Here is a 72,089-nt window from a genome sequence, read left to right as displayed (position 1 = left end):
AGTGTCTCTATACCTGTGTAACTCAAGTAGATATAGTCCAAGACATCTCTGATCCTCATAACTCATGACCCTAGATAGAGGACCAAAACCCTCTCTGAATAAGCAGTGGAAACGCCCCCGTATCTCATAGAACACTGTGCAATGACATATGTAGTGCAACTCTGTCTCTGGCTCTCTCTGGCATAATCGGCATATCCTGCTGTCTGCTGGTATCCCTCTGAATCTACCAGTCTCAATCTCGAGCTGATGTGAGGATGTGCGTATCTGACCAATGGCACAACGCAAACCATGAGACATATGTGTGTCCATGTAGCTGGGTCGAATCACAAACCCATCTCCTGTGAGGTGGAGAAGATGCTCTCTATAGAAAGCCATCTTCGTGCTCAACTCCTGAGGCGGCTCTATCCATGTCCTCCTGGTGTCGAGCTGGATCAGGTCCTGACGAATGAGTCTAGTGATGTCCACCCGTGTAAGAGACAGCGAGGGTGCCTGAAGAGAATACTGGAAAGGGGGCAACCTGTCCATGGTGAAGCCATGCGTCTGAAACCATGAAGTCATCTGTGCATACCAACATGAAGTGTCCCCCTGTAGAGCTAACTGTCTGGAAGACTCAAGGGCCAGTCTAGCATATCTGTCTCTAGTAGTATCCCATAGGCTGTGCACAAAGGACACTGATCTGGTAAGCGCCTCAATCTCCATGGGGGGGGCAGCTAGCTCTGCTCGAATGATCGCGTGAGGTACGGAGGCCTTGGCTCTAATCAATCGGGAGATCATAGATACCAAGGGCCTCTCCATACGTCTCCAACCATCCTGGCCTACAGAAGGTCCCCATACCTGTACCCCATACATCATAGCTGAGGCTACTAAAGTATCAAAGAGCCATAACTTTGTCCGAGGTTCCTGGAACTGAACCTGCGAACACATCCTCTCCAAGCCTCCCAAGGCCGCATAAGCTCTGGTCAGTCTAGTCTCTGCTGCTCTCCCCAAAGAAAACCTCGGCCCAGTGAAGACTATCCCAAGGTAAGTGTATGCATCTGTATACTCCACAATCTCTTGACCATACGTGAAGGTCGGTGCCGATCTCAGAGAGAGAGAGAGAGAGAGGGGGGAGAAAATAGAGAGAGTAAGAGAGAGAAGAAGGGAAGAGAGAGAAAGTAGAAAGAGAAGAAGAAGAGAGAAAATTAGACAGATTGAGAAGAGAGTTAAAGAAAGAAAGCAGAGAGAGTTTTAGAGAGAGAGGGAGGGAAAAGAGAGTGTTAGATAGAGAGGGAAGAGAGAGAGAGAGAGTTAGAGATAGAGATAGAGAAAGAGAGTTAGAGCGAGAAAGTAGAGAGAGAGAGAGAGAGAGAGAGAGAGAGAGAGAGAGAGAGAGAGAGAGAGAGAGAGAGAGAGAGAGAGAGATCTATTATCGTCCTCGGAGGTCAAATATGACCTATGGGACCGATCAAAGATATCACGTGGTGTGAGTAGGGGTCATAAGTGACTTTGGATGCTCAAAAATTGCTGAAACAAGCGTGGCAACATTGTGGTTGGGAGAGGAAGGTGTATAGGGAGAGCCCATGGCTGAATATGCGGGGAAAGGAAGACCGAATGTGGTCAAAAGCTGAGCACTCAAGTAGTGTGGTACTCACTCTCTCGCACTTGACGTGGGCATAAAGTGCAACGTCAATGAGACTCCTCGCCGGTGCCCCAACGTCCCGTCTCACAACGTAGAGAATGAGAGCTAAGACGGATGGAGGCAATTGTGCGGATTGCGCTCAACGGGATCGGCTCAAGAATGTAGGGATGGGCTCGGCTTCCTCTCTCGGAGAAGAAGAGAGTTTTGTAGTTCGGAGCAACATGTGTGGTGTAATGGCTGAACCGAGAACCTCCGGACTTCTCCCAAGCCGTGATACATTGGCGTTGTAAGAAGGCTTCATTCACTTGGGAGTCATTCTAGACAATGATATGTATGAATCTGTGGTTATTTGAAAGGTTGTAGCACATGTTTTGTGCAGGTGAGTTACTCTAGATAACTCAAGACAATGATATGTATGACTTTGTGGTTATTATAGAGGTTGTAGCACAGGTTTTGTTTAGGTGAGTTACTCTAGATAACTCAAGAGATTATACAGATTCACATGTGTACGAGTGACAGACATGTACAGTTGTCGAGTTGCCATGGTCTTGGCGCATGTATGCCATATGTGCATTTGGGGTTGACGGGTTTTGTGCTTTGTTGCGCACACAGGTTGTCTTGCCTCTAATGTGTATAGAGTGCGTGTTAGTAGGTTTGACTTGACACTCTGACTGCTTGGGACTACAAGACTTGCACTTTGATTATGCACATAGTCTCAGTTTGCTTCACTTGCGTTGGATTACTTCCGTGTTGCTGTTTATGGCAAGACTTTGACGGACATTTTGGCATATGTTTGTGACATTTGTGATCGAGCTAGACTCTCACACTTACAAGTTTCATTGACAAATTTGGACAATTCAGGTGCCTATCCATGCACCCTGCATGATGTGATCTTTGATTTTGCCTCATGTTCTCACATTGATGCATATTTCGAGCGTGAGACTACAACATGCCGGCTACATGTTTTCACTTTTGAGCTATTGGTTGCTTTTTGATGAGCATGGTGGTCGAGTGATCTCCCACTTTGATACATATGCATTGACACCATGACATGTGGCAGTGTTGAGCCGCAAGTTACAGTGCATGAGAGGTAGCGGTCTTGATCTTTGAGATATATGCGAAAGGCACATTATTCCATACGCATGATATAGCAGCCGAGACATATGCGGGATGCATAGACAGCTGAAAGGCAGATTAGAGAGACAACTACACATGCTAGTGACGATGACGTCATGCTTATCTCTAGCCTCCCCCCTAGTTACATGTCTTAGACAGATTGCACTTGCTCCCGATTGCTACTTGATGAGTCAGAAGCATGTCATATCACAACTTATCGTGGTTGGTTTAGCACTTGTGCTAATGGGAGTTATGGCCGTCTTCACCTAGCTGACGATTCATCGTATGACATAGTGGGTGTTGGAGATGTATGCTTATTGATACCTAGTGCTGCATCATACACGCTTACATATGTGCATTATGCTCCTGAGTTTGCATGGATTTTGATCTGAATTTTTGAGACAGCGGGCTTTCAGGTATTGCTTGCAAAGCGGTCTTTTCAGGTTCACTTGGGACGCAGAGGTATAACTCAAGTAGCTTGGTCTTGTTGTATACCGACTGCAGGTTCTGATGTATGAGACAGCATAGTCTTAGTTACTACATTGCCCTCTAATGAGCAAGAGACGAGGCGAGTCTCATTTGCGAGTATGCTCCAAAGACAGAGCATGTAGTTTGTGCAGGAATGTCAGTAGACTCTGCAGTAGCAAAGGTGGGGCACGATTTCTTTAGTGAGTCACAACATGTAATGTGGGAGTTTGTAGCAGGTATGTTCTCTAGATTCTCTTCTTGTTGTTGAAGTATCCCGACAATGGAACTCTAAGCAGGCCGCACACAAGTCACAGGTGGTGACCCCAATACAAGAACAAAACAAATAATTAGACGTTGCACAAGCACTAAGCTAGAGCACTCTGTGAGTGGACGATTGACCTCAAAGACTGGTGCCTCTTCCTTTTATCCTGTCGCTTAGGGTGCCCAAAAAAGCTAAGCGCTGGTGTTTTACTGTCTAGAAAAGTGGATCATTGTTGTTTTTGGTTGCAACTTCTCCCCAAAATTGTATAATTCCACTTTAGGGTGCTTTTCAATAGTTTTTCTTGAACATTGGCATCCTTGTGACATCAATTCATCTTTTTGGCATCTTCCTAGACTGAAATCGTTAAAGGAATCTCTAGCATCTTTTTGGCTCGAGTTATGGGTCCCTATTCTAGGCCTTTTGTTGGCACTTTTAGACTTCTAGCTCCCTAGGGTTAGGGTTCTATCTACTACATCATCATCCTGTGGGTTTCTATTGAAAACCTCCTTTCTCTTATTGTTGGCATTGCCGAATGGAGGTGCCTTACTGCACGATTAAGTGCCCCTGTTTATGGGGGCTTGTGGTGACGTGTCTTGCATGCAAAGATTATGTTGTTCTGTCTGAGACAGAAAGGGGAAGCAGGGCGAAGTGTTTTGTGCTTCCAACTGCGCCTCCAAGGTCTTTGACAGAGATGATAGAGACAGTGCAGGATTTTCAATTATCTAGGCGGCTAAACCAGGCCTTAAATTTCTCTTGAGGTTTGTCTCCGTTGTATGATAGTGGTTTGTTCATCGAGAAATTCTTCAAAAGAAATAAGCTTTTGTTTGCTCTTTTGAAACAAATGATCCCAGTTCATGGCATTAGCATACAAATACATAGCTGCAATCAATACCTCACTGTTATGAGACTTCTTTTTTTCTTCAAAAGGCGACTTGCATTAGATTAAGAGAGAGACAAAATTACATTTGGGGCCCCCCTTAGGGGTTTGTTAGTAAGCCTATTCGTTAGCCTAGTGATTAGCAAAGGTAACCCAAGAATTTACAAACATGACAAGGTTACACATCCGGGGAGGGCAAGCTAGCAATTTCCTGGATGAGGTCATAGATAGCAGCAATTAGCCAGGAGGACACTTCCACTTTCTTTGCCAAACCTTTAATCGCGTCAGCCATATCCACAGCACAATCCTGGCAGGATTCCAAGTATTCAGTGAGTGTTTTTGTCTCATCATAGAGAGGAGGTGGAGGGTGATTGGGATCTCCTCTTTCAGTTCTTATTCTTCTGTTTTCATCTACTAACTTGACAAAGTCTGCATTCCGAACCTGCGGAGAAAAATAAGAGAAAAGTACTCTCTGGCTTGTGTCTGGTAACCTCCAGAGTAAAGCCAACTGTTCTTGTGCCACCAAATTGCCCACAGGACTTCGGAACGGATTTGTTCCATGCTTCAGAGAAGATTCCAACATTATCCCCAAGCATATCATGCTTCCAATTCAAAGAAATTTGACAGATTGAATTAACTTTAGGAACTTTGACAGACCAGATAGGGACATTGAGAGAACAATTCATAAAAAGATGCGGGAGGGTTTCTGTTCCTCTTTTGCATCTGTCACAAAGACCTGAGGTAAGACGGGCTTTTTGCAATCTTTTTCCTGTCCATAAGGCTCTGTGGAAGATGAGCCAAAGAAGAACTGATTTTTTAGGTGTAATGATAGGACGCCAAATTTTCGAGAACTTACAGCACCACTGCTTATTCAAGTAGTTGATATTCCATTTGTTGTTAAGACGGGTTTCAATTGGGGGGGGGGGGAGGAGGGGTTTCTGGAGTGAATTAGGATGGGCAAGTTTGAACCCTCCCCTCCTCCTCCATAGGAAACACTTCGTGGGAGCTTCACTGTTGATTTGGATTGCCCATTCTACCTCCCTTGGAAAGGCTTTCAGCTAGGGGAATAGCCTCCCAAGGGCGGAGGTTAAACTTGATGATGATCTGGTCAAGAGATAAAAGTTTTCGCTCAAAAGGATCCCAAATGTTATGCCAATAGTGAATTCCTTTCCGAATGAGTCTATGGACCATGGGGAGCGACTGGGGTGGGGAATGGGGCATGTACCGAAGAGGCCACCAAATAGAGTCCCTAGCTATACAGACAAACCAATCTTTGCCCTCTTTGTTTAGGTAAAGTATATAGAAACCTTGAATCATATGGGGATGCCTAGCAACCTGAATACCGCACCTTCCTGAATGACTTGACAGCCTTGGTATACTAGAAATTGGGGGGGAGGGGAAAGGATGGTTTTGAAACCTGTTTTCTTGTGGTTGATTTGGGAGCCAGAGGCTGTACAGAAGATGTCGAATACTTTCCAAAATTCACTTACAGAGCTCTGGTCATTCTGCATTATAGCGTTGGTGTCATCTGCGAATTGAGACAAGATTGTTATTTCCCTGAAGGAAGAGTTATACCTTGGATGGATCCTTCTTCCATTCTATCCTTGACGAGACAGTTAAGACCATCCACAGCAATAGCATAAAGTAGAGGAGCTATTGGACACCCTTGACGAACTGACCTTTCCAAGGGAAAAGAGTCAAATAGGAAACCATTTATACAAACCTTAGCTCTGGCGTTGCCGAAGAGAGTGGCAATGAACCTGATTATGTTGGTCCCAAACCCCATGTAGTGGAGGGATTCAAGGATAAAATCCCACTCCAACCTGTCATATGTTTCGTCAAAGTCGATTTTTGGATTGGCCTCGTTATAAGTCATTGTACAACACTCCGGGCTCTTGTGGAGCGAACTTTTATTCAATTTAATCAAGAGTCTTATACCTCACCCAAGCTTTTGTTCATGGAGCCCTTGGCCCTCTCTTTTATTCATATAGTTCAGCGGTGGTAGTATCTGAAGGCCTTACAAGCTTTGCCATTTTCACGCCACTGTTTCATCTTTGTAGCCAACATTTTGGTACTTACCATCTGCATCTGGGTGTTCCTCCCTCCTTGTTTGATTTTACTTCTTTCTACTTGGCTGCATCGGACCTGTTTTACTCAAAGTTGGAGCACAGTTGGTGTAGCTTCATCAAATTAAAGACTTGCATTCCCTCGCTGAATTCTAGGCCAGAATGTCTCGTCCATCTACGATTTGTATTTCTGCCTCCCTCTTCTAACATATCTCGTGCACCTGTACTCATCTTCTTGTGAGTAACTCACCCTCCTATTCCAGCCTGTGTGTTTTGAAGTTTCACCTTAGGTGCCTCCTCAAGGTTACAAGTTCTTTACGGGAAGTGGTTTCTCTGTGCAACTTGATGCATTCTACTTACTGTTTATGTCCTAGCATTTGGTACTCTTGACCTGGTTTCTCTGCCCCAGTGGGTTTAGGGTTATTGTTACCAAAGACCTGTGAATTGTAGCCATGTAGTTTTTGCGAGTTCTGAGCTACGATTCTTGGATCCATATCCTTGTCTTGAAGGTTTATCTCCTCTTTCTAGACCTGTAGCCATTTGCAGTTGCACTTCAACGAACAGTGGACCTCATATCTCGTCTTGCAAGTCGATTGCTTCTTTTTAGACCTATCGCCCTCATTCCTGATGTATTTGTTGTGTTTTGGTGTGAGCGTTATGGTGTGTTCTTTGCATTTCTCTGCCCCAGTGTGTCATTGCTGCCCCCTTCACATGCTACCTCCGTTTGCTACTGATGATTGTTGCAAAAGGCCTATAATTTAGTGATCTGCAGTTGCGTTTTCTGAGTTCTGAGCAACAAACGTCAGACCCATATCCTCTTCTTGCAGGTACTCTCCCTTTCTAGGCCTCCTGATGTATTTGTTGTTTTGGTGAGAGCTTCATGGTTGTGTTCTTTGCATTTGTTTGCCCCAAGGAGTCATTGCTGCCTCCATTTTCTACTGGTGAATGTTGCGTGTTGTCATTTGTCGTCGCATTTTGGGAGTTCTGAGTACAAACGTCGGGCCCATACTCTCTTCTTGTAGGTCTATTTCCCCTTTCTAGACCTGTCGCCTTCATTCCTTATGTATTTGTTGTGCTTTGGTGTAAGCGTTATGGTTGCGTTCTTTGCATTACCTGGATCCATTCTGATTAGGCTTTCTTGGACTTTTATAAGCTGAAGTGATGGTATTGTATGAGAGTTTCGCATAATGATACAGATTTTGCCTCTCCAAGCCCTTATAATGGCTTTGCTTGTGTTATTGATAATGGGCAGCTGAAGGTGATGATCATTGCATGGCCTTATCGGGCAGGGCTTGGTGTGTGTGTGTGTGTGTGTGTGTTGCACTCTTGGCTCCATTGTTCTTGACCTTTTTGACTAGTTTGAGAAGCTTGGATTATCTGATCGATGGATGTATGTCCACATGATGCTTTCTGCTGATCACTTGCTGGTTTCAAGTCACAATGGAGGCTACATGAAGACCTTCACACCCTTGATGCACAGAAAAATACATGCTCGATCCTTAAGAGAACCACCAAGCTCATGGTACTTGACACTTGCCAGGACAAGATCCCTGCATTGGAACAATGGCATGAGGTCAAATTCAGATGGGCACTCTTGAGGTTACCCCTCTTGGGTATGTTGGTGTTACGTCTTGTGCTACATCAAGGGGTCATTAGCTTAAAACAGAGGGTAGTCCATGCAAAATGCTATGATAGCCTTGCAGAGAGGCGATGTTCCTAGGCTCACTTTCTACAAGCCTTGGACCAAGGGGTGCTATTTGACCCGCTAGATAGTCCCTCTTTCACGTATGCTAGAATAGGCTTGGATGTTTGGCTGCAAGCCTAATCACTTGCTAGGGTAAAAGGGCAATGGCAGGACACCCTTAGAAAATGAGCTGGTATCTTGTGCCTTAGGACAACCGTTTCACTTAAGAAGAGGTTTCCTAAAGGTTTCGTACAGATGTTTCCTTGTTTAACCTACCCTTCGTTCAGGATCATATTCAAACCATTTGGGAACAAAACTTTTGTAAGTGGCGCTCTCCAGCTAAGGCCTGGTCTCAAGTGTACATGCCACCCAGAAACGTCTGACCGAATTCAGAAAGAAAGTGGCTACGATAAGAAGGAAGAGACAACAAATTAGGTACCACCTTCTGAGTTCTAGCCCAATTGGAAAGCTGCCCCTCCCCTCAGGCAGACACTCAAGCCCAGATTACCTCCCTTCGCGAAGTCATTCGAAATGAGGAGATTGTCGACCTCCAGCATGTTAAGAACTTCTATAGGGAGTGGTGGACAGGAAAATTGTTCGCCCCTCTAAAGAAATGTTCAAACTCCTAAGGAAGAAGAATGCTAGAGAAGTCATACCCCTCCTTACTTCTAGCTCCTCAGTAGCTTCCTCGGGCGAAGAAAATCGCCCTAGCTAAAGGTCACTATGAATCCCTCTTCAAACTGCCTCCCCCTCACCCTAGAAAGCTGGAATGCTAGGACAGCGTGTGGCAAGCTAGGAAGAAAGTTTTCCAGCTGAAGAAAGTGCCCTAGCCGATCATCCTCTCTCTACTGAAGACATAAAAAGAGCCATCAAGACCCTCAAACCAACAAAACTCCACGTCATGATGGTTTGCCTAGCGAATTTTTCCAAACGTTCAAACATATTCACTCCCCTCTCTTCTCCAAGTTAAGGTATAAAGCTTTACCGGTCACCATCAACACAGGTATCATCAAACTTCTCCACGAAAAAGGTCCAAAGAACATCATCACCAATAGGCGCCCCTTAACCATGCCAACCTCAACTTATAAAATTTTTGCTAAAGCTATCGCTTTGAGAATTTCTCATGTATTAGCTAAATGGTTAAATTCTAAGCAAAAGGGTTTATTAAAGAAAGGCGAATCCTTGAGGCGGTAATCAGTATGTGGGAGGGCATCAAATGGGCCCACGAATCCCTTCAGGACTTCCTGTTTGTAAAAATCGACTTTGACGAAGCATATGACAGGTTGGAGTGGGATTTTTTCCTTGAATCCCTGCATTACAAGGGGTTTGGGACCAACATAATTAGGTTCATTGCCACTCTCTTCGGCAACGCCAGAGCTAAGGTTTGTATAAATGGTTTCCTATTTGACTCTTTTCCCTTGGAAAGGTCAGTTCGTCAAGGGTGTCCAATAGCTCCTCTACTTTATGCTATTGTTGTGGATGGCCTTAATTGTCTCGTCAAGGATAGAATGGAAGAAGGATCCTTTCCCCTCAATTTCTAGTATACCAAGGCTGTCAAGTCGTTCAGGAAGGTGTGGTATTCAGGTTGATAGGCATCTCCATGGATTCAAGGTTTCTATATGCTTTGCCTAAACAAAGAGGGCAAAGATTGGTTTGTCTGTATAGCTAGGGACTCTATTTGGTGGCCTCTTCAGTACATACCCCATTCCCCACCCCAATCGCTCCCCATGGTCCATAGACTCATTCGGAAAGGAATTCACTGTTGGCATAACATTTGGGATCCTTTTGAGAGAAAATTTCTATCTCTTGACCAGATCATCATCAAGTTTAACCTCCGCCCTTGGGAGGCTATTCCCCTAGCTGAAAGGCTTCAAACCTTTCCAAGGGAGGTAGAATGGGCAATCCAATACAACTGTGAAGCTCCCACGAAGTGTTTTCTATGGAGGTGGAGGGGAGGGTCCAAACTTGCTCATCCTAATTCACTCCAAAAACCCCTTCCCCCCTCTGCCTACATTGTCTCTATCGTCTCTGTCAAAGACCTTGGAGGCGCAGTTGGAAGCACAAAACACTTCGCCCTGCTTCTTTCTGTCTCAGACAGAACAACATAATCTTTGCATGCAAGACACGTCACCACAAGCCCCCATAAACAGGGGCACTTAATCGTGGAGTAAGGCACCTCCATTCGGCAATGCCAACAATAAGAGAAAGGAGGTTTTCAATAAGAACCCACATGATGATGATGTAGTAGATAGAACCCTAACCCTAGGAGCTAGAAGTCTAAAAGTGCCAACAAAAGGCCTAGAATAGGGACCCATGATTCTAGTCCAAAAAGATGCTAGAGATTCCTTTAATGATTTCAATCTAGGAAGATGCCAGAAAGATGGATTGATGTCACAAGGATGCCAATGTTCAAGAAAAAGTGTTGAAAAGCACCCGCACCCTAAAAAGGAATTATACAATTTTGGGGAGAAGTTGCAACCAAAAACAACAACGATCCACTTTTCTAGGTAGTAAAACACCAGCGCTTAGATTTTTTGGGCACCCTAAGCGACAGGATAAAAGGAAGAGGCACCAATCTTTGAAGTCAATCGTCCACTCACAGAGTGCTCTAGCTTAGTGTTTGTGCAACGTATAATTATTTGTTTTGTTCTTGTATTGGGGTCACCACCTATGACTTGTGTGCGGCCTGTTTAGAGTTCCATTGTTGGGATATTTCAACAACAAGAAGAGAATCTAGAGAACATACCTGCTACAAACTCCCACATTACATGTTGTGACTCACTTAAGAAATCCTGCCCCACTCTGCTACTGCAGAGTCTACTGACATTCCTGCACAACTACATGCTCTGTCTTTGGAGCATACTGGAGTTCACTTGCAAATGAGACTCGCCTCGTCTCTTGCTCATTATAGGGCAGTGTAGTAACTAAGACTATGATGTCTCATACATCAGAACCTGCAGTCGGTATACAACAAGACCAAGCTACTTGAGTTATAACTCTGCGTCCCAAGTGCACCTGAAAAGACCGCTTTGCAGGCAGTACCTGAAAGCCCGCTGTCTCAAAAACTCAGATCAAAATCCATGCAAACTCGGGAGCATAATGCACATGTGTAAGCGTGTATGATGCAGCACTAGGTATCAATAAGCATACATCTCCAACACCCACTATGTCATACGATGAACCATCAGCTAGGTGAAGGCGGCCATAACTCCCACTAGCACAAGTGCTAAACCAACCACGATAAGTTGTGATATGACATGCTTCTGACTCATCAAGCAGCAATCGGGAGCAAGTGCAATCTGTCTACGACATGTAACTAGGGGGGAGGTTAGATATAAGCGTGACATCATCGTCACTAGCATGAGTAGTTGTCTCTCTAATCTGCCTCTCAACTGTCTATGCATCCCGCATATGTCTCGGCTGCTATATCATGCGTATGGAATAATGTGACTTGTGTGACCACAATGCCAACATCGCATATATCTCAAAGATCAAGACCGCTACCTCTCATGCACTGTAACTCGCGGCTCAACACTGCCACATGTCATGGTGTCAATGCATATGTATCAAAGTGGGAGATCACTCGACCACCATGCTCATCAAAAAGCAACCAATAGCTCAAAAGTGAAAACATGTAGCCTGCATGTTGTAGTCTCCCGCTCGAAATATGCATCCATGTGAGAACATGAGGCAAAATCAAAGATCACATCCTGCAGGATGCATGGATAGGCACCTGAATTGTCCAAATCTGTCAATGAAACTTGTAAGTGTAAGAGTCTAGCTCGATCACAAAATGTCACAAACATATGCCAAAATGTCCGTCGAGTTCTTGCCATAAACAGGTAATCCAACGCAAATGAAGCAAACTGAGACTATGTGCATAATTAAAGTGCAAGTCTTGTAGTCCCAAGCAGTCAGAGTACCAAGGCAAAACTACTAACACGCACTCTATACACATTAGAGGTAAGACAACCTGTGTGCGCAACAAAGCACAAAACCCGTCAACCCCAAATGCACATATGGCATACATGCGCCAAGACCATGGCAACTCGACAACTGTACATGTTCGTCACTCGTACACATGTGAATCTGTATAAGAGTTACTAGAGTAACTCACCTAAACAAAACTTGTGCTACAACCTCTAAAATAACCACAAAGTCATACATATCATTGTCTTTAGTTATCTAGAGTAACTCATCTGCACAAAACCTGTGCTACAACCTCTAAAATAACCACATATCATACATTTCATTGTCTAGAATGACTCCCAAGTGAATGAATCCTTTTTACAACGCCAATGTATCACGGCTTGGGAGAAGTCTGGAGGTTCTCGGTTCAGCCATTACACCACACATGTTGCTCCGAACTACAAAACTCTCTTCTTCTCCGAGAGAGGAAGCCGAGCTCATCCCTACATTCTTGAGTCGGTCCTGTTGAGCGCAATCCGCACGATTGCCTCCATCCGTCTTAGCTCTCATTCTCTACGTTGTGAGACGGGACGTTGGGGCACCGGCGAGGAGTCTCATCGACGTTGCACTTTGTGCCCTCGTCAAGTGTGAGAGAGTGAGTTCCACACACTACTTGAGTGCTCAGCTTTTGACCACATTCGGTTTCCCCACATATTCAGCCATGGGCTCTCCCTATACACCTTCCTCTCCCAACCACAATGTGGACTCTCCATTGCCACGCTCATTTTAGCAATTTTTGAGCATCGAGAGTCACTTATGACCCCTACTCACACCACGTGCTATCTTTGATCGGTCCCATAGGTCATACTTGACCTCCGAGGACGATAATAAAACTCTCTCTCTCTCTCTCTCTCTCTCTCTCTCTCTCTCTCTCTCTCTCTCTCCCCTTTTCTCTCTACCTTCTCTCTCTCTCTCTCTCTCTCTCTCTCTCTCTCTTCCCTCTCTATCTAACACTCTCTTTTCTCTCTCCCTCTCTCTCTGCTTTCTTTCTTTAACTTTGTTCTCCATCTGTCTAATTTTCTCTCTTCTTCTCTTCTTTCTACGTTCTCTCTTTTCCCTTATTTCTCTCCTCTTCTCTCTACTTTCTCTCTCTTCATCTCTCTATTTTCTCCCCTCTCTCTCTCTCTCTGTCTCCTTATCTCTTTCTAAAAATCTCTAACTCTCTCTTTCCTCTCTCTGTAGCGCGAATAGTGTCTTGCTCTCTACAGTGTGTGCTCCTCAGTGCAATGTGCGTGACAATCTCACTCCAAATAGACTGAAAACAAAGGAACAATAGACAACGTTTGAGCTCACAGAGACACAACAGCAGACCACAACATATGACTCGACTATCTCAAAGAACTGATACAGACTCTGGCGTGGCAGCACAGTCAGCTCCAGCCCAGGACTCACAGATACAATGGGGTGTCGAGGCTCAGATGTGCAAGAATGGTGAAGACGTGCTGTGTGTATAGACTCACTACTCCAAACGACGACGCTGGACCATATATCTAGAATATAATCCGATGACCCAACAACTACTACTCATATGTACAACCATAAAGAGCCACCAATGGCTCATAAATGTTAGCCATCTAAATCTATCCCCAAACTGAGTTGAGTGGTGCTGACCTGGCCACGATGTCCACTAGACCACCGTTCGTATCCCCGCTGCCATGTGTCACTGCCCAACCAAGAGAGTCCATCTAGTGTGAACAAGCCAAATAGTAGCATCCCGATCGGCGATGGCGCTCTCAGCAACTCGCAGAGATCCCTCCATAGCTGCGTAAGTAGCTGTGTGACGCTGGTGTGTAGTTGCCAACCGCTCTGCTCCAAGCTCAATGGTGGCAATGGCTTGCCTGGACTCCTGCAGTATATCCTCAAATAGGTGAAAAAATGATGTAGAGTCCGACACTGTGGAAGGTCTTGTAACAGTGTCAGGCGGAAGAGGGCTGGCAATTGGTATTGCAGGTGGCACTGGGGTGGCAAGTGACACTGCTCGTGGTGGGGTGGGAGCATGCCTCTTTGGTGAAGTAGAGACGGTTGGAGTGGCTGCAGTAGGACTAGGCATAGGAGAAGAAGCAACTCCAACTGGGGCTTGGGAGCTAGTCGCTGTGGTAGGAGTAAAAATAGCAACAGTAGCGAGAGGAACACACACTGTAGAAGCCACAGCTGTGACATGCATAGTGTCATCTGCAGCACCTGAACTTACCATCGAACAAGTAGTTGGAGTATGCGAAGAACATCGAATAGGTTGCTTCACTCGAAGCTGCTGGCTTTCAGAAACTGGCAGTGATACTAAAGATTCTATCGTGTCCTTCACTACGTTCGTCCTCTTTTTCTTCGGTTTCCCAGGTAGATCCTTTGTCTGTTCAATAGCTTTCCCTTTTGCCTTAGAGTTTTTACGCCGCATATCCGCATCCACATCCATGGGGCTAACATGTATGTTAATGACCCAGGCCAACATGGAAGCTGCAAAGCATTGAAAGCTAGATTGCACAGATTGCACCTGAGCTCTGAATCTTTTTTGCCTGCGACTGTAAAGAGGTATATAGAATTTGATGAAAACCACACGGGATGGTGTTCATGAGGGCCATCACAGTGAGAGAACGTAGTACGTACGTCATATCTGCCCTTGCTTATTTTAGCAGCTCTGACCAAAAAGTAGTACTTGAAGATGGCCCAGAGCTTTTTATTTCTTGCATAGTCAGCATGACTAGTACTAAGTAGCTCTTTGCATGCTTCAATGGTCGCATCTTTTGAAAGTTGTGAATAGGTTCTCGTAGCCGGTTTTACTGCAGAAAGGTTGTCATTTCCAAAGTGTGACCAATGCGTGTAGCCGTCAGTGGGTGTCCTCTTACTTTGAGAAAAAGCTTGAGAACCTCATGCACCATATCCATGGGAATATTAGTAGGCAGATTGGCCTCTGCTAATGCTTACAGACCTAGCGTATGTAGTTGATCCTTTGATAAAACTTCTTGAAGAGACGGATGAGGCTGCCTGCAGATGGAAGTTTAAAGTGAATTTGGTTTGAGTTTTGGAGGAAGGAGGCCGAGTAATTTGATTATGCAGCACCTGCGTGATGGCCTTCTTCTTTTTGTCTTTCACAACATCTTCCTGTTCATCATCTTCTTGTTGGCTAGAAGAGTCAGAGGCAGAGCTGGAGTCAGAGGCAAAGCCGGAGTCAGACGCTTTGTAACTCTCATCACTGTGATCAGTGGAGGATAAATTAGTGAGGCCATGGCTGGAGGTTTCTATGTATTCTTCTTCTGTAGAACTTCGAGGTGTTTCAGTAGGTGTTTGTCGAGACAAAGCTTTCTTTCGAGCCTTCTTGCCTGTACCAGCCATCTTGAATTGATCTTTTTTCTTTTTTTTCTTTAACTGACTGTGTGTGCTGAAATAGGTTCTGTCTGAAAAGCGTGAGATGAGGGGGTTTAGAGGGTAGGGGCGAGGGGGGTTTTAAAGGGTAGGGACAAGGGGGTGTTTTTTAGTGGGTAGGGGCGAGAGGGGATTTAGAGGGTAGGGGCGAGGGATAATTAGGGAGTAGGGGCGAGGGAGAAATTAGATGGAATTGGAGGTAGGGTGATTAGCAACAAAGTAAGGAAGATATATAGTGCACTAGAGAGAAAGGGAAGAAAGGAAGTTGTAATGTGAAGGAGAGAAAGGAGAAAGGGAGATAAAAGAAGTTGTAAAGTGCTACCAGCATAAAAATTTGCATGCTTCCTATAACTAGGATTTGGCAATCAGAAAGGCTAGAGCAACCATTCCCAGCTTCTAGCAAACTCGAATGTAAGTGTAAGAGAGGGGACGAGCAATGAACTAGTATGGCAGCAGGAGTGAAGCTACGAAAGAGGTCGCACCAGAAAGGCAAGGAAGTAGATGTGTGTGTGTGAGAGCTTACCACAAGAGAGAGGGGAAGGGAGATACAGCAGACCAGGTTTGAACGTGTTAGGAATAATACCAAAATCAAAGATCTATCCGACGAGAGCTATCGTAGCAGGACTCCAAAAAGCCCAATTCTATCAATGAGAGGAGAGAAAAATTGATGCACTCAGTCAAACGAGGAGAATTTTAAAGATAACACCGATTACAACTGAGATGCGACTGACATAAGGAAGACTTGAGAATAGAGAAAAGGGAAAGCCGGAGAGAGCTGAGGATGGGACAGTCATAAGGTTGTTGATGGGAGGAATAAAATACCCAAATTTCTAAAGAGTCAGGGAAGTGAGTGATAGCACTTAATTCTTGATCCATTTACCAGTGGCAAAGGAACGCCGGCCAGAGTGACTAACTGGATAGCCCCCTGTGGCAAAATCTCTTGTACCATGAATGGCCCTTGCCAGGTTGGGACCAGCTTCTTAGCTTTTTTCAGATACTTCGCCCGGTAGTCAATGGCCGGTGGCCGGTGGTCGGAAGTCAATAGCCGATGGCCGGTGGCCGAATTCAAAAGTGGACTTGTCTTCTCAAGGACGGCCACACATGGGCGGATTGGAGGGTCCGATTTAGACTTATCTACACAAGGGCGGCTACACATGGTTGCCCTCTCTCATTTTGGCCTATAATAGGAGGCCATTTCTACACACATAGTATACTGTGAAGTTGATGCAACAAGGTGGGTGTGAGGTGGTGAGAGTGAAGCAAGGCGGGAGCTCTATTAAGGGTATAATCCCTTTGTAAACTACTTCTTGTTTTGAAGTACTAAAGCCATTGAGTGGCTACTTTCCTGTGGACGTAGCCCACATTGGGTGAACCACGTATATCGTGTGTACTCTCTCTCTCTCTCTCTACTCTATAATCTCTTGTGTGTGAAATCTATCTCTCTCCATTAAGTAATCTACTCAAATATCTATTTAGCTACGTTATATTTCCTAACACTACCTCGATCATTGGTGATTTCCAGTGGGCACTCAAATCTGCAAAACATATTTTCATACAAAATTTTTGCGACAGTGACGGCTGTACAGTCGATGGTGGCCACCACTTCGGCCCACTTTGTTGCATAATCTGTTGCTACCAAGAGATACTTACGATTGCCGGGTTGAGAAGGTGGAGTAACTGGACCAACAAAGTCCAAGCCCCATCGCTCAAAGGGCAACCACGTCATAGATACCTACAGAGGGCGATTGGATTTCTTGCTAGGCTTGGGCGCACATCGCTGACAGACATCACAAATCTTGACATGAGCAATAGCATCTCTAAATATATAGGGCCACCATAAGCTTGTCTGTAAGATTTTTTGGGCCGTAATGTGACCAAGGTAGTGGCCACCTGTAGGACCACTGTGTGCATCCTCCAGAATGTGGTCTACTTCATGAGGGGAGACGCACCTGTGCAACACACCATCTGGCCCAGATTTACAGAGTTGTCCACCAATCAAAGAGAAGGGTCTAGACTTCAACAAGAGTCTTCTTTTTTGCAAGGGAGAAGCATTCTCAGGATATAGACTAGTAAAAAGTAGATGTAACACATCTCCATACCATGCTGGAGTAGTGTCGATCTTAAAGAGATGACTATCTGGAAAGTCATCATCAACCCCAGTATCAGGCCTCACCTGTATGTATGCGAGAGAGATGGTCGACCATGACGTGCCGCTTGCCTGGACTAAGAACTACTTTGAAATCGAATTCGTGGAATATCAGTAGCCACCTTCAGACTCTTCTTGCAACTTGGGGTTTATTCAGAAGATAGCATAGCGCATGACGATCCGTGATGATAGTGAAGTGACTCCCTAACAAGTAATAACGAAACTTCTGTAAAGAATACACCATAGCCAAACCTTCCCTTTCTGTGGTGCTGTAGTTGCGCTCTGCTTTGGTGAGTAGGCGACTTGCATAGTGAACAGGGGGCGATCCAGGTTGTACTCCTTACTACGCTAAGTCAGCACAACACCCACAGCCAGTTGAATGGCATCATTATGCACATGAAAAGGGAGAGACCAATGTGGAGCCACTAAAATAGGTGCTTCAATGAGGCGTTTTTTGAGATATGCAAATGCTTCAGCCTCAGGTTTTGACCATTGAAAGGATACAGTAGCACTAGTCAGTCGAGTCAATGGTTGAGCCACTTGTGCATACATTCGTATAAACCTGCGATGATAGCCTGTGTGGCCTACAAAGCTTTGAACACCTTTCGGGTTGATGGGAGGTGGTAACTTCAAGATGGCCATGATCTTCTTTGGGTCAGGTGCTAAACCTTTGGCAGACACCACATGGCCTAGAAGTGTGCCCTCAGTGACCAAAAAGTGACATTTGTTAGGATTGAGCTTTAGCCGTGCCTCTCTGCACCTGAGGAAGACAACAGAGAGCTGTGCGAGGTGCTCCTCTAGATTTTCCACTGGGGTTGAACATTGGGCACCTGAGAAGGTCGAAAAATCGTCCATGAAGATATGAAGATGATCCGTAAGTAAAGGACAGAATATAAGATATACTGCTCGATTGAAGGAAGGTGAAGCGTTTTTCAACCCAAACGACATCCTATTGTAGATAAAAATACCCCAGGGAGTCATAACGGCTGTTTTAAGCTGATCACCTGGATGGATGCCCAACTGATTGTATCCACTGAACCCATCCATGAAACTGTACAATACATGCCCTGCCACATCTTCGAGCACACGCTCAGTGAAAGGTGTGGAAAAACCATCTGGGATAGTTATCTTGTTCAGAGCGCGGTAATCTACGCACACACGGATTTTATTGGACTGCCTCTTAGGCGCTATCACCATGGGTGATAACCACTCAAAGTGCTCCACAGGTACAATGATCCCTGCCTCTTGCATTTTTTCGAGCTCTGACTTAACAGCCTCTGCATACTTTGGGTGAGCTTGTAAGCTCGGCCTCTGACAGGCTTAGCCCCTTCAACCAGAGGGATAGTGTGGACACCCAATCCTGGTGGGATCCCTTCCAAATCCTTGTAGGACCAAGCAAAAACATCTTTAAAAGACTGTATAAAAGAAACTACCTGATCAAGTAGTGCGGGATGCTCCCATAACCAAGCTGCTAAGAGGACGTGCTGAGGGTTGTCAGGGTCGCCCAGGTTGACTTTTTTGACCGGGTCAGGAGGTGTAACTGTGGAGGATACTTCGGAAGTTGAGAAGTGAGCTGCCTCTTTTAGCTTCGAGACATCATGGGCTGGTGTTTGATCGATTGGAAACTCTGCATAGTCTTCTTATAACCATCCTGGTGGAAGCTCATCGAAGGGTAAATCTTCAGACACAGACATAACAAAGTGCTTTTGAGGGGGCGGGACGTCCGACCTGAGAGATGTTAGAGGAAGGGGGGAATCATTGGTGAGTTCATTCAAAGGAGATTTCTTCCCCCTTCGGTGATGTGTTACAGGTTCACCAAGGCCGACGGCTTCCATCAGAGGAACACTTGAATTATGGGAATCAGGGACTAACACACTTACTTCTTCGACTGGCACACTTTCTGCTGTAGGGCTTGGGACACTGGTGTCCGCCTGAGGAGCTGGGAGAGAGAGTGTTACCGGCACAAGTGAGGTTTGAATAGAGACCACATAGCATGGCATCGAGGTTGTAGCTTCCAACCACTACAGCATGGCTTCGTCAGACCCATCAAGTGGGATGGGTTGCTCAGGGTCGGGGTTGGACTGTACTGACAAAGAGCTGTGATGAACCATTGGATCCATACCTTCTTCGAGCCGAATTGGTTGCATGGGGGAGCCAGGAGTATATATCCACATGGCTTCGTTTCCCCGATCATGAAGTGCCTTAGTATGCCGCAACCATGGTCTACCAATAAGCAAAGGAAATCCTCCCTCCACCTGAGGAAGACTGACCACCACAAAATCCAAGCTAAATGTGAAGTCTTGTATCATCAGAGGCACCTTCTCTACTATGCCCACAGGGTAGACTGTCCTTTGGTCCGCCAATGTAACAGTAAATGGAGCAGGGCGGGTAGGCTACAGACCTAAGGCCAATATAGTAAATTCTGGCATCAGATTGATCCGAGATCCACCATCCACTATGATGCCTGAGAATTGATGCCCAAGAATAGACACAGTGAGACGAGGACTTTTGTAGTCGGTGAGGGGAGAAGCTGGATAAGAAATCATGTAGGACTCCAAGGGCTGCATAGGTAGGTGCCCACCACTAGGCCCTGCACCAGGATACAGAGACTGGATGATGGAAAGGGTGTCACTTCAAAAATTTGCATCAAGTCGAAGCATGTCGTACAGTGACACTTGTTGAAAGGTGTTTTTCAAGATAGACTCTGCTGTAGGCTTCTCTCTTTTGATCAGATCTTGCTCTGGTATCTTAAGCTTCTACAAGTCCTCTACTGCTTCCATGAAAGCACCATCAATATCTGATAGAAGAGAGGTAGGTTGGCTCTTGGCACTACCTGCTGGCTTGTCAGCTACTAAGGGAGTTTGATTCATTTGTGTGACTAGAGATGAAAAAATTGGCAACCCATCGCGAGAGGCAACTACAAGAGTGGAAGGCGGGGCTTGTGGAATGATGCTTACTGTAATGAGGTTGACCTTTGGGAATGTAAACTCCTTCTGGTTCTGGCTTGTGCTTGCAGATGTGGATGCACGTTGTTTTGGGCAGTCCTTATTATAGTGATCCTTAGCTTCAAGGCAGTGTCGGCAAGGACAGGACCCTTCTGGCAACGGACATTTGCTTTGATAATGTCCATACTCCCCCACTTGTAGCACAAAATTGGCCTATTGGAGGGGCGAGGTGGTCTTGGCCCTTGCTACATGGGGCCGGATGCTGAAGTGTAGAAGCTTTGGGGAACTGAAGGAGTACTAGCATGATAAAAGCTGGGGGATGCAAAGTTGTTGTGCATACCTTGCATAGGAGGTGTTGTCAGCAGAGGGGGCATCGGGTTTTGATGGCCATAGGGTGAAACCATGTTGGATGCAGGTGCTATCCCTTGTTGGAGAGAAGAACCTAGACTTTTTTGTATTTTCCGCAATCCCTTGATATAGTAGCAATCCTTGTCTTCATGCCCCGACTTTTCGCAGAACTGGCAATAAGCCCGAAGGGGACAGTCCTGTGGAGGATGTCCTGGAGAGTGACACGAGCTGCACCATACCATAGCCTTAGTCTCCTGTTGAGACTGAAGCTCTTCTAGCTCTCTCTTGATTTGATCCAAAGCCTCAAGATATGGTGGTTTCTCCTGTCGAAGAGAGATTGATTTCTCCTCTTGAAGAGCGCGTTGTAGTTTTAGGGCTTCAAGTTCTCTACGTAAAGAAGTCAATGGATCAGCAGGACTTTCCGAAAACACAGAGGGGGTCTCTATGTGAAGGGAGTTGGTGAACAACTTCCTAGCCCTCTCTATCCTAGTAGCAGCTGCGAGATGAACTCCTCCAGAGTGGCGTCGGGGCGGAGACTCTCTCGGAGCTTTTGCTAAGAAGTTTTGGGAAGCGCCTTCTCCACCCACTTCTTAACCATAAATTCACCGGGTTGCTGGGGAAGCTTGGCAACCAGAGACTTGGTTTTAGTCATAAGTTATGCAAAAGTCTCCTCTTGCTGGAGCACCATGTTGGCCAACTCATCCAAAACCTTCTCCTTGTAGTCACCTGGCCTGAATGCTGCACATAACTATTGTCTTAAAGCTGCCCAAGTTGCAAAATGGTTCTCTGCAAACTGACTGTACCATTTGTCTGCTAAGCCATCCAAGCTAGATGGAAAGAGTACCAAATAAGCATCTTCTCTGTTAAGACGACGACCCCTACAGAGAGATACAAACCTTCTTGCATGGTCGTCTGCATCTTCTGAAGAGAGTCCCTTGAAGATAGGAAACTTGATGTTTACCTTGGCCAAAACACTGGCCAACGCCTCCATGGCCTCTTGCTCAAGAGCCCGTTGCTCAATAGCCTGCTGTAACAAAATAGGAGAGAGCTTTACTTTGGAAGGTGACCTAGAAGATGTGGAACCGGATGGAGGAATGGGTGATGTCGTATGTGGAGGTATGGGTGATGAGGTTGATGGACTTCTACTAGGTACCAAGGGTCTTCTTCTGTTGTAGTACTTCAGAGGACTCAGTAGTGTGCTTCTTGTATGTGTCATGCAGCGACGACAAATCCAACCAAAGCTCAACCAAACACAGCTTGGGGCAAGAAGACCTTTAATTGCTTTAATTGGCTGAAGACAGGTCTAGACTCTACTAGACCAGGCAAGTGACTAGACCTAGACTGGACCAAGGACGAGGAGGACGTGGCAGATTTTCGAAAATTACGCTAACATAATGACGTGGCAGGTTGTACGGATTTCCGCGTTTTGCACTGGCTGATGACGTGGCAAACTGTACGGATTTCCGTGATTTACGCTGGCAGCTTTTTGGCTTTGCTTTTGCACAAGATGCTTTTAAGTTTGAAGGCTTTTTACTGTAAAGTGCTTTTTAGGCCAAGGGCCTTTAAATATGAGGTTAGGGCTCATTCTTTGTCATGCTTCCTGGAGAAGGTGCAGAGTCTGGAGTACCGGCTTGTACTATGTGGATGCAATATAAAGAGATACCGAAAGGGGCGCCGAGGTTTGGGGCCAATACTCTGTGGGGTGGAATTCCGCCACTCCGTGTCGCGTGTCGTCTCTCTCTCTCAGTTCTGTTTTTATTGAAGTCTGTTCAGTCTGTTCTTTTCTATTGGCACGTGGTGCTCGTCTTGTGACAGTGGTATCAGAGCATCGGGCGTGTGCTTTTCTGAAAGCATACCGGTCCTACAAAAGAGCAGACAGAGCTATTGGAATTTGATTCGAGGTATCTTCGCCCTCCAACCCGGACTTATTAGCCACTCCCATCCTTACTTCATCGCGCATCGGGCGCGCTCCCGTCTTCATCGCTGTGTCTTACAGGGCATAAGCCATAAAGAACTCAAGACTTGGAATTCATGGATTCAACAGAATATTTGCTGTTTCTGCTCAACGAACTTCACGACATTCTTTTGCGGCATTCTCAACAGAATCTTTCGATGCTTCAAAGTTTTCAACAATTTTTGAACTATATGTTACCCCCTCTGATGCCCTAGGTGGTACCTCCTCCTTCGGCATCAAAAAGTATGAGAGCTTCCAATGGGCAACCTTCTCAGCTGTCTTTTCCGATCGGGGGAGTTTTCAGGAATATGGTGCAGCCATCTGACCCCGATCGAGTGCAACCGCCTTTGCCACCGCCATTGCCCCCACCTCCACCACCACCACCACCGCCACTAGGCTACAATGGTTGGAGCCCATATGGATACCCTTATTATCCCTACTCCAGATATGCGCCTATCCAACCCAAAGATTTCAAAGATGGCGGCACGATAGTTAAATTTTTCACTTTTTCCGGGGTGAAAGATCGCAAGAAAGCATTGCAGTTTCTACAGCAATTCGACAACATCTATGCTTTGGGAAACTATACAGAAGAATCCAAGATTTCTCGAGGAGCGGGATTTCTTAAAGATAATGCTATGCAATGGTGGAGTTCAATCGCGACACAACCGCATGCTCCAAGGACCTCACAAGCTTTCAAGATAGTTTTTGCACGTAGTTACATGACTTCTATGTTTGAAGTACGGATTTTGGCAGAGTGGGGCAACTTGAAAATGCTTGCCACTGAAACCATGGACGAATATAACCAAAGGTTTCTCGACGTGTACCTTCCAGTGTTTATCTTTAGATCTGTTCTCTTGGAGGCCCAATGCGAGCGATACACCATTGGACTACCATCACCATTGCAAGAATATTGTCTATCCAAGCAAGTCTCCACCATGCAAGAACTTAAGGACCATGCCGTTGTCGGCTATAAACTGATGAAGGGAAAGCTAGAGTTTACCACAGAAGAATCTCCGGCCACTAACCATAACTCTCGGCAACAACGAACAAATTCTCAAGAGTCTTGTGAAAGTCAACCACAAAGGCCTCGTTTGACACCTCAACAACGAGACACCTTACTACAAGAAGGCCGATGTTTTGGATGCTTTCAAACAGGACATAACTATTTTGGTTGTTCCCAACGCACTGACAGACCGCGGAGCCGACTCCCGCGTCGGCGGTCGACAAAAACCCAGGACCATCTCCAGCCAAACCATCTCCAGCCAAAACCCAGGACCATCTCCAGCCAAACCATCTCCAGCCAAAACCCAGGACCATCTCCAGCCAAACCATCTCCACTCAAACGAGCTAAACCGCCCATTGGATTAGTACCTGACATCTATGGTATACGCCTTGAAAGTACAAATGAATTGTGTCGAGCATATTGCAAAGTCAACAGTTTGAAAGCCCTAATTTTCTTTGGCCCAGGAGCTACAGAGAACTTTATCCATCCACAATTCTTGAAGCAGATGGACTTTGATTATGATGCAGAGGGTGGAGAAATTGAAGCTGAGCTAGCCATAGGGCAAGCTCAGAAAGTGGTACCACTCATTGGTGCTCTTCTAGTGACTATCTAAGATTATCATGGAAAAGCCGATTTCCACATTATGAAGTTGGGCAATTGTGACGTTCTATTAGGCATGCCTTGGCATGACAAGAATGATGCGACTCTCCAAGTTCGGAACCGAACCATCACCGTGATGCAAAAGGGCAAGCCAGTCGTCTTCAAAGTTCGGTTGTCCAAACAAAACCCTGAATGAACTCTCTAGTTGTTCTATAGTTAGATACTTTTGAACTTTGTTTGAGAAAGTATTGTTTGAAGCTTTGTTTGAAATGGATGGTATTTGTTTTGAACCTGTCTTGGTGCCAATTTGAATTGTTTGACTCTGGTTTTAATACTGGTTTCAATGATTTGTGATTTTACTCCTGGGTGGAGTACTGAGAAAAGATGTTTGAGAATGCTTGTTCATACTCATGGACCGGACCCTTGTGGTTATTTGCGGGGGAAGTATTGAATGATTGAAAAGTGTTGTTTTTTCTCATGGCCCGGACCCTTGTGATTATTTACGGGGGGAGTATTGTTGTTGTTACTCATGGCCCGGACCTGCATGGTTATTTACGAGGGAAGTATTAAGAAGTCTGAGCAGTGGTTACTCTCAGCACCTTCAAATGACGCAGGTTGCGGTCTGGGGGGCGTTTGGTTGTAAAATGCCTCTATATCTCATGGCCCATACCTTTTTAGGTTATTTGCGGGAGGAGTGATGAGGGAGTCGTTGAACAGCTCATGGCTCGAACCTGGATGGTTATTTACGAGGGGAGTGTTCATCGGCGGCTTTATGTTTCTATGTCTTGTAACATGCATATGTGAGCATTTGTGTTGCATTATGATGTGCCAATTATTCCTAATTGGATGAGATTGCGTGGGTATGTAATTTTTTAGTGCATCGACACCCGTGGAAGATCAGTACGGTCTGGGTGTGATGGCTAATTTTACTACGCCGGAATATCAAGAGTTTCGATCTGGACGAAAGGAGAAGCTAACTCCTTGATCAAAAGAGCAGAAAGGAGAAGCTAACTCCTTGATCAAAACAGCCGAAAGGAGAAGCTAACTCGATCAAAAGAGCAGAATGGAGAAGCTAACTCCTTAATAAAAAGAGCAAATTGATTGTCCCTCGGAATGTCCCTTGGAAATTTTTGAGCTAACTTGAGTTGTTTTGCAGATATGCTGTAATCGCGGACGATTACTCTCTTTCAAGAAGGGGAGATGTAACAAACTGCTAACGTGTCAAAGCCTAAAGAATGGAGCCAACTTACAGATGCCGGCCAAGGGGCCTAAACCCTAAGAAGAACAAGTAACAGAAGAAGTCCTCCCAACTTATGGGGGACCCCGTCCGATGGGGCCCCAAGTGACATAAAGGATTAAAATAAAGCAGGACCCGCACACACGCAAAAACTGATGACGTGGCACATTTCCAAAAATTACGCTAACATGATGACGTGGCAAGCTGTACGGGTTTCCGCGTTTTGCGTTGGCTGATGACATGGCAAGCTGTACGGATTTCCGTGATTTACGCTGGCAGCTTTTTGGCTTTGCTTTTGCACCAGATGCTTTTAAGTTTGAAGGCTTTTTATTGTAAAGTGCTTTTTAGGCCAAGGGTCTTTAAATATGAGGTTAGGGCTCATTCTCTGGCATGCTTCCTGGAGAAGGTGCAAAGTCTGAAGTACCGGCTTGTACTATGTGGATGCAATATAAAGAAATACCGAAAGGGGCGCCAAGGTTTGGGGCCAATACTCTCTGAGGTGGAATTCCACCACTCCGTGTTGCGTGTCGTCTCTCTCTCAGTTCTGTTTTTATTGAAGTCTGTTTAGTCTGTTCTTTTCTATTGGCACGTGGTGCTCGTCTTGTGACAAAGGATCCCCTTTCAACAGTTAAACATAAAGATTCCATGAAGATTCCCTCGAGATTCCTCAAAGATTCTCTAAAGAATCCATATGAAGATGTTGGTGAAGTGATGAAGATGAAGATGGATGCTACAATGTGAAGAGTACAAGCTCATGGAAGTCATCGGATGTCCCGATGTTATTATTTTGAGCCATTACGGCCACTTTTGTAAGTCTACGGGAACTTCATATTTTGAGTCGGCATTGGTATTTTACCGTTGTTGCTTGTATGATGAGCAAAGCAAGCTCACTTTGTTGTGATTATGCTTTGAAGAAGCCTAGGGATAGGTCAGGTCACTTTGGGGGGACATTAGGTTTTTGGGCTTAGTATACAAGTCAAAACCTAAAGCTTTGTAAGAAGAACATAATCTTTTAAGAAATACAGTCATGGGTTCTGCTGCACAGAAGTATGATCTTTGCACGCACACACCATCACGCGCACTTGTCGGATCACAAATCTGAGAGTAGGAGCGTGATAGCATTGAGGAGCTTTCCGCATCAACGTAAGCAATGCGAGCTGAGGACGACATCGCGAGCCCGCCTCCTGCGAGCTACTTTTGATCGTTAGTACCTCAAACGATGTCCGTTTTTGATGATCAAGTACTCGAAAGAATCGGGGCAAGAAGTTCTACGTGTTGATGTCCTCGTAGTTTAGTTTCGGACACTTTGAAAATTGTTGTTTGTTTTATATCGCGATATAGATCAGAGGTCTTATCACTGTGGTTTTTAGGGTTTTGGTGTATGGCCATGTAGGTTATATCCTTGTGAGTCGTGCCCTCTGATTTTGAGTCATTCTAAGATGATTTGATACTGTTTCGAGCTTGTAGCAATACATAGGATGTGTTGTTAGCTTGTCTGCGTTTTGGTAGGATCAGCGACCGGAGAGTGTTGTTATGTGTCTTGCCCAGGCTTGACAACCCTGAGGTTGCCTCCATGCCCTAGTCGGGTCATCTACGTCCTTGGATTGACAGATTGTTGGTTTGAGTTCTCGTTGTACCCGCTAACATTGGTGCCGCTGCCGGGGACGAAGCGCCTAAACTAGCGAAGACCGCTTCACTCGTGTTCGATAGTTAGTGTTCCTCTAGATTTTTCTAGAGTATTTTACCATTTGCCTTCTTTGTGGGTTAGTCAGAGAGAGGGGATCTCTTGACTTAGGGATAGCCAGGAAGCGTGTGTCTTGCCTAGGTGGTCCAGATTTTGTTTTATGGTTTTTGTGTTTGTGTGTGGAATATGGTTGTGGAAAGCTTGTGAAAAACTCAAGAAATGAAAAAAAGGTTGTTTGCTTGCCAAAAAGAAAAACCCACCCATTGACCATAAAACTTAGGATTTTAGGTAGTGTAGGACATCATGATTTAGATCCGGCGCTTGAAAAAATGCTAAATGCGAAAAATCTGAGAAAACAAAGGGTGGATGACCATAAAGCAAAAAAGGCTGAACAAGAGTGAATGTGGGCCAGTTGAGATTTGAGCATATATTGGGGATTTTTGAGACTAGAGCAAGGCTTGAACGTTGACCAGATATTGAAAGTTGCACAAATTAGCAGCAATTGCTTTATATCGCAATATAAAGTGATCAGCACATAAGAAGGGTCAATTTCAAGTTGAAGCTAGCCTATCATATGCACATGGTCTTTTGGGTGTCACCTACAAGCTTTGGCATGAATTGAAACTTGAAGAGAGCATCAAACTAGATCTTGTGTCTGACAGCTTTGAGATAAGGATCAAAAGGGGAAGCTAGAAAACTCATTTTTTCTTGAAGATTGGTTAGTGGAGTGGTTTGGACACATAGAACAAGAGGTTAGGGCCACAGTTGCAAAAATAACACAAATGAGCAGCCTATGCTTTATATCACGATATAAAGTTACAGAGGCTGAGGGGGGTTTTTTTGCAAGACTGAACCATACCATGTTGTTTGCCATATCAAAAGAGTAAGGCCTACCAAATTTTACATCATTTTGATGGTCTGAACAGATTTGACAAGGCAAAAACCTCCTGGATTGTTGAGTTGTGGAAATATTGCCAAAACAAGGTCATAAAAACAGAAATGAGTTGAAAATTGGTAAGATTAACCTAAGGCATAGGGGCAAGGCTTTGGCCAGGGAAAATCCTTAAAAAAAAGGCCCAAATCCAGGTATCTTCTTTATATTGCAATATAAAGGGACACCATGTTTTTGGGTTGAATTTTGGAAAGCCCTCTTAGGTGTAGTTCAAGCAAGACCTAAGTAGACTGTGGTTAAAATTTGGTGTCATTTGGACCACCAGAAGAAGCCCATTCATCCTAAGTCTGTGACTTGGATATAAAACAATCCAGAAGCCCTAGAGCACAAAGGAAAAACTAATTTTTGATGAAACTTGGTCAGTAGAGTGAGTTAAGCATCTTGAGGAGGGGGAGTTGACAAAAGTTGAAGAAAGCCCAAATCCAGGTCATTTGCTTTATATCGTGATATAAAATAACAGAGGTTGATAGGAAAAAATTTCCAAGACTGAACCATATGAGGTTGTTCACCATCTCAAGATAGAGATGTCCACCAAATTTGGTGTCATTTGGATAAGCAGAAAGGGTGCAAACAGACAAAACTGACTGGACTAGCAAGTGCAACAGAAACAGAGTGGAACAAGGAGCAAACAAACTTCAATTGAGTTGGAACTTGGTAGGGGGATCCTGAAGACTAATTGGAAGACCTTTGGCAACAGGGTATCATAAAAAAGAAGCCCAAATCCACCATCTGGTTTTATATCGCGACATAAAAGAAACTACTGTTTCTGGGCTGAATTTGGTAAAACCCTCTCTAGCCTCTTTACTTCACTCATCAAGATTCAAGTCATTTGGGCAAAAGGAAGTGCACCTAAGCTCTTGTTCACTTGCTAAAAACTGCATTTCGCTGTTTTGGCCATAACTTGAGCAAACGGTGTCGGACTGCATAACCGTTTTGATCCAAACGTAGCTTGAGAGCGGCTCTACCGATCTTAGAGTAACGCTTGACCAAAAGGTATGCCTACGGAAACCCTTTTGTTCGAGCCTTTGAAAAAACGTCGTTTTGAGGCCTCAAAACGCATCCGGAAGTCAGGGGTGTGTAAAAACCGACAATTTGAGAGAGATTTGTGAGAAAACAGCCGAGGGTTTGGACATAGTTTTGATTTTTTTCCTAGCCAAATCACTTGAACACACCTAGAGAGGAATTATTACAGCAAGGTCGAGCTGCTCAGTCTAGAAATCATGTCTATATTAGATTCAGACTCAGCTTACACAAGCCACTGGATCCCAAAGTTAGATGAGCACCCACCCAAAATAGATCTTTCAAATTTGCAGTTTATAAAGACCAATTTTGTTGAGAGAGTTTGGATGCCAGATCATGAGGGTGAAGGATTGTATACATTAACGGAGCGAGGTCAACCTATACAAATGCTTAGAGCCATACCCAGAGAAGCTGATGGACTACAAGCTCTTATATGTCTATACATACGAGGTCGACGGCCAATGGACATCATTATTTGTTGACAAGTATGGACGGGAATACGGAGCTGTAGAAAGCACAAGTCCACAGACCACGCTAGTGTTGGGGTATAGGCGCCTGTGCCTTGCCCGGCCGCCCAGAGTCTGGGCGCCCACTGACTTGTATACCTTATACATAGCATAAGTGTATAGGGGGCTGCTCACTCTTTTGAGTCTCCCCACCCACATTGTGTGTGTCTCCTTCTCTCTCTCTCACTCTCCGTCTGTGGTGCTCCTCGATCCCCTTCAATTGGTATCAGAGCGTAGGTGCGGAGGGAGCGCGTGTGTGCACAGTCACGACGACAGCGGAGAGCCAGTTTCATTCCCGAAATCGCGTCCGCGCGCGCGCACTTTCAAGAGTGCAAACAGGGTTTCGACTTCGGCATCTGCAAATTCAGCTTTTCGAGAGCGTTTCCGTCAGGTGTCCTGACATTTTACCCCCCTTTCGAAGCCATTCGAGCCATCAGAAACCTCATTCGAGCTACGGTTGAGGAGCTGCATTTTTCAGCCCTCTTTTGGCAGTTTATGATGCGTTTTTTGATCGAAACGGAGGTTTTTGGCATAGCTTTCACACCCGGACTCGGATACATGTGATCCAGGAGTCTACCTTGGGGTTTTGGCACGCTCCGGATGCGCTCGTCATATCAGAATTTTAAAATTTTAAACGCTGAATTTTCTGCAGCAGCAGTTGTTTATTGTGTGTAGAGGATTCCACACATGGTTTGCTCTCAAATGTGAGAGTGATATTTGATGCAAGTTTCCTCACAGGTGGGAGGATACGATGTATGCCTTATGTGGTTTGATGCTCAGGGAGACTAATGTGATTGCATTTTGAGCTCGGCAATGTATGCCTTGAGCATGTTTTTTGGCAGTCACAGGTAGAACAGATATTTGTATACTAGATTTGCAGGTGTTTGCAATGATGTATGCAAAGTGTGGAGATTGGTGCATGCATTTGGAGTGCGGTTTGATGCGCTTTGGTTGCTCATGATTTTGAGCGTGCAGTCAGTTTGGTTACTGGTTTTGTGGCCGTTTTACTGACGAAACTCTGGCGAAATTTTCCCAGGAGTTTTATGCGTATCATTTATGCGATCTAGGTAGACATTGCGGGTTGCACTCAGCATTTGCGTGCGGTGTTCTCTGCAGGTGGGAGATTTGTGCGTGTGTATGCATCGATACCGCACAATGTGGGCTTGGTGATTAGCTCACGGGTTTGACAGGCGTACAGTTATCTTGGCACACTCACAGGAGTGAGTATTGTGATGTATGCTTGTGTGGCTACGAGCTAGGGAGCCGGATTCGAGCACTAATGGCTTGAGGTTTTTCAGCAGGTTTCAGCTACAGGTTTACAAGTTTACAGGCAGGTTTGAGGGCTTATTTGGGCGCTGAATTTTCAGCCATTGTTTCCTCTTTGCAGGTGTCCATGTATGACTCAGTTGTAGGCTGATCTGGGACACGTTTGTGACTTGTTTATGCAGCTGTTTAAGAGCTGAATTTTGGGCCATATTTGCAGACTTTTGTTGATGCGATTCAAGCCAGTTTAGGGCTGATTTGGTTGACATTTGCTACTCATTGTTGGTTGCTCTTTTGCGAGCATTATGGCTGATTTTTCATTTGACTTCCAGCGTTATGGTCTGACACAGTTTGATGGTACAGATTTTGTTGCTTGGAAAGAACATATGCTTGTTGCATTGACAGATTTGGGGCAGGATAAACCCTTCCGCGGTTTATCGGCGAAGCCCAAGTCTATGCGTGATGATGATTGGCAGGATCTTGATGAGTTAGCCATGTCTACGATTCGTTTGCATCTGGTTGAGTCTGTTGACTGGCAGGTCTCGAGGGAGACTACAACTCATGCTTTATGACAGAGTTTACATGCTATGTACGCGACATCCATGTCTACAGGGAAGTCTAGTCCCACTTCTATGTCCATGGGAGAGATTGGTCCCACACGCAAGTCTCGACGGCATAGAGACTTGACATGTTGGCATTGTGGACATAGAGGGCACATTAGGCGTCGATGTTTCAGGCGTTTGAGACAACGGAGGCGACAGATGCGTGATGCAAATTTGGGCATGACAGATGCTAGTGAGATCAGTACGGTGGTTACTGAGTATGCTTGTGACGGCGATGTCACATTTACATCTAGCTTGTCTTCAGACGATCTTATGTCTACGGATTACATATCGCATTGCACATTGTCTTCACATTGGTTACTAGATTCAGATGCTACTTTCCATGTCACGTCGCATCGTGAGTGGTTTAGCACGTTTTCTAGTGGGAGACTTGGTTGTGTGCACATGGCTGATGGTGTTGTGTATGACATTGAGGGTGCAGGAGATGTATGTTTGTCCTTGCCCAGTGGTATGAGATTTACCCTGTGTCATGTGCGTTATGTGCCAGATCTGAGACGGGATTTGATCTCAGTCAGACAGTTACGGGATAGTGGATGTCGGATATCGCTGCTTGAGCGATCTTTTTCATTGCATTTGGGTTCGCTAGTGATTGTGAGAGGTGCCAGGAGTGGTACAGGTTACCCATTGCATGTGGATCACGCGAGAGACGGTGTTGTCTCTGTGATCATGCAGCCAGGTAGACAGCGAGAGAGCAGGCGAGTCTCTTTTGCTTGTGGGTTGCAGGATGCTTTACATGGAGTGCAGAGTAGTGAGCTCGTTGTGCACACAGTTGGGGCACGACTTGAGCAGTCACACAGAGAGGTGACAGAGTCAGACATGCATGCTTTGCTAGTGACTGAGCAAAGCAGAGAGTCAGTTGTGCGAGATACTTCTATGCAGGATAGACAGGTAGAGCGGTCTTGCTCTAGTGAGTCACGACAGGAGGACGTTGTGCAAGAGTCTATGCATACGGAGTTAGAGCATGAGAGCTCTAGTGAGTCACAGCAGATTGAGTGGTCATGTTTGCAGTGGATGATTGCAAAGGAGACTGAGATGCCAGCGATTATGCAGTCATTCCTTTCTATGCCTGACAGTGAGCATGGGGATATAGTTGTGCAGGATATGTCTTCCAGCAGACACCTAGAGCAGCTGGTTTGCTCTGAGGTTGCACGACAGGTTGATGCGTCTTTTGTGGACAGTCAGGAGATGCATGTGGCTGACACGCCTTGTCAGTCAGAGATGCCTATTGCCAGGGATATATATGTTGATGCATGCTCCGTAGAGCTAGCAAGGCCCGCTAGCATTGCATCGGCATTCAGTGGTCTCATGTATGAGATGTTGATCTTGAGACCGGATATCGCAGCTGCAGTGGGAGCATTTGCAGTTGGGATTGTCAGTCGTTTGTTGACTGATGATGGCATAGTGCACCAGGGAGATATGCAGGTATTGCGTACATACTTGCAGTACGTGTGCGGTACGTCTGGTGGTGTACGGACTTACACGGGAGCAGGACAGCCGGATGCACACGATCACAGTCAGCCAGTGGGCATCGGTTGAGAGCGGTTTTCTCTCACCTTTTGTAGTCTTTTGACTAGGTTCCCTTGCTTAAAGGCACATTCGCCTTTAAGTGGGAGGTTGTTGGGGTATAGGCGCCTGTGCCTTGCCCGGCTGCACAGAGTCTGGGCACCCACTGACTTGTATACCTTATACATAGCATAAGTGTATAGGGGGCTGCTCACTCTTTTGAGTCTCCCCACCCACATTGTGTGTGTCTCCTTCTCTCTCTCTCTCACTCTCCGTCTGTGGTGCTCCCCGATCCCCTTCAGCTAGAAAAGGGGGGATATTTGGTCAATGAAGGACCACAGATACCTCCACCAACCACGAGAATTCCTGAGAGAATTCCAAAAGAGGGACCACTTGGATTCCCTCCTAGAGCGGTAAGGAGAGAGGAAATGATACCAGAGAGGAGTATGGTTCCATAGTTTGCATCCAAAAGTATAAGACCATCTCAGCTCAAGAAATGGATGAATAGAACATACAATGGTATAGGAGACCCATACGCCTACGTCTCGGCTTTCAAGCAAGTCCTATGCGCTGAACAAGTAGAGGACTTGCACACGTAGTATGAGGGTTTTGGACTTACATTAGAGGACAGTGCACAAACATGGTTTCAGCTATTGGATCTGATTGAGTTCACCACAATTGAGGAGATGTTAGATGAATTTGTTCAAGAATTCACTAAAAGGGGCATAGAACATAACACCCTTCCTAAGATTCAGGAATTCAAACAAGGTGAAATAGAAACATTGCGACATGCAATTTTGCGCTTCAAGCAGTATATTTCTAGATGGCCTATCCAAGAGTTACCCATACCAGAACGCCAGATTCTTTGTTTCATCAAAGGGCTTAGGAACGAGAATCTCCAAAAGGACCTATACGTGAGAAGGTATCAAACCTTAGTGGAGGTGACCAAAGCGGCAATTGACCTTGTTGACAATTGCGAACTCTATGAAGATGATCCAAAGGTAGTGAATGTAGAGAGTGTGATGGACAAAAGCTTTGAGCTAGAGGATCAAAGAAAGAGTCTGGAACATAGTAAAACAGAACTTGAGAAGCAAATTATAGAGAATGTCGTGCAACACATCATCCAAGCCGACATAGTTCCAACCTATAGAGTTCCCCAGCTTAGAAAGTGCACAACATGTAGAGGAGACCATCCGACACATTATGCCCTTTCTACAGACCTAAGACTCCACCACCAGGGTTTGAGCATGTCATGCCTCAACCACCTAGGTATCATCCAATGGAAGGACAAGTGTTCATGAGTGAGAGACCCATAGCTACTAGAAGTACACATGTGAGTCATGACCATCATAGAGAAAGATACGTGGCAGATGAGAGGATAGTGGGATACCATGTAAATGGAGAAGGCTATCTGAGATCAGAGCCACTCGAAAGTCAACATCATGTATCACCACAACAACCAAGACGTCTATGCGATAGCTGTGGTGGCGATCACTTGATTAATGATTGTCCGCACGACGAGATCATGATAAATGCATATTGTAACGAGTGTGCAGTCACACATTTGATTCCAGAGTGTCCTAAGAATCCAAGGAAGAAAGGTGAAATGCAACCACATGTTACCTTTCGTTCTACAAGTGAATCTGAGAAGGAACGAGCCGCAGCATAAGGAAGGACAATAGCAACTGAACAAGCAACGATTGCAAAAGTACAGAAACCTGCAAAAAGCGGGCAGGTGGTAGCTCGAGTAAATGTTGTCACAAGAGCACAAGCAAAAGTGCATGAGCAGAAGCCTACAGATGGGGAGACTAGCAAGAGTTCCAAAAGTTGTAGAAACTCCAGACAAGCAAGAAGGGCTAGAATGAAAGCGAGACTAGAGAGGGAAAAGCGAGAAGAAAAGGTTGTTACAGCTGAGTTGGAAACGACTCAAGAGCAACTGGCACAGCAAAGGGAAGCTGAAACCCTTAAACCAGCAAAAGCACCCAGGAGTGCTAGTTCAGGAGGATCTGTCCTAGTGGATAAGGTATTTGAGCCTTTAGATGCAATTTTAAAGGCATACGAGGCTAGGTTGCAAAATAGATAGACCTTAAAACAAAGATGGTTGACCCATCCTTATTGTGAGTTAGAGAAGCAAAGGCTAGAAATGTGTAAGCAGCTTATTGAGACTGCTCAAGCATTATTAGAACCACCTCCAAAGGAAATACAGGATAGGATAGTCACCCCTGATCACAAAGATGAGGGCGTTAGGTAGATGAATTTCCTAAAGATGAGGTAGATCATAGGGTGATCGCAAATACAACAGATGAATCAGTGAGGGATTTTCCACCCCACGTTCCTATAGTTGAGGAGCAGTGGCCAGAAGAGTTGTGGAAGGCTGTCAAAGATGCCCAGGAGAAAGAATATGATGATGGGCGCCACCATTTTCCGAGATCACATTGAATCGACAGCAAATGGATGTTGACATGAGGTCATTTTATGGAGATGCAGGATCGGAAGCATCTGAAGATAGTAGACCTACATCGTTAAGAACTTTGCCACAATATATGGGAGATTTTGAGGCAAAGTCAGAGGTAATAAGAGTGCCATCGCAGAAACTAGGAGGGACGCAAGAGTTGGACACTAAAATTTTGACGGATTTGCTATCCACGCTAGTGAAGTGCACACTTACGTTGGCAGAATTGTTAAAGTTTAGGCCAAGTATGTGAACTGAGGTTGGACAGTGTCTGGAAAAATTTGGTATCAAGAGTCCTATAAAGTTTCTAGAAAAGGAGTTAGATGAATGGGAGAAGCCTAGGTCGGATGCAAAGCCGGTACCTTTGAATAAAGTAGGAGAGTACTGCGAAGGAGAAGATGGTAATACTACCTTACCAGTTGAGTACAATGGAGTTGAGACTAAAGCAATTCTTGACAGTGGAGAAGATGGTAATACTACCTTACCAGTTGAGTACAATGGAGTTGAGACTAAAGCAATTCTTGACAGTGGAGCAGGTATTGCCATAGCCACAAAACATATTTGGGAGAAATGGGGTAAGCCAGCCATTAGGACGATGTGTATAAAGTTGCAATTGGCTGATGGACATGTAGAAAGACCCTTAGGAGTGGTAGAAGCAATGGTGATATCGTCATGTGGCATAGAGTACGAACATACCTTTGCCATTGTAGATTTTGGAAAGAAAAGTAATTATGAAGTCATTCTTGGTAGACCGTTCATGAGGCAACTCAAGACGGTCCAAGATTGGGGTTATGATTACTTATACCTACATCATGAAGAAACTACCACAAGAGTCAACTTGCGTGATCATAGCTACAGGGTTGTTAGGAGAACACCTGTTGAGGGTTTTGATTCAGCCACGCATAGTGGGTCCGAAGTGCCTGCATGGTTATGCAAGAAGAAGGAAATATGGATGTGTGGAGCATTGGAATGCAGTGACTTTGAGAAAAATGAAGGAATCCTAGAAAGGGTGATGGAAGATGAAGCTTATATGAGAGAACCCTTTCCGGAAGATGAGCTAGAACCCCTAGAATGGAATCAGATATTGGCTACTTTGGATGCCTGTGTTAATGAAACCACACCGACGAAATTTTGCGATGAGAATGGCTATGACATAGTCCCCTACTACATGTTAAGGGTTATGTATGAGACAGATGAAGAATCTGAGCATGAGAAAGTCATAGTCAACACAAATGACTCTATAGGTGATCCGGTTGGTGATCCACATTCAAAAAGGCAAGAAGTGAATTCCTCAGTGATGCCTACAATATCATTGAATCGAATCGCTACGCTTGCTACAACGGAGGGAGATGTGAGAGCTAACCAAATTCCTAGTTGTAGGTTGCAACCATAGGATGCATCTCTCACCATCAGAACCTCAAATGCAAGAAGACAAGACAATGAAGATGATCAACCACGACAGAACAAAAGTGGCCAAGAGAAGGTTCAACAAATTCAATCTTCGGAGCCCGTTGACAAAGCACGATCAATACTACCTGGTCTGAAGATTGCGCCCATAGCCTTGGAAGGGCATTGTAGCCAATGTGCCATCACTCATCTAGTCAAGAATTGTCCAACCAAGCTTTATCTAGAGAACAAGAAGCAGCAAGACCAAGACAAAGTGCAAGCAATGAAAGAAGAGGACAAGAGTGACCATGAGACACAAGCACCAACAATCAAGGTGTCAATGACCCAAGCTATCGACGACGAAGTCAAAGACCAACAAGAAGCTCAAGAAATGGTGCTTATGCAAAGCTTTACAACGGAAGATAGCAATTGCGTGGAATCAACTAAACCCAGTGAAATGGCAGACAAGCTTAATCTACAGAAACCTGACATAGGTTTCAGAACACAAGAGTCAAAGGCTAGTGCAGCATGCAACGAGGAAATAGAAAACTTGGCAGCCAACAAGAAGATCAAATTCTCATTCGGTACACATGACACAGTCAAGCTAAATTTCACAGCAGAAATTGATCATACTGCCACGACGAATGTCATGTCATATCGCATATGGTTACTTCTTGGCAAGCCTGAGCTCTATGAAATTCAGATAAAGGTTTTTATATCACATGGAGTTGAAGTCATAAGTTTGGGAATTGCAGAGGCAATCCTGAAACTACAGCCAAAAGAGGTTACTGACAAATTCCTAGTGGTGGATTCACGAAAAATGAGTACACACTTGATTTTATCCAAGCATTGGGCAAAATGTTTTGAAGAAGAACCTGAATCTTTAGGAGTGGTCATCATGACAAACGATCAAGCGGCAAAAGAGGTCAAGCCGAGAGCAAATCAAAGATTATCAGCTGCTGACAAAGGCAAAACCAAAGCAAGTCAACAATTGTCCTACCAAGAAAAGCCTCTCCTTCAGTCAAACTCTTTAACCCGGCCAATTCAAGTGCGAAATGAAGCTTCTACATCAAATACACAAGAGTTTCAAAGCCAAAAACAACCTCCCGAGAAGATCTTTCAGCCTAAGTACCCAACACTGCGAGAACGTCGTCAAAAGCCAGCTGAAGTTTATGTAGTTGCACAAGAGATCAAAGTCAAAGATCCAGTGTGGGTAGATCAACCTAGCCAGAGCACACCAAAAAAACACATGGGATGGATTGCTTCCCAGTACAGCTTACAAGAGCAAGGTTATTATGCAAGACAAAGCAAAATTTGGTTACCAAAACCAAAGACTTTAGCCTATGTAACTGACAATGGCTGCAAACCAAAGCAACTTAACCGACAAATCATGTATCCATGCATGTTAGAGATTTGATCCTCTCATGCATTAGTAAGGTGGTTATCTGATCTCTTGGCATTTGTGTCTTGCTCCCACATTCATTTGCACAGTTGCTTCCATAAATTAGACAGGTCAACTACAACCTCAGTAGATATTTAAGTTCGAAGAATTCTTGATACGCTACAGGTCCGATGCAACGTCCGCAAACATTTGGTGTTGATGTTGGGGATTAGTTTCTAGGCAAGCATATGTATTTGCTGGATCTTGTTTGCAGACTGCTCTAAATTCATATCAAGATTATATATATAGATTTCTTTTTTGGGAAGCATGGGAGTTGCGACTTTTGGGTTTTCGAGGTAGCAAGGGGCATTTGATGTTGCCTGAGGGCCTCTTAGGAGGATGAAGACATTGCATCTATATGTTTCTATCCGAGGATTTGGGTAGGGTCCATAGCACGTGTTGTTTTTATATCTTATATTGTTTGTCGCTTAGATATAGGAGTAGGGTTAGGTAGATCTATATCTTAGCAATGTATTACAACTAAATTTCAAATCTAAAGCGCATTTCAAGAATACGCATCTCATTAAAAATTTGCACTTACGCAAAGTCCCAAAAGCACTTTCACATGGAAGAGCATTTTGACACACTTGCAAGCCTTCATGAGCACGAAATCGCATTGTACACATCTAGTGCATGCTATGTAAGTGCAAGAAATTATTTTTGTCAAAAAATATGTGATGTTAGTGACAAATCTTGAAATTGTTTACAAGACGACTTAAAATCTACTAGCTCTTGTATGAGCAAATCTCATACTTTTAATCCTCATTATATAGACACCCCAATTGAGCTACTCACACACACACACACACGTGTGTGTGTGTGTGTGTGTGTGTGTGTGTGTCTTGTTTAGCTACATAACCTAATATCATACACATGACTAAAAAATCATAAACCAACATTGCAATATACAAGTAATGTTAGCGTGATGGAACACTTCCAAAAGATTTATATTACAAATCATTTCTTGGTGAATTACACCAATTAGAGTCAAACAATCATCACCACAATCATACATAGCCACACCAAGCTAGTAAAGAGAGCCATGTTAATAAATAAGCCTTGTTGTATCCAATAACTTTCACAATCATAGGCGTATAATACACCTTTCTATAATGCCCTCAATGTGTTCAACAAAGAGTACATAGTCTGGCATGGTCTAACACGACAAGAACTAAACACAAAATTAAAATAAACAGCCTTTGTTATCAGGCATTGAGAAACTATATCTCCTAGTGAGCACAATCTTCTATGTATCCAAAGGAAAGAGTGTGTGTGTACTTTGCCGACAACTCCAGTGCTCAAGCACTCTATTCTTGAGCACTAATCCCTTCATCTTGTTGTCACAATCCACCATTTCACAATCCAAGGAAAGCATGTGTTCCGTAAAACTTTGACCCTCTGCTTTCTTTGAATCTGTCAGTACCCATCCCTTCATTACACAAAAATTGATCAAAGAACATTGTAAAAACAATTGATTGAGAAGAAATTTGAATGTTCCTTTAGTTATGGTCAGGAAACAGGCAACATGAAAGTATAAACTACTAAACATGGAAGTATAAAATACTAGTAAGCCTTAAATCGACATCAACACACTGAAGAACAAGTAGGCTAACATCAACCTTCAGCCAAAAGATAAGACCTCAGCTCGTAAGAATCCTAACATTTTGATTTTAATTGGATCCATGAGACCAACCATAAACATACAAATACTTCTGCTCGTCATAAGTAGGACTACTCCAGCGGGACAATTATTTGGACTACCCCACACGCAACTACTGCCAAATATTTGCAATGAAAAGCTGTGCTAAAGCAAACCATGTAAACGATTAGAGGAACCTCCATAAGCCAACTAGGCTTTATGCTCACCATGGCAATATTATCTACATCTCCTAGAGAGCAAACAGTAGCTTGCAATTAAGTCTTGTATATAGCTTCAAGCACTTGGACTACCTACATAATGTACCCTGAGGACTACCTGTCCTCACATCAACATCATCAACACACCCCAAGATGTAGCGGTAAAGAATACTCTCAGTAATCCTTACCTCCTATGTGATTGCATCATAAGGGAATCTATGCCCCATTCTTTTGCAGCTAGTAGCATACCCAAACGTTTTCGGTAACATCATCCTTTTGATCAATATTATTAATGTCACCCAAATTAGCAAAGAGACCAACCCATCAGATATATATCATGATACAAAACATCATCAAACATAAGCTTTGAATAGAACAATAGGCTAAACAAGCTCTAATGCTAAGATGAACAACAAACCCTCTCCACTTACTAGTGAATAACCAAAATAGTCTTCATCACTCGGCAGTGAGCCCATAATCCAAAGAGACCTACATACTAACAAAGATCACAATGTGCAATGTGTTTCAGATAAAAAACATTGTAGGCCATTATTGCACATGTATATTAAGCATCATTACTAAAAGTCGTTGTTGGTATGTTGTAATCATGCCAGCACCCCACATCCGAACTCTTTAGCAAGGCCTGGTAGATGGGTCTATGGCAATGTCAAAATCCACCGCCTTTTTGATAAAGAGAAATATCTACACCTGCTAAGGGGCATAGGCCCTCTCTGAAAATATATCTTCCCGTTGGCGGCCTGAAGCTCAGCCAAATTCCTTTCGGCATGCACGTGTTGTGAAAGAACATCGTAGATGGTGTGGCAATGAGCTGCTTGCTTTCGCACATCCTTCGGTGAAAGGTGGATTCCACCTAAGGATGGCTTCCCACAGGTTTAAACCTTTTTTACTTGTAGCACCAGTGTAGTGTAGACTGCAAGGACCTCTTACATTCTCTCAAAGAGGCCACGTGTGTTATTCAGACCCTTCAATCTCAAGAGATTTACTTCCAGAAGTAGGAGCGTTTTAATCCGATATGCCATTTCCTTGTCCTTCTGACTTTGTTCCCTTCTCCATGTCTCCTCCTCCCTTCTCCACGCCTCCTCCTCATCTCCTTCTCCAAATAGACCAGGTCCTTGAGAAGGAGACGTGGAAAAGGGAGGAGGCGGCGTGGAACTTGTGACATGCGCCTCCAAGGCCGTAAGGACCTGAATGGATGATCGCGACTGAAATTGATCAGCCGGCTGAAGGACCTCCTGCTTGTGGCAAAACCCTCCTGTTGCAAGAGGCCAATCGGCGGATAACCTTGCAAGACTGCAAAAAGACCCTAACTAATCCAGCTCAAACCCGAAATCCCTAATGAACGCTCTATCTCTATGAGAGTGAGAAATGAAATGAGATGTTATATCGAGCGTCTTCAAAAGGCCAAAATGATCTATGAGACCAAACTGCTAATCCTGCTGAATCTCATACAATGTCTGGGTACAAAATAAAAATAAAATGAAGCAAAATAAAAGCTAAATAGTTACTATCATGAATCTAAGCAGCTCAAAATTGTTTAGGATAGTACAATCTCAGTGTATGAACATCAATGTTCCAGGATATTCGGCATCGGGCGCTATTATCGGATAATATTCGACATCGGGCACTATTATCGGAGGATGTCCAACATTGGCCGTTGTCCACGGATGTACTACATTGGTCACTGTAGAATATCTTCAATGTCCGCCATGGTAAGTACTCGTACCATCGAGCTAAAGTGATTCATACCCTCTATCGTAATCTTTGTTGATGCTATGAAGTACCCCCAATCGTGGGCATCTAAATTTCCCTAGCTCAGTAGCCTCTGGGCTTTGTTGTGTGGTCTGCCACTCTATCTGGCCAGTATGTGGTCTAAAGAAGTCTGTAATCTGCCTTGAGACTGTGTCTCTCTTGGTCTTCGCAGCAGCAGCAGGCTCTCTCTATGTCTGTGTAACTCGAGTAAAAATAATCAAAGGCATCTCTGATCCTGATATCTCGTGACCCTGGATAGTGGTCCAAACCCTCTCCAAAGAGTCAATGAAATCGCCCATGTATCTCATAATACACCTGGCAGTGACATATGTAATGTAGCTCTGTCTCAGGCTCCAGGGCATAGCTGGCATATCCTATCCTCTATAGGTAACTCCCTAAACCTGCCAGTCTCGACCTCAAGTTGATGTGAAAAGGTGCATAATTGACCAATAGTGCCCCATATCCCCCAAGATAAATGTGTATCTATGTAACTAGGTCTAGTCACAAACCTGTCCTCCATCAGTTGAAGCAGATGCTCTCTATAGAAATCCATCTTCATGCCCACTCTCGTTTTGGCTGAATCCAAGTCCTCTTGGCATCAAGTTGAGATAGGTCATCTTGATGGACGAATGAGCTTGGCGATCTGTGTGCTCGTAATAGACACAAAGGGTGCGCTATCCAAAGAGTATAGGAAAGGAGACAATCTATCCATATTGAAACCGTGGAACTCGAACAATGATATCTTTCAATACGAGCAAGTAGTATCCCCCTGCAATGCTAGCTGTCGGGAAGACTCAAGAGCTAAACGAGCATATTTGTGTCTAGGGAGGTCCCATTGTTAGCAGCAAGCTAACACGGATACCATGGATACCATTTTTTGGAGCTCTTATTATAAAGACACTTATTATTTTTTATAAATCAGAAATATTGTAACTCCTATTTTGTTGGATAAACCTTGTAATTGATGAGCAGGGGCTACAAGCTTCCAAATTGTATCAACCTGTCATTACCTATCTTTAGTTAGAGCTTCCAAATTATTAGTTTTTACCATCAAAAACCTTGGCTAATGTATAAAAGCCACTTTTTGTAAGTTATTTGTAAGTTTTGGATAATGAAATACACAGCGTGAGCTAACGGCACTCACTTCTCTCCTTCTCTTGCTTCCTACTCCCTCCTCGGTTGTCACATTGCAGTCGTGTTTGTTGCATTGCAACCGCAAGTAAGAGCTCTACGCATTGACGTAAACACATCACAGTAATTCGTAGATTTTGGTGTCGCGGGACCCGCGATCTAATTTCATCATAAGTAGGAATTTACACTTCAAAATCAAAAACTAATCATAGGCGGGGTATTGGGGCATCATTGCTAAGCATTTAGGTGCATTCTAAGTCGAAAAACGACTAGGTCAAAAATCCATTGCTGTTAATAATCGCGATTTTGGCACTTGACCTAAAGTGAGGTTTGAGAACATAAGTATGTGTGCTTAGGTCGTATAAACTTGTCCTAGAAGTTTCATTACGTTTGGATGTCATTTGATGTTGTAACGGATGTGATTTGTTTGCCAATGAGCGATTGGCTTTTAGTGATTTCAGTCACTTGAGTGTAGCTTGAGTTAGATTCGAGTTGTTTGTTGTTTTTCGAGAGATTGACAACCTCTTGTAGTCTCTATGAACTAGTCGAGAACCTATTGTTCCACATAAAGAAAGATCATAAATAAATAGATTCTGAACCCGATTCTTGATCCGATTGCTCTGATAAACTCATGATGACTCACAAAATTGAGAATCTCAATTACTTTGCAAAATATCTGAAATGATTTATAAGGATAATGTTGGGTACATTACAATCTCCCCAACTTAGGGATTTGAGATGTTCTCATCTCGAGAAAAAGTGAGGATATTTCTACTCCAATTAGTAATGACCATCATTATCTCTAAAAGGGTAATATTCTTACTCTGCTTCACTTACTATTGCTGCTCCGTTATTCCGTCGTAGACAAGAGTTTCGATAATGTCCCAACTCTCCACATTCAAAGCATCGAACACTCAAGTGTCGAGAATCTAGCGCATTGGCAGCATAAACCCTTTGTGGTTGTCTATCGTTGGAACTTTGATTCTGTTCAATTCTTTTTGTAATCCCTTGTTTCTTCATTAAAGGTTTGGCTCGTAGTAAAGCATCTTGTACAGTGGTAGGTTTTAAGGCTTCTAATAGCGAGCAAATGGGTTCTCTTAATCCTTGACAAAGCGAGCTACCTGCTGCTCTATGGTCATTGATGGTGCGTAACGTCTAAGCCTTACAAACTTTGAGTAGTACTCTTCCAAGGATAAACCATATTGTTTCAAGCTAAAGAACTCATTCATCTTTATCGCTTCATGGGCAGGAGGTAAGTATCTTTCCTTCACCGCTTGTTTGATCTCCCACCAACTCTGAGAGTTCTCCAACACTCCCATGTCACGACAATGTCGTTTCCACCATAATTTTGCTTCCCCTGAGAGGCGAAACATCCCTAACATCGCTTGATTTGCAGGTGTGGTCCTTGCAGCAAAGAAGTAATCATCCATAGCTTCAATCCATACTTTTGCTTCTTTCTCAATATCATCACCCTCTCCTTTAAAAGAAGATGGTTGCATTTGTTTGAGCAACAACTTCTTCTCCTAAAACTCCGTATAGAGAGCATCATTCTGAGGGTTTTTCAACGTAGAAGTGATTTGAGGATTCCCCTGAGTGTGCATCAATGTTTGTAATAACTCAAATCAATAGGGTACTTTTGAAACTTAGTCTTATCCAGTCCACTAAAAGCTCAATCGTATGACTTAATCAATCCTTACTTATCCGATTCATTAAAATCCAATCACATTACCTAACCAATCTTGACTTAACCAGTCATGACTTATCCAATTCGTCAAAACTCAATCATATGACTTAACCAGTCATGATTATCTCAATCACATAACTTAACCAGTCATGGCTCATTCAATCTACACAAAAAAACTTACTTACATGACTTAACCAGTCAAACAATTTCTTTGTAGAAAATAACTCAATCTTTTAATCTTAAGGTCATCAAAATGTCATATAGGGGTCTACAAAAGTTCTCTCCAAGAGCAACATAATAGAGATTTCAACCATAACTATGATACACATCAATCGGTATATTGTAATATTCCTCTGAGTCTCATAATGGGGATAGAATACCATATACATGAAGAAGCTTCAAGTCACCAACTAAATCATTTTAACCTAAGCTCTGATACCAACTGTAAGGTCCCCGTCCTAAAAGATCGGGGCGACTTGGAAGATAGCCTTCTTTATCCTCTAAATCCGTTGACGACACCCTACTCTGAAAATGCGAAGCAAGGATACGAGCAACGAAAGAGAAGAAGAATTCCACTTATTGTGTTCGTAGGTGCGGGACCCTATGCCACAAGCCAAGTCGATGAGGTTAAAGGTTCTATGGACTCTAGATCCTACATTATAAGAGAAGAAATCCATTTCACACATTAAGGATCCAAAAACAACGCCTTTTTCCCCGCGTTTAAGAGGCACGGCCGCCATCCTTAAATCCAAAATATGACAAGAGATAAATCTCTAACTAACTAAGACAAAGTTAAAAGTACTTGACTAATCGAGTCCACCCATCCTTGACTGAAAACCTGAGCCAGTTCCCACTTTCCACCCCACACACACTTTTTTCCACACTGTTTTACATATACAAATAGTGTTCCTTAATTAATTGCAAACGCAGGTTCTTTTATACAGCCCTTCAAACAATACCAAAACAATTTAAACAATGCTAATGAAGGCGACCCTATTATTCAACAAAAACAACTTTTCCAATTTCTCATGATTTTGCCGCTACCCGCGGACTTTCTTTGTCTAACCAACAGAGCCTTTGCAAAGGATTTATTCGCTAACCGCGAATTGCGCAACCTTCCCATCTCGCTAACCGCGAGGCATCTTGCTAACCGCCAGGCATCCCGCTACCCGCGAGGCATCTTGCTAGCCGCTAGGCATCCTGCTACCCGCGAGGCATCTTGCTAATCGCGAGGCATCCCGCTACCCACGAGGCATCTCGGTAACTACGAGGAACAAAAGAGAGCCGATAACCTCAGCTTAATTTTCGCTAACCGCGAAATCATCTCGCTACCCACGAGAACAAAACAATTCTTCTCATTAAATGATTCATCAAACATGATCAACCAATTCTTCATATCAATCAGAAACCGCTTATCAAACAATAACAATTGATTAAACAATAACAATCCAACAAGAGTGACAATTTATCAAACAGTTCTATCACTAATCTATGAAAACATATGCTTGTTTCATGTGATTGAACAATCACATTTTCGATCGGTTTAAAGTAAGGTCTAAATTCATCTTATCGGTCAACTATGCATAATTATAAATTTGTCTTACCGGATTTGGAACGTGTGTGACTAACTCCTGTGCTAGAGGTTGGACGGTTTCGACTTCTTCTTCGGTTAATGCTTCTGCATGAGATACGTTCGAAGTAGACACCTTTCTTCCCACCTTCCTTGGTGGTGCAACGGCATGGGCGTCCTTAGAACTTTGCGTTACACGCTTCGGAGCCATAGCTTCGGAATGGAGAAAAGAAAAGCGCGTTGTTGGGGGGGGGGGAGAGAGAGAGAGAGAGAGAGAGAGAGAGAGTGTTCACAAATCGGGTGACGATACGTCGACGATTGGAGATGGAGATGGTTTGAAGGTGAGAGTTTAAGAGAGAGAGGCTTCCTCCAGCTCGTCATTGTGAGAGAGCTTCCGCTTTTGTAGATGTGTGTGTTCAAAGTGAGAGGAGAAGGGTCCTTTATATAGGCCCTAAGGGGTGCTAAGAATACTGAGAGGTTTCAATAATAGGAGAAGAAAAAAGCTCGCGCATCGTCGCGGCTCTAAAAAAAATAATTTTTTTATTTTTTTTTAATTTTTTTTTTGGTGCGTTCGCGAATCCTATGCGCGAATTTTAAAAAGCTCTATACTTACAAGTTCCCATTCTATTTTGAGAGAGAGAAAGCAAGAAGTATCCTAATTTTGATTCACCTCTCTTTCTTTCCTAAAAATACTATCTCTAAGATTTTTCTTCACACATAGATTAGGTTCCCACATAAACCTATTGTTCCACATAAAGAAAGATCATAAATAAATAGATTTTGAACCCGATTCTTGATCTGATTGCTCTGATAAACTCATGATGACTCACAAAATTGAGAATCTCAATTACTTTGCAAAATATCTGAAATGATTTATAAGGATAAATGTTGGGTACATTACATGGGAAGACCTTTCATGCGACAGGTACAGCTTATCCAAGATTGGGGAAACAACTATCTGTACTTGAAGCAAGTGGGATCTATAACAAGGGTTAATTTAAAAGATCACACTTATAGAGATGTTTTGAAAACGCCCATACAAGAGTTTAATTTAGTCTCTTCGGCTAAAACTAAGCTTCCTTCTTGGTTAACAAAGACACTCCTATTTGGATGTGCGGAGCTTCAAAAAACGGGAGCTTAAAAAAAGAAGAATGTACCTTAGAAAGGGATTGCACACACAAGGCCTATGTACCTGAACCGTTTCCAGAACATTTGTTTGAGCCATTTGAGTGGACTCCAATTTTAGCGACAATGGATATATGTGTGAATATGTCTCTGCCTACTCAATTTTGTAATGCGGATGGCTACGACATAATTCCCATCCAAATGATTTAAACCCTCCACATTTAAGATGAAATTGAGGAATCCAAGGACTTGATGAAAGCTCAACAAGTCTTTTCATACCTCTACTACGATGCCACAAATGAGTTAGAAGAACATTCAGCTACCTTAGAAGAATCGGGGTCAGAAAAAGAACATGTGAGAGCTAAGTTACTCCTGAAAGGAGGGGAGGAAAAGTTTTTTGACTTTCCTAACCAAAAAGCGAGAGGAAAAAAATGGTATAGACAAAAAAGAGACACCAGAAACGTGAAAACAAGACCCATGGCATCAGTCTCTAGTAACACAGTTCCTGATGCAGAAAGATGTACATGATTGTGTCAAGGACAAAATCACTGAAAGATAACCTTCAAACAAAAATCCATAAATGTCGAATGTAATGGAATTGGCCTATTTAACTTGAGAGTAGCGGAAATTAATGAGAGTACTTTTGAGAAATAACTTTGTGAGAATAACGGGTGAACATATTTGAAAATAGCAACATAATCATAGCAATTAGTTAACTTGGCATGAACAATACTTTTGCAAGAGAGAGAATTTAGAGAACATGACAACAGTTGAGGACCGGATTTATGTGGAGCCGGTCCCCCCTCCAATAGACATTTGTATTATGATTTCTCCCATTAAGAGAGACTTGTTACAATACAGTCTTTGTGTTCCTTGTAACCTAGGTGATGCAATGAAGATGGAAAGCTTCATGCATCACAAACATAACATAAACTTGAAGAAAGCTTTAACTATCCCAGGCCTCAGTCCCAAGACCTCAAACACCTTCGAAGGTGGAGAGAGCTAGCAGGGAATGAGGGTAGGGAAGAGGAAGAAGAAACATTTCGTAGGAGAAAGAATTAGTTCCTCACTTATCATACTCTTGTTGCTAGCATATATAATAGCATAGTAATGAAGAAGAAGGAGATGGCAAGCTTAAGTATTGAAGCATGGCTATTGGTTGGATTTGCACTCCATAGCCAAGAGTGTTGGTGTAGGCTCTCAACCTCTACTTGCTTGGAGAGGGAGCTCTTGCACTTTGCATAGCACACAATGAGAGTGTTTGTGAGTGTGTGTGTGTGGGTGATTATACCCCCTAAGAAACCCCCTAGCTTGCTTGGGTCGACCCCCCCTTGTAGCTCATGCTTGAAGCTTATTGGACCCCTCCAGCCCTAGCCAATCATGAGCAGGAGGCATTACAAGCAGTAGGGGTAGCCTTGAGACAAGTGTCCCCCTTTCCCCTTTGAGAGAGAGAGAGAGGGCTAGATAAATGCTAAATCAATCAATTAAATCTCCTAAATTACTATTGGACCCCTTGGGTGGCCAACCAATAGGTTTCAGGCATCTCATGAAGGTAACATAGGTAGGGGCCTGACATGTGTCCTTGTTGCCTCTTCAAGCTTGGGCCTTCCTTGTGTGTGTGAGTGTGTGTTCTCTCTCTAGCCCCTAGGAAAAGGGTTCACCCCCCCTCTTGTAGGGATCTTTTGACTTTTGGTGCTCAAGCACTTATGTCATCAAGCATGACTAAGCACTTGGACTAGGGTGTATTCCCACAAGCATCTCAGGCAAGCATGTCAAAGCACCTCGATCACCTTAATCAAGTAGTAAGTCAAGCACCTCAAGCATGTAGTAGATCAAGCACCTCAAGCCCTTAATCAAGCACCTCAAGCATGACAATCACCTCAAGCACGACAAGCACCACGAGCTTGGTGGGTCGGGTTCCCGCCTCAAGCTCAGTCCTAGCTTACCTAAGGTCAAAGGACTTTTACACACATTATTGGAGGTCTTCAATGAAGCTAACCCCAAGGGCTTATTCTCCATTGGTTAGCCTTGCTCTTTGATAGACCATCTCTCATTTGGGCCCCTTTACCATTGGCCCCGTGTTGAGATAGATCTATAAGCACATATCTATATCTTAACACTTGTTCCCGTTTATTCTCCCACATTAAGTGATCAATTTAATATGAGAAAATCATTTGGGTTGGTTAGATATTAGATTTTATGACATCGAAACATTGAGAAAAACAAAGATGGATACTCAAGCAAAGCCAAACAAACACGACAAGGAGCCAACCATGACACGAGTTGAGCGGAAAAAGAAACATCAAGAGTTGAAAAAAGCTCCAAAAGAGATATATATAACCGAAATGGAAACCACAGAAGAGGATGGTAAATATGTAATGAGTGTTCCATCCCATTACAAGAAATATGAGTGTTCCATCCCATTACAAGAAATATACTCTCCAAGACCAAAAAATCATAGTAGAACAACCTGTTAGAGAACTACGAAAACAAAGCGAGTCCTACGAAGGGCCTAAAAACGTGAAAAAGATAGACTTGGCTGAACCAGGAGAAGAGCCTAGGCTTGCCTACATTGCAAATGACCTAACATAAGAAGAAGAAGAGATTTTATTGAGCTTATTTAAATAATATCGAGACATCTTCGCTTGGTCTTACAAGGATCTCAAGGGCATTGATCCAGAAATCTGCCAACATATCATACCCATGAGAGATGATGCGAAGCCAAGTAGACAAAGGCCATACACATACAATGAAACATTTTCCAAGAAGATCAAAGAAGAGATTGAGAAACTAAAGGAAGCCGAATTCATTTATGAAATTGAACACATAGATTGGGTGTCTCCAATTGTGGTCGTACCCAAGAAGAATGGAAAATTACGAGTATGTGTCAACCTCAAGAAAGTGAATGTAGCTACCATTAGAGACAACTTTCCTCTTCCAATCACTGATCATGTGTTAGAACTAGTTGCAGGGAAAGAAGCTTACAGCTTCTTAGATGGCTTTTCTGGATACAATCAACTTTTGGTTGACCCAAAAGATCAACATAAAAGTGCTTTTGCAACGGAATGGGGTATTTTTGCCTATCGGGTTATGTCCTTTGGCTTAACTAATGCTCCTGCCACATTTCAAAGATTGATGAGTCATGCTTTTAAGGAATATCTAAGGAAATTCTTGGAAGTATATATGGATGATCTATGCGTACATTCATCAATCTGGGCTGATCATTTTGAACACCTCAAAAAGGTATTCAAAAAATGTAGAATTTATAGGATTTGCTTAAATCTTGAAAAGTGCACCTTCATGGGTAGACAAGGAAAAATTCTTGGACATATAGTATCTAAAAATGGCATAGCTACTAATATGGATAAAATTCATGTTATTGCTGATTTTCCTAGACCAACAACAGTCAAGGGGGTTCAAGCCTTCATGGGACATTGTGGATATTACAGACGGTTCATTTACATGTATGCTATAATTGCAAAACCCATGTATAGCTTGATTACACACTGTGAATGGACTGATGAGTGTGAAGAATCCTTCATGAATCTTAAGCAAGCTCTCACCTCAGCTCCAATATTGAAAGCACCATATTGGAATAAGATATTCCACATACATGTAGATGCTTCAAATTTTTCTATAGGGTGTATACTAGCTCAACCAGAAGACGAAAAATTTGATTTTCCTATTCCTTATGCTAGTTGAAACAAAGCATGATACATACAAAACTTGTCCTAATATAACAAAGAAAACATACAAATGGGTCTCTAAAGCGTCCTTAGCGACCATTTTTATGCTAAAAAACAGAAGCCTTGTAAGAGATTCTCCACTCGCTCCAAGAAATGTAAGAAAACGTTGTGTTGAATTCCTAAATGACTATTGGAATCCCAAGGCTACTATGAAGGGAATGATCAAATTTGGATGCCTAAACGTAGATTGTATTCTTACTTGTCACACATAGACCCATGTTAGTCAGATCATGTAATAATAAAGCCGATGAAAGATCGTGGGAAGGGAAAGATCACAGAACACTATACACCTGATGCGGAGCTAGTTTGGATATCCAAAAGAGAGCGATTTTTTTTGCTTGGCTCAAACATAGAAAAAAAAAATGACGCTTCTTGCTCTTCATGTAGTTCTTCTCAACGAAAACACAAGCTTCTTCACAACTTCCACCTACCACCAAAATTGTACAGAAAAACAAGAAAGAATTTGCACCTCCCATTGTAAGTTCACCACCTACAACAACGTTGCAAGTAAAATCGTGGGAGAGTACCTTACCACCCTTGCAACTAGATGAAATGCCTAGGGCGGTCAAAAACTATTGATCAAAGTATTCACCCATAATAACTTGGAACAATTGGTTTCAAAAGGTGACGACATCGTTGCAAAAGGTATGATCTACCCAAGGGAGGGGGGAGTGTTTTGATGACATCCATCATTCACTTGCTCCCCTCTTAACCTTCCTCCCTGACCTCTCAATCTCCCAATCTTAGGGAATGTATATATCTAGCCCCATACTCAAGAAAATACAAATAAAAAAGTAAAAGAGCAAGAGCCACCAAACAAAAATCTAAAAACCTACAAATTCTAGTACATGACCCAAATTATGCACAAGGACACGACATTTTGACATTACACTTGTAATATTTGCACATTAACCAACATCTATCTGTGTGTATTGATATGGCTAGTATGCTAGAGTCATCCACTCTTACCTTGGGTGAGAGGTACCCTCTTTACTTCTCACAAGCGTTTCACATAATCTACCCGGTGCTTGTCTGTGAATGGGATTTGGTAGATACGCTAGCGTGTGAGAAGAATTTTGAGAAAATAGAATGGCTGATACGTCTCTTGACTGACTGATCCCTCCTTAGTAGAGAACGTCTCTCTAATTGCACAAGCTTACCCTTTTGACCAAGATAACTATACACACCTAGTGACATCATTAGTGAACATATGTGCATCCAATGATGAGGAAGATTTACATGATTACACGGATGGCACATATGGTCTTATGAATGATGACTTTATTTTTCTCGACGATGACAAGGATAGGGGTTTAGACTTAGGGCTACCTGTCCATCTATTCAATATCATATTCCCTTCACCCTCTACGGGGGAGCAAATAATTAGTTAGGGTTCTTTATGTTGTTTTGATTATGTTCAATAAAAGTTGGTGACTCTTCCCATTGATGTGCCTCCTAAAGGTATTCCTTGTGTTTTCTAGTGTGTACAAGAATGCGTTGTAGTACTTAGGATTTTGAACTTCATGCAATCTTTGTCTAGTTCACTCTGCGAATCAAGCGCGATCATCAACATGAACATGTGTTTCCTTTCCATTATCATTGCCTCTTATCTTTTTAGCATACATGTTTGTCTGCTTAAACTGTGATTGGTAGCACAATATTCAGCATATTTGCTTAGTATTAAACATTAGATTCAATATAATTTTATATCATAGTCCCTTGTCTAGGTTTATGAATCAAGCAGTCTGACTAAGCTAGTTTGACCAAGATAGGCATTAGAGATCTTCTCTTAATACCACGGGAAATGCCTTCCTAATTGTCAATGGTTAGTACAATATACTAGTGCTTTCTAGTGAGTTTAATCCCTCTTGACCTTTAGCTTAAGTATTATAAAGGGAGTTTACTATTGTGATGAGCCTGGGAAGGGTAACAGTGTCAATATGACCCCTCAAAGTTACAAAATTGAAATGCAGTGAAAAACAAAAAAACAAAAGTGCCAAAAAATATAAAATCTTAAGTTGGAAGAGAAATTCCAGCTTGATTTGGTACTTCACTCACATGTATTGCCTATGATACTAGAGCCCTAAAGTGTGCCGCTTTTCCTTGAAAATCAAAAAGCCCAAGGCATACAAAATAAGCACACACATCAAAAACTGAATCAATGTGGAAAACACTTTGGAGGGTCAAACAAAGGAAATAATTCAGGCAATGATTTTATATAAAATTCATTTTATCGTAGCTTAACTAGAAGGTCTTCTAGGTATAGCCTCTAATCAGCCCTCCGACATGGACTACTTTGCTCTCACGATTAAACAGTTTAATTGACCAGAGAGAATTGAGAAGATTGTCCATGGTATTAATATATGACCTCTAGTGTCTCTCGATCATTGAATTAGCGACCCTAGACTTGTTTATTCTTGGACCTTTACAAGTGCTTATGCATCTGATTATATTACAGTTTAATGTTTACTGCTAAAAAATTGTTTAATATTTTGTTACCAATCAATCTATGTGCCTATTCACTGCATATGCTTTTTAATTTTATATGCTTTATGTGAATGCAATTACTGTGCCATTTTTGGTTGATTTTGTAGTGTTTGAAGAAAGCTAAAGACTACAAACTCAAATGCTCTTCCACCTCGACGATGGGCTTCACTTCACTAGCTTCTGAGGACGGAATCTACATAAGGAAAGGGGACATGTTAACCACTTACGGACACCCTATCACCTTTGATGGACGCCTTATCACTTATTTGCGTCATGGATCGAGCTTGTCGTTCCTATAGGTGTTTAGGTGATCGCCGATGAGAGGCGCACCACTTATCTTATTTTTACAGATGAATCATATGCTAAAACCCACGATCACAACCTTCTCCTCAGGGTTTAGACTATAAACAAATGAAAGAGACTCATATCCCCTCTCTCAAAAAGTGAGCATGGTTGGGGCCGAGCTCCCTAGGCTACCTTAAAAAATGGTTCAATGAAAAACATGTAAATAATTGCTACTCGGAAAGTTTATTTTAAACTAGTAGAGTGAAAATTATAGTGGACATGGTGTTAAGTCGCCTTGATCTGCATCTTAAATACCATCCTATATGTTGGTGCCCTTTCTTACCACAATGAGTTCATTTATTGTTTTGGTAGCTAACTTTTGTTACTTGTCCTAGTCTACCACATGTGATAGATATAGCCGTTTTATTTGATGAAGAATCTATGAGTGCACCTCTTGTAGAAATAAATTGAGATTCCTTTTTATGATTTCATTCTTCTTGCATTGAGATAATTACAGTTTACCTAGCAAGTGCTTGTTCCTTTTTGGTAAAAGTACCCACTAAGAGGTCAAGTGATTGGGGTAAAATACAACTCTCAAGACAATTTCAACCTTGTCGTCCTCGGGTACCTAACATGGGATGTGAAATGAGTGGCAATTCTTTTTAGCATTTGAGCAAGGTTGGCAATGTCTTGACCTTCATCCATGGTAAGCATGTATGGTTGCTTCGTAAAGTTTGCTTTTCTTTGCTCTAGTATGGAGCTTTTTTTTAAGGTTGATGTGCACACTCACATTCATTTATGAAATACACATAATGTTTTTGTGGTGATGTAGTGATAATCCCTAGGCCTTGCTCATCATTTTCCAAGACTAGAGCCTTCATGGTGGAGGATGTAGTTCTAATTTTTGTGTGCTCTTAGGTCGAGGTTGTTGATACTTAGGTGCTTTGATCACAACCCATAAGTTCCTTTTCATCAGGTAGCCTCTCTTAACTTGGTTTTCCATTTTCAAAACTACTCACCGTTGAAGTTCTCAATGTTCTTCTTCCCCATGGTGCCAAGAAGGGGTCTTATTTCTTGCAGACTCTCCAAGTAGTGTCTACCTTCTGACACTCGCATGCACTAAACTATCCCCAAAATTGAACTAAATAGCTATGTTGTGCTCGATTGTGTTAATTGCAAATGCAAATGAGAGAGAAGGTTCAGGAAGGTCCCTTTGTAAGCCTTTGTATAGAAGGATGTGTTATGAATTTCCACTTGAAGCAATAAGGGGACATTTGTCCTTTTGCTATCTGGATTATGTGAATTGACTCTTGTTATTGTAGATGGCTATATGAATTTCCACTTGAAGTGATAGGGGCACTTGTCCTTTTCTTGCCTAGATTGTGTGAACTTCTTTCTCTCTCTCTCTCTCTCTCTCTCTCTCTCTCTCTCTCTCTCTCTCTCCATTGTCGGGAGCTGCATGGCATACACATCGGAGCAAGGAGCGCTTGCCATGTGTCAGGGGGAGAGAAGGCGGAATCCCTCCCCTTTTTATTGTAGTATAGATGCATGTGAACACATGTAGGATACTTGAGGAACATTTTTCTCTATATATACATCAATCACTCATATTCTAGGACTTATCACTTGCTTAAGTTAGTCTTTTCATGACTAACATATAAGGCATTGATTCAGAAGAAGATAAGAAGATGGGAAGTAAAGCAACAATTTTTTCAAGTTTAAGAAAAGGCACGTACATGTGGAATAATTTGGAGAAACATGAGGGACAAGCGGATTGGTAAAAAGTTTTATGGATATATACACACATTATAAGCAACTATATGAACAACCAAATGTTGAAAAATGACATTTTATGGTTCACTCCCATGTATGTCCTCTTTTTTTACTATTGAAGATGTATGTAGTGGGCTTGAAAAGTCGATCACTTCGCAAAGCGGAAGATCTTCAAGGTATCAAACCAAAGATGAACAAATAGACAAGAGATTTTACACATGAGTGCATGTGTGACATGTTTAACCTTGCACTTCAACATGATATGCCTTATGATTGGAGTACAAATTGGGTCAAACCTTTGCATAAGGAGAGAATGTAAAGACTCTAAACAACTACCGAACTATAATGATTGGGTCTCTTATGGCAAAGTTGTTTGGGTGCATGATGGAAATGAAATTGAGTGATTGGATTGAAGAGAATGACTAAACGTGCAAAAGGACAAGCGACTTTTTGTCGATGCCATAACACCATTAATCATCTTGTCACTCTTTGTGTTCTCATGGAGGAAAATTGGTTGAAAGACAAGCGATTGTATTGTTGTTTTGTGGAATTTAAAAAAGCCTTTGATATGATTCCATATAACAATTTATGAAGGACTCCAAGTGCCCAGTGAGTTTATGCTTGCGTCTTCTCGAATCTATGAGAAGGTAATGTGTCAATTGCACATGGGAAGAGGAATTTCAAAAAAAATTATTAGGGTTAAACAAGGATGCCCATTGTCACCAACTCTCTTTGGTCTATACATCAATCAATTAGAACAAATGGTACTTGACTTTATGCAAGAAGGCGGCATTGAAGAGATCACTTTTTGCAATGCGATAATTATGCTTTTGTTGTATGTGGATGATGTAGAGCTTTTATAACATTGGGACAATGGAGAAGAGTCAAATCGAAAATGGAGACAATGCACATACATGACGTTTGAGGAAAAAGACCACATTCTCTCCATTGTCTCCATTTTTTTTTCAATTTATATTTGTGTGTGTATGTATATATATATACATACATGTATACATGTATATATATGTGTGTAAGTAAATATGTATGCACGCACACACTTGGTCACGACATCTGACCATGTTAGCTACTTCTAGCTACACTCGCAATTAAACCTACTAGTGTTGCTACTTGAACTATTGATGCAACTAATGCTTCATCCAACTTAACACATACATATTCATACACTTCTGGCAGTTTACTAAAGCTATGAGACTACTGCAACAAGATTACTTCATAATGTGTGTGGCTTATTTTGAACATGAGGGTGTCCACCTTGAGCTTAAAATTACCTCATATAGGGTATTTGTGATGGGATCCATGATACTAGCTTACACTGCTACCTTGGTACGCTCAATTGCCTCGCCACCGCCGATGCTACCACAATGCTCTCTCTCTCTCTCTCTCTCTCTCTCTCTCTCTCTCTCATACACACACATACATGTGAGCATATGATGGAGAAGAAGATAAAGGTAGAGCAAGATCACTTCTTTAGCATGCACCTCAAAGAACGAAGATTTTAGGTCAAAATGGACCTTTTATATGAATTCATCCCATTCACACATGGACGCCCACAATGGTCACTCATAACAAAAATACTAATGATAAGTTAGAGTAGGTTATAAGAGCACATGGCTTCTCCTCATTTGAAAGCCTTACAAAGGTATGAACCCTCATGCATTATGTGATCCAACAAAAACTAATATGCCAATGAACTCTTGGGCTACGATTGCTACCTGAATTATGAAACACTTATTAGTTGCTATTCATGGTTGTATTATAGTAGTCCAGACAAACTAAGCTATCACTAAGCTACCTGAATTAGAAAAAATATTGAAACCGCAACCAAAGCTACCTAGGAGAGAGAGAGAGAGAGAGAGAGAGAGAGAGAGAGAGAGAGAGAGTCACTAACCCATCCTTCAAGCCCCCAAGCACCCTACAAAAGCTGCACATGCATGCTGCATAATTTGGTTTTGTGAGTCATGAGCATATATTTGGGTAAATATATTCTAGACTAAAACACACATCCTTGCATCAAATTCATGAATACCATCCCTAGCTGCAATTCGTGCGAGAAGGGACACAGCATTGACTATGAAGAAGACAGCTTTCCCCTATGAATGGAAATAAGGAAAAACGTCACCATTTGCATCACCATGGGATAAGCTGGTTTCGACAGCAAGTATGCTACCCCTTTTATATTCCAACAAGTTACAAGGAAAAAGAAAGCTCGATGCAAGATGACTCGATTAGCAGGCATACAAACCTTTTCCACAAAGGTTTAGCATTGGTTATTAACCTGCTTAGAACTCAGAATTGTAGATTTATCAAACCCGTAACTATATCGATCACAAATAATACAGACGTGCTGCTTCTTCGACACAATATGCTGTACAAGCAGCCTCACGCAGAGCTTTGAAGCCCTTCTTTAATCATGAACTGCAATGGTACACACAGCCTTTAGAAGAAAATGTTTCGAAAAATCATGTGTCCCCATCACTATCCTCTTGAAAAACAGCAGCAACCTTGGTAACCAGCTTGCTCTTTTTGGCAACTCCCCCAAAGGTCATCTGCTTACAATATCAAGATCTCACAATTACTAGTCTGACTCAATTGCTAAGGCATATTAAAAGATACAAAAAAATAACGTGATCAAGCATAAGCAATGATGCATCCAGATTCCACTAGTCCTGCCTGTAACTGAGAATAGATTTAAGTATCGATTAAGAAGTGTTCCATCTGACTACAGAGAAGCACACCATTAATATAAAAATGATCATATACCTTAAGACACGAGATCCTCAAGGGGAACTCCAAATGCTGAAGGACTATCCAATGCAAAAACATAACCACAAAATCCTTACATATTTCACATCGCCATTCATAAGCACCTGTCTCTAGCAGGTATGTGCTGTAAAGAGTTCAGGACAGCAAGCTGTTGCAAGAGAAATGTCAAAAGCCATCTTTTATATACGTATGCGAATCCAAGTTATCTGCCCGTGGTGATCATCCAGAAGACAATGAAATTCTCAGCAACTAAAGCACAATCCTTTGCCATTGGTAGGTTAGTGAGAACCTAATGATTACAAACAGAACTCATAGAAGATTGGCTTCCACTTGAAAGTCAAAAAGATCACGAGGAAAGCCATTGTTTGGTAAAATAGGCACGAAAGTAGCACCAAAGAAAACGGCATTCGCAAGAGGAAAGCCATTGTTTGGTAAAATAGGCACGAAAGTAGCACCAAAGAAAACAGCATTCACAAGAATGACAAAAGTGTGTTATAAGGGGACGTTAGGGTGGTTGCATGGAGGGTCATTATCAATCCATCGTCCTTGAAGACTATTCGGGCCACCGTCACCAATGTCTATAACACCGGTACCCACATTGCAAAAGACTTGCATGAAGCGTGCGATGCAAAGGCGCATCTTCGAAAGAAATAGAAAATGGAGGCACATACAAGATTGTTTACAATCAAGAGGCTATTGCATCGACATAAGGAAATAGCATTGCCCAAGATTCCATCCATCCCAGATTCAAGGCAAATCGTCAAAGCAAACAAGGACTATGACCCCAGGCTCTAACAGCTTTGAAAATCAAGTTCGACGTGGAAGCTAGTGTGCGTGAACATGCACGTCCTGCGTACAGGCTAACAAAGGTGCAAGAACACTTCCTAAGTTGTCCTAAACCCTAGAAGTAGGAGTGATCTTGTCCACATGCTCATAAGGTTAGATGTGCACATGACAATCCCGGATGGAGAAGGACCCGGAAACGGTCCCCCTCGTGTAGGGACTTCTTCGACTTCAGACTCATCACCTTCATGCAAAGTATCCATTCCTCTTTCGGTGTTGACCATGCACCGAGTATTGGGGTACTTAGGGTACTTGGGTTCTTGGGGTACTTGGTGTTAAGAGTTACACCACCATTGCTTCGCCATTTTGTACGGCTAGTGATTGTCCTGGGTTGGCCACCCATTGCACATCATGTAGATTGCATGGGCGGACACTTTTAGCACATGTTCGGCCGGTCATTTTTTGAGCCTGGCTGGGTGCACACATTTTTAGCCATTTTTGGGCTTTTATATTTTTTGCACCAATTACACATTTCTGCCCTACCTCAACCTAAGATTCTATAAATAGAATGCTTAGGGTCTTATAGTCACACAAATTGTGTATTGAGAGCATCACTTGCAAAGCACTTGTGTTTTCTCTCTCTCTCTCTCTCTCTCTCTCTCTCTCTCTCTCTCTCTCTCTCTCTCTCTCTCTCTCCAACGTTTTCGGCGCGCGTGGCTCACACTCTTTCCACTGCTCACTCTCACACTTAGGGTACTTGGGGGTTCTTGGATACTTGGGCACTCTTGGGTAACTTGGGGTACTTGGGGGTTCTTGGGTACTTGGTATTGCTTGCAATCTGCGTTTAAGAAGGTTTTTCTCTTACCCAAGCTCAACTCCTTCCTACACGCTAGGGTACTAGGAGGTTCTTGGATACTTGGGGGTTCTTGGGTACTTGGTGTACTTAATTTTTCTTGGGTACTTGGTACTCCTTGCAATCTACGTTAAAAAAAGCTTTTCTCTTACCCAATTTCAACTCCTTCCTACAGCTGCAACCCTCAACGGCCTTGCACTCACACTAAGGTTGCTTTTTCCCACCTCACGTCGATTGGCCCCCCGCTGCAATGTGCAAGGTCCGCTCTCAATGAGTGGAGAAGAGGAACAAGGGGAGGCTGAACAAGCCCTTCTTTTTTGGGTTACCTGTCGCTCTTCAAAAACACAGATTACAAAGACTGATACGCCCAAGTGGTCTTGGGTTACATGCAATCTCAAACAAGCAAAAAAAATAATAATGTGGTTCTTTATGGCTTAATGGCTCTTCAAACAAAGCGATGAAGACGGAGCGCCCGATACGCGATGGACTAAGGGTGGGAATGGCTAATAAATCTATGGCAAGGACACGACGATTCTTTGATAAAAATATGAGAGAGGTTCAAGGATTATAACTCGGATCTAGTACTCCACACAAACACAAGGTTACTTTACTTCAGTGAAGAGAACTGAACACAATGAAAGAGAGAGAGAGAGAGAGAGAGAGAGAGAGAGAGAGTAGACACCACATGTCGGGTCCCCTCACTCACTCGATTCCAAGAGCAAGTACTTGCTTTAGATTACTTGCACAATGCTGATACAGTGGCTAAATGCCGAATGTTGATGTTGAATACTTTATGCAAAATTGCTAGGCTAGATTTGATGCTGACGCAAAAAATCTGCAAAATGCTAGGGCTCATCTGATGCAATAGGCTGAAAACGCTGATGCTACGGGCTGAAAAACGCTGATGATGGTGGAGGTGCCTACGATGGAAACGCTGATGGGTGCTTAGGGGAACACGCTAGGGTGCTGTTGGGTACTAGGTGCTAGGTTTTGATATGCTTAAAAATGAAGGCCAAGTGACTCTATATGTTTATAGCCACTTGCACTTTTTATAGATGTCATGTCAAAGTCACTTATTAATAAATGACTGAAGAGACTCTTCATATGCCTATATGCATAAGTGACCGTAATGTGCCAAAAGGGTACGCAACTTTTGACCCGTCTGACCATGCACGTCCTTCTAGAGGCTCACAAAATGCCACGCTAGATCCTAATCTATACTAAGACTGATGCTAACGTTTAGCGGGAGCTTGTCCACGCGGCTCACGTGCAATACGCACGTGACAATCAATGCCAACATGGAAAACTCAAATATCTGCAAGTTTGTCCTCAAGGTAGCCAAGAGAAATTATCATGCACACTCCATAGGCAATTCCCAGAAGAAAACCAAGAGATTTGAGCCAATATATGAAAGCACCACTAGCCAAGCAAAAGGTAGCGAAAGCATCCCGTAGACCGTCCAAGGTGGGAGTGTCATAGAGTACACAGAGCATAGTGTCATCTGCATACTCCTGATCCAACAAATCTCACGAGTCATCCAAAGGTATAGTAAGACCTCTCAATTGTGGGGTCCTGCTACGGCGACTGCCAGGGACATCCCTGTCGAACTGAACAAGATTGAGGAAAGCGCTGACCAATGTGGCCTCTAATCATGATAGCACTGGAAGCAATACGGTACAATGCAGATATACCTCTGATCCACTACAAGGGGAAGCCCATCCTCAGAATAGTGCCCTCCACCAAGAAACCTCAATCTACTCTATCATAAGCGTTCTCAAAATCAAGAAGCATGAACACTACAGGCTGATCTGTTTGGCAAGTCCACTCAATTGCCTCATAGAAAGTGAAGATGTTATCCAAAATACATCGATCTTGCACAAAACCTGTCCATAAAGCATGGATGAGATCGGGCATAAAAGGTTTCAAGCGCATACTAATCATGCGAGCAAAGATCTTATAGACATTTCTTCTTGCACTTTTGGGATACACTCGGCCTCGTTATGCTTTGAGGCTCACTACACATATTTGACATAGGAAAGATGCCTGCCTCTATGTGTCTGGGACTTATTTCTCTTGTACGGAGATGCATCGTCCCTTCGACACTGGGAGACCAATCACTCTCATCTTCCATGTAGTCAACCCATCCTCTCCAAGACAAACGGCACCATCTAGGCCAACCACTATGTCATGCATCTCCTGTATAGAGAAGGAGGCTAGTAAAGTGTGAAACACAGTTTCTGTAACCACACGCTATGCATGAGACCAAACCTCTTCTCTAGTCAGTTGATTAGCAATAAAGGAATGTTCAAAATAATTTGAAGCTATGTCAAGGACCTCATCAGGCTCTGTGTGTAACTTGTCTGCAAAATCTCATAAGGCTCTAATATAAGTCCCCTTGGGGCACTCCCGGAAGTGTGCAAAGACAGCCTTATTCATCCTATCGGCGGATATCCATGTCGAGACCAAAGCATGATGGGCGAATTCGGATTTCTCAAACTGAATGTGACGAAGTGTCTATCTGGTGTCAACCTCATGCTCACCCAAGAACTCGTCTCCTGGTAACTGCTCCTGCATATGCAACTCAAACTGTCTTCTAACTCACATTCCCTACAGAACGAGGCCCGTTGCCACTCTGCAGCAGTCTATCTGCAAGAATTGGAAGATGTGGTGATGCATACAGCCAAATGGGACGCAAGATCTGCAGAACCAATGTGTGTCCTGAATCAACTTAGATAATGAAGCAACCTGTAACACAAAGTCAAGTATGCATGATCTCCTCTACCATAGAGGAAGTCTCAAATCTCAAATGCAAAGAAACTGGGGCATGATCAGAGAGCACTATGCCAAGCCAAATCGTAATTGTCCCACCATGAGATGCTACCCAAGCGCCCCCGTCAAATCTATCTAGCAAACAACCTGACTGCCTTCTAAAACCCCATGAAAACTGTAATGATTGTGGTGTGCGAGCCACAAACGAAATATGCCAGGCATCTATACCAAAAACTACAAAAAGGAATATGTCCCAAGCATCTCTCTCGTGTGGAGCTACATATGGTAAAGATGGAGGCTAAATGGCTCGCTAATCCTCAATGGTCTCTATATCGTTGAAATCTCTAATAAACCACAAATCCACAGTAGGCAATACATTCACAATTTGCCGCCAAAACTCGGCGTTTTTCCTAAGCTCGAGTGGGGGCATAGATGCACATCACGCCAACAAGTGTCATCAATCTCTAGAGTAATCCACATAGCTCTACCATGTACCAATGTACCATGGTCACGTACACAATGGCACCAGAAACCATACAACACTCAACTACAGTACACTCAACTACATGCATAATGAACCCTCCATAGCTCCGTGCACTGATAAACAAAGCAAGCGAAAAGGAAAATGAAAATTCGAACCCAAGTCTGGAGCTTCCTCCCTGGATCGACTAAGACGACCAAAACTTGCCATCTCTTAGATGGAAACTTAAAAAGTGAACAGTAGACCAGAATTTGTGGTTTCAGTCATATAGCAGCAGTCTTAGGGATTCATATTCACATTCTAGAAGGGAAAAAATATAATCTGAACACCAATTGGGACGTAGCTGGCTAGCTTATCTTCCTAGGATTCCTGGCGACCATGTCCCTTGCATCGCGAGGTCAAGAGAGAAGTATGAAAAATGCACTACAAATTTAAGACATTGACTCTATATGCTGGTCTATTAACGTACCACCTTCAAAAAGCCTCCAATTTAATCAAAGCAGGACGCCAAAGGATGCTTAACAAGAACAAGACTCATGATGTGTGCAAAGCTATTGCCATATGGTGAAAATTAAGGGAACAAACACTTACAGTATGATGTTACCAGACAAATCAAACTAGTAGGTTAATAATAATATTCCCGTGACATCACAGTGTGGCAGCATCTACTCCTTACGAAATGACAGCATCTGTAGCCACGGATATATAATAGCTTTACATACCTTTGATGCCACAGGCTTGGCTGCAAAACCGAATTTGAATGCGGCACGATGATCCTGTTTAGGCAGTGAAGTGGTAGTGCTCCCAGCTTCCACCTCCTTTAGCAATGCAGGTGTTGCTGGTGGTGGCTGCAGCTGCTGCTGTTTTTGGGCATCGACTCTTGGCAAACATTGAGGACAGCATGCAATTTAAACCTTGCATGACATTTCAGAATCACGTAGCAGCTACAGAAATACATATAAATTGGCAGGATACAATCTTTGCAACTCTTTTTCATGGCGTAACTGCTCCCTTTTCTGCCTGTCATCACGGCTTCTGCTTGTCTGTTGCTCCTTCATCTCTTTGAAACGCTTTTAACATAACAAATAAAAAGTAAACAGCAACAAGTTAGTAAACCTCCAAAAAATTCATGTGGCATAACTCTGTTAGACAACTGGTTCAAAAAACTCACCTTCTTGTGGTTGTGATCATAGGAACTCAAGTGAGTCTCAAACTCCATGGCTAGTTTGTACTGCTTATTGCAAAGCTCACAGAAGAAAACCTTTCGTATCTCCTTCACATCCGATTGAATCTTCTGCTCTCGCTCTGCCTCCACCTGAGTGTGCATAGGGCACACGGAGCACCCGAGAAAAGCGACGAAGGTAACAAAAGCGGCACAAAAAGTGTGCAATTTTGCCCTACAGAGGCTCTCATTCACCAAAAGACATTTGTCCTACAATGCCTATGGCTGTCTGCTTCCTTTTTAAGGAATAATCAAACGACATCAGACGAACGAAATGCTATTTTGCAGCAGCATGCAAGGTTCAAAAATAAGCAAGCTATACCTCTCTTCTCTTCACCAAGTCTTCAGTCTCTTCGAGCTCAACTTCAAGCTTCTTCCTGTGAACATTCTCTTCTGCTGTATAGTAATCATCCTGTTCTTGTTTGCCAAGCCCCAGCTTTGCATCTCGGGATTTCGCTCTAATTGGTTCAACCATGCCTACAATTAAAAAATGGTTAAGTGTTGCAGCTGAGCAATGATGCAGGACCTCTACAAACCTAAAAGACTTCACTTCATATGGCCTTTTCCAGAAAGAAACAAAACCCTAGAATTTGTGAAATACAGAAGTCATCAAACACTTTAGAACATGAAAAGCACCTCTACCTTTGGGTAAATACATTACCTTGTTCATCTTTCCCTAAGCCCTTGCCTTTCCAGCCCATTTTTTGCAACAATCTGAAACCAACATTTGAAGATGTGATCTGAGTATCTTCGGATGCCTGTTCCATGTTATCAGTGTCAAGATTTTCTGTCGGTCTGTGAGTAATAGGAAGCTGAAAGTCATCACCATGATCCTCAACAAGAGATGCTTCAAAGGCCTGTAGCAAAGTTCACAAAGGAAGCTCGAGAGTGCTGCTTGTAACTGTTACCAAAAAGACTTAAAATACTTGCATAATTTCACAAATCACCCAACGAAATCCCTCAAGATGGAAAAAGGGAAAAATGTTAGCTTTGTATAAGCAGATAAAGAAGATGAGGGTCTTTAAGAGGATTGTCACCAATCAAGACTTTTCAAGAGGCACCTGATGTAGGAGGTGCAGAGGAGTATTAGCGCGAGGATAGCCAGCAGCCACAGCAATGCCTTCATTTCTAGTACACTCTTGCAGTTTAGTTGTTTTGATTCTCATTTCATTATCTATCAGCCCAGTTAGGACTCATTTGATCAAATACCATCGGTCTTCTCGATTTTTTGCTTTTGCAAGTTGGTCTCCTTCTACCATCTATGTCTTATTGTTGTTCTCTTGCAGCTTGTTAGATTGACTTCTCAAAGAACTCAAAAATCCCCCCTCCCTCCCCTACTTGTCGCAAGCACATGGCTCTAGGTGCCATGTGGACATGCCAATGTGTCTCCAAGCCAAGTTTTGCTTATAGAGCTTGCGGTATTTTTACACAGTGGAGACATTACTTGCTTGGAGCAGATTTCACAGCATTACAAACCATCAAAGTTTGCGATACTTCTTGTTGCAAAAGTGCCAATAAACAAATTAGATAAGCTAATATTTTCTCTCAAATCCATTTCCAGATTGTTCATGTTACGGGGAAGAAGAAGATGCATTGTCTCGAATGCCACAAGCGTCAGCCATCTCGGTGATATCCCCAGCACTTTGAAGATATGCATGATCAGTATGCTACAGATCCCGATTTTGCAAACATCTTCAACCGGATACAGAGTTGGAGACGGTTGCAGGTTATACTATCAAGGAAAGTTATTCAATGAGGAAAACCACATTGTGTGTGACAAGGGAGTTTTGGCAAAAGGTGTTGACAGAGTGCCATAATCCTCTTTTTGTTGGGTATAGAGGCATCGAAAGTTCCTTGAAAGGGGTGGAAAAGTATTTCTACATGTAGCAGGAGGGCACCACAAGCCAACTAAAAAAACAGACTGAACACACTTTAGACGCTTCAAAACAACTAAACCGAAAGAGATACACTGCACACAAAACATAGTGGCAGAGTTCCACCCCAAGAGAGCACTGGCCCCCCGCTGTGGCGTCCCTTTCTATATTTCTTTATATCGATTCAACTCAGTACAACACCAGCAGCACAACTCTGCACCTCCACGCGGAAGCATGCCAAAGAGTGAGCCTACAATTCTCTTATGAAGGCCCTTGGCCATCAAAAGCAGTTTACATGAAAAGCATCAACTTTAAAAGCATATGGTCTCAAAAAGCTAGCGCCCTCAGGGGTTGTCCGTACAGCACTGCCATGTCAACAATTTCCGTCAAACGCAGAGTCGTTCATACGACAGTCTGCGCAATTCGTAGACATCCGCACAACTGCCACGTCAACATGCTTCTACGCAGGTGTTTGTGTGTGTGTGACTGCTTTATTTTTAGGCCCCATCGGATGGGGTCCCATAAGTTGTTGGTGGTTAGGATTTTAATCCTAACCCTAGAGGCCACTTTGGTGAAGATTTGTAAGTTGGTGAGAACTTTCTTCTGCTTTTGCTAGGGTTTAGGCCCCTCGGCTAGGATCTGCGGGTTGGGCTAGGGTGCCCAATCCACTTGGTCTTCAGTGGCTTCACACATAACAGTTTGTGACATCCCCTCTTCTTGAACAAGGAGTAATCATCCACGATTACATCTGCAAAACAACTCATTGAAATATTCAAGGGTCATTCAATTTTCCATATTGGAGTTCTTGATATTTTGGTGTAGCAAAATTAGTTATCACATCCAGACCACGTTGATCTATAACGGGTGTCTCGATGCACTAAAGTTAAATACCCACGCACTCTCACTCAAGTGGCACATCACAATGGAACAAAGATGCTTATGATGCATGTTACAAGACACAAAAACATAAAGTCACTTTGGAAGTTCCAAGAGTAAACACTGCTCATACTATATCCAATTTCTTTTTCAATACTCCCCCGTAAATAACCATCCAAGTCGGGCCATGAGTATATTCAAACTTTATCAAGCATCAATTCTATTCCGAGATTAAACAATACTCATACTATATCCCCCCGTAAATAACCATCCAAGTCTAGGCCATGAGTATATTCAAACCTTATTGTTGTGACACCCTACTTGCAAACACTACACTTGCAGATTGCACAAGTGATCGTTCGGTGGGCGGTACCCGGTAGAAGGTTGACTCCAAGCAGATCTATCGCGATAGATCCAACTTTTTCCATGGCATCTTTGACCATATACATAGTGGGGAGACAGTTGCAAGTTATACTATCAAGGAAGGTTATTTGATTAAGAAAACCATGTGTGTGACACGGGATTTGAGAAAAAAAGGTGTTGACGGAGTGTCATAATCCACAGTATCGAGGCATCAAGAGTACCTCTTGAAGGGGGTGTACTTGCCTCAGCTCAAGAAGGACATGGATAAATTTGTATGCACATGTTTGATGTGTGTATATATGCATAAAAATATACATATTATGTGTCTATTTACATGCATGTGCAAAGTGTCATGGGTTACAGATCATACTTCAATGTTGCTTGGTCATAAGAAAAGTAATAGACTCATGAAACAAGCTATTTATATTCATTTGTAGTATAAAAATGGAAAACGTGCAAGCCATAGAGGCTTTAAGCTGACATACCCATGTGCTAAGGTGCGCTTTCAGAAAATTTGAGGCAACAATTTCAGACTGTGGCTTTGCTTAATTGCTTAGTAGAGAGAAGCCTGATATGCTTAATCCAAGCTCCATGTAGTCTACTAAACTACGCAATCTATCCACTACTTTGTAAACAATACAGGACAACCCAAACTTCACCTTTAAGGGAAGAATCGAGTCTAGACATTCGCACGATAGTATAACCATGAATTCTATCATGCGTAGTCCTCACCACGAAATAACCACTCCCACTCCTGGTGTAGAACTAGGAATCAATCCGATCAACTAACATAATTCACAAGAAGCCAAATATCTCTCTCTCTCTCTCTCTCTCTCTCTCTCTCTCTCTCTCTCTCTCTCTCTCTCTCTCTCTCTCTCTCTCTCTGTGTGTGTGTGTGTGTGTGTGCCTATGACTAAAGAACAAGCAAAACAGAGACCGCCGACAAAGACGTCATAATTTGGCATCTTCGATGGTGAGGGATGCGCGTGTGTATAGCGTGCGGAGAAGAAGATGAGGCACTTACATCTTCACGCTCTCTGTGACGCTTGATCTGTGCAGCAAAGGAGCCTGCTGCCCATCCCCTGCTACCCTCCATCGTGATGCACCTACTTCGCTATGCCTGACTATATAGCGACTCTGGAATGAAAATGGAGATAATTTATAGTAAGAGATTAATCTTTAGCTTGATTATCTAAGATCGATTTAGTGAAAGGACCAAGGATAGCTATGTCATGTGGCCACATGTGATTAGTATGCTAAATGAGGATAGAGAGAGAGAGAGAGAGAGAGAAAGAGAGAGAGAGTGTGTGTGTGTGAAGAAAGCAATGGCTTTTAAAAAAAGAGATTGAAAAAGAAGCAGCAAACGTACCGACTTATAGCAGCGTTGTTATGCTCCTCGCCTAGCGCACAGAGAGAGAGAGACAGAGAGCAATTGACACAGCACTTGCAGAGTAGAGACAACTGACGCAAGAGCAGAGGTAATTATTTTTCCATGCTTTGCATACATGCTAACCCGCTATCATCTCCCTTCTTTCAATCTGATCTGCGCTGCTCCAAAACTGAGCAACCCCTCCTCTACGCAAAAAAAGAACCTTCGAAAACACCCTTTCCTACACAAAAACAACCCAGCTTTGATGAAATCAATCTGGTCTTTTATTTTTTATGTGCCCGAGTTTTACTAGTAGCAATGGCGGGACGCTGGTTGTTGAAGACAGAACTAGAGGAATGGTCCTAGGAGCACTAGCAAGCGAATCGGGGCATTTCTAACTGGGATGGCATGTGCAATGCACAGGCGCAAAAGCACCTCCATGCCATAGAGCTAGGCGGTCTCTGCTTCTTCTACCACAACGGCTCCAAGACTAAAGAAATCGTGGGCATTGCCCGTGTCTGCAAAACCTTCTAACCCATTTGATGCCTCCGGAAAGCACCGCATGGTCGACATTGAATTTGTATTGAAGCTCTCAGAACCCCTTTCTCTTTCCCGTCTCAAGCAGGAAGATGGTTTACTCAACTTCATCATGTTTCGTCAGCCGCGGCTCTCTGTCATCCCCATTTCGACTGCCGAATGGAACCTCATCTATGAGGTTGCAGGTGAGCTTGAACCCCCTCTCCGACTTGACGTGAATGGTGAGTCCAGGAGGGTTGTGAATGAGCAGGCTCTTGAACTTGGTAATGATGAATCTTCATCAAGAATGTGTCGAACAGATCAAAAAACCTCTTCGCCTCATCACAATGCCGATGTTAGCAATAAGTTTAGTGATCATACTGCACAATGTGATGATAAAACAAAAGATGCGTCGTCTTCTCGGTCATTGAGAAAGCCCAAAAAACACAAAATCCTAACCGATGCAACCAAGGTGAAGGTTAGTGGATCTGTTTCATCTTCAGAGGCATTGCAAACTTCGTCCATCAAACCACTTGATTTTGGATCGTGCGCCCCTTTTGACAGCATCATGACCAAGGCAATAAAGTTTGTCCGTGATTCGAAGAGAGTTTACATCCGGTGAAGCAGGAAACAAGGTGAGGTGGAGCCTTTGCTCATCAATGCAGAGGTGAATGACAGTAGGGATATTGCATATGATGATGCGAGGAGAGTCTACAAAAGAAGGAATAGGTAGCAAGCAAGGAGGATTAGCATTGCAGTGACGTAGGTTTAAACCTTTAAAATGTATAGGGTGTCTTCACATCTTCAATATTGGTATTTGGCAACAATTTAGCTTGGTTGGCTCTTTGCCATAAGGTTGTATCATGTTACTCCAAATTCTATCCTTTGATTGGAAATTTGTCGATGTGCTAGATGTTGAGTAGAGTAAACAATCTTTACCTTGATTATCTAAGAGCGATTTTCGAAACCCTGAAAGGAGAGGTAGTCCAGCTGGTTGGTTTTCATTGGACAGAGAAGTTGAAAAACAATGGTGCAGAAATAATAAGATTAAAAAAAAGTTCCGAAAGGCAGCGACAACAGAGGGAGAAGAGGGGATTGCATGAGCATGGCCAAAAAGCTCCAGGCTTGCGGGATACACACAATAGGAGCAGGGTAGGGCCACAAAGCTCTACACTGTTTTTAGCAGAGGGAGAGGAGATTATTCCACGAGCATGGCCAAAAAGCTCTAGAATTGCGGGATACACACAATAGGATGCAAAGCCAGGGCCTCTCTTTGAGGCAGCTTGGAGGCGTGTGGCTTTACGCTACACTGTTTTTAGTGGATGCAAAGTGATGGTCTCTATCCAGATGGAATCACCTACGCGTGCATCTTGAAGGCATGTGGCTCTATGCATGATGCTGATATGAGCTTAAAAATTCAATGTCGTGCTTGGCAATCCCTTGGTCAATATGTATGCCAAATGTGGTGCACTTCAGAGAGCACAAAAGTGCTTGAGGAGTTTCTTGTCCGGATGTCGTCTCTTGGAGTGCATTGATTGCAGGTTACGCAAGAGGAGCAAGGCCAAAAATCTACAAGGTTAGTGTGCGGGATGTCATCTTGTGGAACACATTGATCGCAGGATATGCCCAGACAAGGCTAGGAAGGTGTGGACTGTTTTCAGCTGGTGCGTAGCAAGGGCCTATCTCCAGACACAATCACCTACACGTGCATCTTAAAGGCATGCACATTGTTGCTCTACGCAAGATGCTGATATAAACACAAAAAAAACTCTAGGCTTGCGGGATACGCACAATAGGAGCAGGGCAGGGCCAGAAAGCTCTACATTGTTTTTAGCGAACAGATGCAAATCCAGGGCCTCTCTCCTGTAGCTCCTGATGCAATCACATATGGGTGCAGCTTGGAGGCATGTGGCTTTACACTACACTCTTTTTAGTGGATGCAAAGTGAGGGTCTCTATCCATATGGAATCACCTACGTGTGCATCTTGAAGGCATGTGGCTCTATGCATGATGCTGATATGAGCTTAAAAATTCAATGCCGTGCTTGGCAATCCCTTGGTCGATATGTATGCCAAATGTGGTGCACTTCAGAGAGCACAAAAGTGCTTGAGGAGTTTCTCGTCTGGATGTCGTCTCTTGGAGTGCATTGATTGTGGGATACGCAACAGGAGCAGGGCCAAAAATCTACAAGGTTAGTGTGCGGGATATCATCTTGTGGAACGCGCTGATCGCAGGATATGCCCAGACAAGGCTAGGAAGCTGTGGGCTGTTTTTAGCTGGTGCGTAGCAAG

General features: G+C 43.2%; 1 protein-coding gene and 2 pseudogenes across 1 annotated transcript; 1 reads left to right on the top strand and 2 right to left on the bottom strand.

Annotated features, from left to right (window-relative positions):
* Window positions 1-40,876: 40,876 nt before the first annotated feature.
* On the bottom strand, window positions 40,877-42,666 carry LOC147426839 (uncharacterized; annotated as a pseudogene).
* Window positions 42,667-58,032: 15,366 nt separating this feature from the next.
* On the bottom strand, window positions 58,033-69,093 carry LOC147426838 (D111/G-patch domain-containing protein). The gene is made up of 7 exons (XM_086498126.1): window positions 68,938-69,093; window positions 65,462-65,657; window positions 65,123-65,277; window positions 64,750-64,893; window positions 64,554-64,648; window positions 64,301-64,457; window positions 58,033-58,475 (listed from the first exon to the last, which is right to left on the bottom strand). Exons 1-7 carry the CDS (start codon window positions 69,007-69,009, stop codon window positions 58,389-58,391), a joined length of 906 nt encoding a protein of 301 aa, XP_086354252.1. The 5' UTR covers window positions 69,010-69,093; the 3' UTR covers window positions 58,033-58,388.
* A 751-nt stretch (window positions 69,094-69,844) lies between these two features.
* Window positions 69,845-70,469, top strand: LOC147426837 (uncharacterized; annotated as a pseudogene).
* The last annotated feature ends 1,620 nt before the right edge of the window (window positions 70,470-72,089 follow it).

The sequence above is a fragment of the Adiantum capillus-veneris genome, chromosome 24 (genome assembly GCF_014529385.1).
Source record: "Adiantum capillus-veneris isolate H3 chromosome 24, ASM1452938v2, whole genome shotgun sequence".
Taxonomy (NCBI): domain Eukaryota; kingdom Viridiplantae; phylum Streptophyta; class Polypodiopsida; order Polypodiales; family Pteridaceae; genus Adiantum; species Adiantum capillus-veneris.
This window is presented reverse-complemented; position numbering and strand designations above follow the sequence as displayed.

Bases quoted from the DNA above. Each gene is read 5' to 3' on its own strand.
- LOC147426838 (XM_086498126.1), bottom strand. From the start codon at position 69,009: ATGGAGGGTAGCAGGGGATGGGCAGCAGGCTCCTTTGCTGCACAGATC. The intron at 65,658-68,937 runs GTAAGTGCCTCA...ACTTTGCTACAG, and splicing joins GTCACAGAGAGCGTGAAGAT to GCCTTTGAAGCATCTCTTGT. The intron at 64,458-64,553 runs GTATCCTGCCAA...ATGTTTGCCAAG, and splicing joins GAAAAAGAGTTGCAAAGATT to AGTCGATGCCCAAAAACAGC.